Source organism: Arachis hypogaea, chromosome 13 (genome assembly GCF_003086295.3).
Source record: "Arachis hypogaea cultivar Tifrunner chromosome 13, arahy.Tifrunner.gnm2.J5K5, whole genome shotgun sequence".
NCBI classification, from domain to species: domain Eukaryota; kingdom Viridiplantae; phylum Streptophyta; class Magnoliopsida; order Fabales; family Fabaceae; genus Arachis; species Arachis hypogaea.
Window position 1 is genome coordinate 126,789,973 of NC_092048.1, and position 72,089 is coordinate 126,862,061.

At 34.0% G+C, this 72,089-nt stretch overlaps 2 protein-coding genes across 2 annotated transcripts; one reads left to right on the top strand and one right to left on the bottom strand.

Annotated features, from left to right (window-relative positions):
• Positions 1-1,888: 1,888 nt before the first annotated feature.
• Positions 1,889-3,750, bottom strand: LOC112735381 (protein FAR1-RELATED SEQUENCE 5-like). The gene is made up of 3 exons (XM_025784922.1): positions 3,463-3,750; positions 3,058-3,338; positions 1,889-2,825 (listed from the first exon to the last, which is right to left on the bottom strand). Exons 1-3 carry the CDS (start codon positions 3,748-3,750, stop codon positions 1,889-1,891), a joined length of 1,506 nt encoding a protein of 501 aa, XP_025640707.1.
• A 20,292-nt stretch (positions 3,751-24,042) lies between these two features.
• LOC112733255 (protein HEAT INTOLERANT 4) lies at positions 24,043-28,824 on the top strand. The gene is made up of 14 exons (XM_025782151.3): positions 24,043-24,566; positions 25,650-25,688; positions 25,791-25,844; positions 25,938-26,001; positions 26,114-26,172; positions 26,318-26,442; positions 26,563-26,622; positions 26,972-27,030; positions 27,260-27,339; positions 27,507-27,545; positions 27,899-27,961; positions 28,049-28,096; positions 28,170-28,298; positions 28,408-28,824. Exons 1-14 carry the CDS (start codon positions 24,438-24,440, stop codon positions 28,453-28,455), a joined length of 996 nt encoding a protein of 331 aa, XP_025637936.1. The 5' UTR covers positions 24,043-24,437; the 3' UTR covers positions 28,456-28,824.
• The last annotated feature ends 43,265 nt before the right edge of the window (positions 28,825-72,089 follow it).

The window sequence follows — 72,089 nt, forward strand, 5'->3', positions numbered from 1 at the left end:
AAGACATGTCATTATCCATTCATGGAAATGGTTCTTACTAGTATTTATCCAGTCATGGAATTGGTACCTAGTAGAAGTCGCAGCATGTTCCTTACCAAAATTTGGTGTACCTTATGCAGTTAATTAGTGAATGGTTAAGGATATTTTATTTAAGAATTACATTGTCATTTCAACAGCGATTTTACTTTTTTTGGATCCATTCTGATGTCAGAATAGTTAACGAGTTATTAATAAAAAAGCATGTGAATGAAAAAAGAAAATCAATCTACCATTTGAGCCCAATAAAAGGACAATCACTTTTGACCATACCAAATTTTTAAGGCATAGTGAACAATTCAAAAAGAAAACGACAGTGTCTAAGCTGGCCAACTGTAAACAAAATGCAATTTAATCAAGTGCTAATGCCAAACACCAATGACATAAGACCCTGCTAATGTAGGTGGCAAATACATTGAATGAAGAAAAACCTTCCCCCACCCTAAGAGTTTACACTCATGAAATGCATTTAAACAAGCATGGTTGTTGGAGCTTGCGAGAACAGCGATTCGTCAAGGTCACTGACGGAGAAAAATGCAATGATGCATGTGATGCCTGTTATATGCAACAAAAATTATCAACCACGACGTTGCGTGAAGGCTTTAACAAAAAAGGGAAGGGATTCACATTCTGAACATGGTTCGGTATAAGAAACCAACAGAAACTTCCTTTCACATGTCATTCACAACAAAATCCTTCTACGGGATACATTACTACTGAATTACAAGTTGTTGAATACATAATAACAGTTCACAGGACCCTATAATATTGGCAGCACAACTGGCCCGAATTTGGATGGATCCAAGGCACCTCACACAACAGGGACACTATCAGGGGTTTGCAAGAGAAAATTGATTTGGAAATTGGCTAATTGCCTGATCCGAATTTTGAGCCATGAGTAACACTCGGCCACCTTTTTGTCCTGTATCGGCAAGAGCATTAAATTAGCAAAGCCACAGAGATGAATGGAATGGAATCAAATTGAAGAAAACATTACAAGTTGAGAAATTAACTAACCACTATCTCCAGTACCAGGCATCATTCAATAAACCATTACTCTCCTGTCTATATTAGGCAAACACCAACTCTACCTTGAATTTTGATTTGAAAGTGAAAAGCATAGGTTATTCAACACAGGAAAAGAAATGACATATGTATAAAAAGAAATACTATATCTTCTAACTACAGGTACAGTAAGAAAGGAAAATTCAATAGACCATAAACACATCAACGAACAAAAATAAAAAACACACATACGCCTAAACGTAAGCATCATAAAATGACTGATTCACTGATAGGTTCAAAACATGCAATTTAAAGTGAAAATGCCAAAACCCTAAATGAATGAAAGAGCCAACGGGAATAATGCTACAACAGATTGTATAATTTTTTTTTTGTGAAATTATCACACGGATTCCCGTGTCAATGTGAAACATCCCTCACCTATGACTTTTTTCATCAGTGTGTATTTTCCATCATTTGGAAAACTATAGAAATACAACATCCGCAACATGTAACATGATGTTTTCACACACAATTACTCATGTTCAGTACTAACAAACCAACATATCAAAAGTAAATTTGAAGCACAAAAACTATGATGGCCCAAAAAATTTAACTTTACTACTTCAAATTTAGTTTTTGCCAGAAGTAAATGTGGAGTGTCAATTTTTACGTGTCTGACTAGGAATAACATGCATTGAGAGGTACATTAAAAAAAATAGGTTTCTACTCATGTCACCAGAATACAGGGTCAAAACAAACATAGAGTTAATAGGCGAAGTATATTTAACACTAAAGCATCAGTTTAAGTGTAGTAAGTTGCATAATATGAAATGATTGAAGGTTTAAATTATAAAATAACCTTTGATTGCTTGCGTTTATGCCCCCCAGCAGTGGCTGTCTCATTTGTTGTTGCAGCTGGCGTATCTCCGTTAGGACAGCGTGTCCTCTGGTGCCCGAGCTTCCCACACGTACTGCACTTTCTTTTGGTCTTCGCAGCAGAACCCCCATCTTGACTGCACCGACCTGTGCCTTTTGTTCTAACACGAATTGGGTCTTTCACTACATTATCTATTGCCGGTGTGGGAATATTGCTTGGTGGTCGAAGACCATACTTGATTTCAAGGAAAACAGCATTGGATAAAACCTTCTTCGAGTAAACCTTGAAGTCATCATCGCTCATGCAAGCCACCCTCCATAACCGCTTGCATAGCTGCGAGAACGCACCCAACCTTATTCTATACGTCACGCTTTGATCAGCAGTGTGGTGGTCAACTATTTCATTTTTTATCTCCATTTTAGCTGTCTTGGACCACTTGCGCAGAACTAGGCTTTGAGGAATTTCCGCTAAATCAAGCCTGACACACACAGCCACGATGTGCACACATGGAATTCCGAACGACTCCATTCGTATGCACGTGCAACTAAAGATATTAGAAGTAGGCTCCCTATAAATTTGCCAAGTCATCTCAGGCCTCCGATACTTTTGTAGAGTATACACATGCGGGTGCAATGTCTTATTGATTTCGCATATTCTAACACATACGCACCGTTTCAAGCTTTCCCTAAATCTAGCAAACATTTCGCGAGTGAACTTCGTCCACGCCGACTTTTCCAACTCAACAAACTCCGTCTGTAATACAGGTGTACCATACCAAGCGCAAAATTCCAGCTCATCCTCGTTGTCACGAAGAAAATCGACACACCTCTGGAAATTGGTAACAAATTCCAGAATACCGTATCGACTCTCAACAAACCGACCGAGCTTGGCGTGTAGTGACTCGCACCTGGATGTAGTACGTATCCCAGCAAAAAATCTACCTCGGATGTAAGCTGTTGCCCATGCATACTTTTTATTGTACAATTCCTTCACCCAGTCAACGTCCTACCATGTTCTCCCAATGCGCTTCAAACTCATCGGTTTCCATATCAGCCAACATGCAGTGTTTAAAGAGATGTGTGAATCTTGGGTCGCATATGTTAGACGTCGCGTTTCTCAGAAGATGCCAAGTGCATAACCTATGATGCGCATCAGAAAAAATGGACTGAATCGCTATCCTCATGGCTGAGTCCCCATCGGTGATAACAGACTGTGGTGCCTTTCCTTGCATGCATTCCAAAAACTGCTCAAGAACCCAAATGTAAGACTCAGGTGACTCACAGGAAACCATAGCTGTACCAAAAACGCATGTCTGGTTGTGGTGGTTTACTCCGGAGAAGACAACAACGGGAAGGTTATACTTGTTACGGTCGTACGTTGCATCGAATGCTAGGACGTCGCCGAACAACAAATAATCTTCCTGACAACGACCCTCACTCCAAAACAAGTTGCAGAGGTGTTTCCCTGCCCCCAAGCTTGTACTGCCAAAACATTTTCCCATCCACGCGTGCCAGACCTTCCAGGTACCTTATACTTGCATTTACGTCTCCACCTTGGAGCCCTCTCTGCTTCCGCACCTCGTTATAGATATCTTGCTTCGTAAATGTAAGCAGGTTAAAACCCCTTAGTTGTGCTGCAAATGACTCATATATCTTCGGAATGCTAATCCCAATCTCCCTCATGCTTGTTAGCTGAGCAACTTCTACCTCAGAAATCTTCCTGTGTGACCGTAAATAATCCACAAGCTTCCCATACGCCAGTTCGTGATTATGCTCCTCGACAAAACGCGACACGTACCACTTCCTGCTTCCATCTTTCCTCTTAATCCTCATCTTGGCAAGACATCCGCACTGGGTAACTACCTTATGTTCCCGAATGCGATCAACCTTTTCCAACCATTTTTTCTCTCAAAATCCTTGTCGGTTACACACAAACGTGTACCTGACAATCTCACCGGCAGTGTTTCTAACCGTCTTACCTCGTCGTGATGCAAAGCCCTTTAGTCGGCTGTAGTTGTTATAGAAACCGCTTGCCTCCTCAGGTGTAGAAAACTCCATTTGAAGGACATCTTCGGCTCGCAACCCCTCCAAACCCAAGAAATTGGGCAACAGCGAAGCCCCCTACCTTCCCAATCAGATAAGTCACCATCTGCCTCCACTACGGTATCAAACATTGTCTCCTGAAGGAATTAAAAAAAACTTTCATTATCAGCTGGCCAGAACTAAATATCATTCTTATGCTGTTACTGTAGCTCATTTATTTCCCAACATTTACTCTAATCCAAACAACCGGACTAAATAACATATCAGGGCATATAAAACGTACAAAACGTGAAAATCTTGAAGGTTACATTATTTTTTAAATTGTATAATCGAAATTCTTTTATTAATAGTCTTAATAATATGGTGATTAATTCAACGATATCAACTTCAACTATATAATAACTACGTTTCTGTTCATTATTAATTTAATTAAGTTTACATATTCATGTTACAACTTATAATACATTTTACACTTTAAATTTAATGTATGGCCTACGAAAGATATTTTTTCCATTATCAGTCCGCCGAAACTCATTTAACAAATCGCAGACATGACATGCTAAACAATCCCTAATAACTACAACAACAAATGTTAAGAGCACAAAACCCTCTAGTTTAATTCAACTCGCAGCCTATACATAAGAATTGCAAGGTATACACACTGTACCTGGTGATTCGGAACACAAACATTGCCATCCATCCAGTCATCCTCAAGAGGCTCATTCCACATACATGGCTGCTCGCCAAGCTTGCTAGTCGATCCCATTATTCACTGCAAGACACACACAAGTAATTACACAAATCATGAATTACGGACATAAAAAATTTGACGTACACATTCACAACACTCACACTTGCCATCTCAAAACCTTATCCCATGAAGCATTACATACATGTATATCTTTTGTTGACATATGCCATATTTAAATTTATAAAGCTTAAAATTATAACAGCACTACTATTCATACTTTTTTTTACAGTTCATGCGGGTAGGTTCATTTTTCAGGTAATAATTACTGAACTTGCAACCTCTTAAGCGACTATTCAGAGACTGTACCTGTTGAAGTATAACTCATTGGCATCATAATCATTCAAATGAATACAATAATACGACTACGTTTACTGATATCAAATTTAATTCAAATTTTAAGTTAAATTTTTTGTATTTGAAATTTAACTTAACAAATTAAGAATACATCTTTTGATTTCAACTTCTGGATTTCATTAGGAATACTAAATTAAATAAAAAACAATACTCACAACTTATATCCTTGGAAGTGTTTAAAAAGGTAACTTAAATTTACGTATTAAAATTCAGTACTCTTTTTTCATTTAAGTTGTTCTTCCTAATGAAATTAATAATTCAAATTATAGAAACATTTATTTTTAATTTTTAAGATAAAATTTAAATAGTTATAATAAAAATTAAATTTTTAACAATCCTGATAACAATAAACGTAGTCATATTATTATATTCATATGATTATTTTTGTCTGTTCAGTTACAACGAAATTAACTGTTTAAAATAAGTCCTTTTAAATTGAAAAATCAAAGTACTCCTACACCACTCTCTTGTATTTATAGACTCCTACTCTTGATCAATCGTTAGGGGTCTTAAGCTTTATTAACTTGAGTAAATGCTGGCTGGGTACCGATGTGGTGTGCCAAATTCAGCATAAATCGTGCTGTGGTTAACGTATTACATAAACCAAAAGACCCTGGGACAATTTATATATTTCTAGAACAAAGGTACTCAGGTTTCAAACATGACTTTAGGGGAATCAGGCAAACTTAGAATGGGGTTATTTTACTTGCGTGAAAATGCCTAAATCAGATTTATAGGATTATCTCAAACCACAAGTCAATGCCAACATATGATAAATTCCGATCTTTACCAAATTCTAATGAAATAACAAACTAAGCATTTACAGCATTCAACGATTTGGCTAATTAAGTATTTACAGCAACAATCTCAACATTTACTCATCACATTAAGCAACAAACGCAATGCAGTCAGATTTTTCCAGCAACAAAGCATTGAAGTCAAATCCAAAAATGACAAAAAAATTTAATTTTAAACAACTTCATTAAATTATCATAATTTTCAGCCACAACATCATTATTGAATTCTACTACGACAAATCCTTATTTCAACAATAAATTAAATTTCAAAAATAACATCAACATGCAGCAACGAAAATAAAAAAAAAGATACCTGCCCAACTGAAGCTCACCTAACGAGTGACTTACACACGGCAAAGGTAGATGACCACTTGAACTAACACTTGAATCAATGAGACCTCAACGACCACCAGTGACACACTGCAACGACCTTCAGGCGTTAGTAGCGTCACTCACGAGCATCGGTGCCCAAAGGTGCGTTTCTGCTACAGCGATGAACAAGCTCTCCGATACGATGCCTGTTGACTTCGATCCCGACCAGCACCATTACAGAGGTGACGGATCTTCAACGAAACAATAACACAAAAAACAAACACCGCGAACAAAGATGATGACGGTTGACCACAGCATCCAAGCTTGGACGGTTGGGTGCTCACCTTCACGTTAGGGCACCGGGGGTTTACAAAACGCCAGCGTTTTCATTTCTTAACCAGCAACTCTTTTCCTTGCACTAACCTCCCTCCCTGGACCATTTTCATCACGGGCTTCATTTTCTTTTCCTAACTGCATCACTAAAACCATCATTATTCCAACAATGCCAACAGTGACAAAAAGGCCCATAATAAAAAACCCTTCCAAAATTTAATATAAGCCCAAATTCAGTCAATTATGTTCTTACGGGCCCAAAGGATACAACTCTTCATCCAACTGGTTGAGCTGCAACTTGGCTTTCTTTGTGCTTTAAACTGATCACGGATCACTGCCCCTATGTTCAATTTTTACTTTATTGCAGGGACATTCAGGATATTTCACAACATGCTACACGACAAAAACAACACCTGTAACCTAACCGTACGTGGATCATCAAAGTTCCAGAAAAGTGGTCTGGACCATTGGAAAACTTTCCAATACTTTTTATTACTAAACTAAACCTAAAAACTAAACAAACCTACTAATTTTAATAATGACCTAAGCTACTCTGTACATGATATACATATATTCAGACTTTGTTCTTTTACACAGCTACTTTTTAGAATTCCTGCCACAATGAGATCTCATATGAGGCCGCCACATGTCCTCTATATGTGTAGATATAACTTCCAATCTACACACACAGAGTAGCAAAATCTAAAAAAATTATTCTCTTTTACTTTAGTTGGCAACAAAATCTATACAAAACTAACCTATTTGTTTTCCTATCATTCTTCACAACAATAATCTAAATTTAAAAAAATTTAATATCATAAAATAAAATAAGTAAAAGTATTGATCCAAAAATACACAAATAAAAAGAAAAAGAATATGTTTTTCAAAAACAAAAAACAAAAAGAAAAGCAACCACCGAAGAGAGGAGAACTGATCATGTAGTTGTAGGAAAAAATTATCGTCATTGTAGAACTATTCCTCTCATTCTTATCGTAGATCAACTATTCGTTGAAGTTAGAATTTTAAGCATACATGTTTTCAAAATAATGAGAGAGGATCATAAATTGTAAAACTGCATTCCACATTAAAAAGGATCATAAATTTCTTATGATCATAACAGCTCTCTAAACTTTATATCAGAATTCTTTTAAAAAAACGCTAATTACATAGAGGTAACAAAAAAAATATATAGAAAAAATTATAAAAGAAAAACAGAAAAGAAATACAAGTAGAAGAAAACTTCCTCATCAATCAAGAGGGGTCTAAACATCTATGTCTGTGATCTCTTCCTGCAAATCCTTTGGATCCTTCCCGTCAATAGTGCTCCCGATGGAGACGCACGTGCTAAGAATCTCCTTAGCGATGCTACTTAGCTCCTTTGTCATCTACCTTAAGTCCTTAACCGCATAACCCTTGCGATTTCAGTGAAGTCATTCATGAAATGTTTCCATTGTGCTTAATGTCCTTCATCTTTATCTAGTCTCTCTCCGGCTCCTTCAAAGCCTCGATGGCCAGGGTTGCCATCTACGAAACTTTTGAGACCTTATCATAACAGTATTACACCATGAGCTTCATTGCTTCATCGACTGGACAAGGAATCATCGTGTTAGCTGGCGGAAGTGCAAGCAAGGGAAAAGATTATTTAGAGAAAAAGAAAAAGTCTATAAACCAATTCTATATGTAGCCAACTTTTTAACAAATTTTGGTTTTTAAATTTAAAAATTTAGTACGTGCCCTCCCATTTCTTTCATGTCTCTTCTCCTTTTTTTCTTTGTGCCTTTTTTCCCTTCATGTTTCTTTTTAAATCACCTTTAAAAATTTTTGTATAATAATTTTATATGTTTATTTTTTTAATTTTTAGATATTCTTTTCAGTGAGTTTAGATTTTTTTTTTAAGTTTTGGATGTTCATTTTTTATAATTTTAGATGTTTTTTATGTTAAGTTTTGGATGTTATTTTTTAAAGCATAAAAAAAATAAACATCTAAAAGTTAAAAAAAGAAACATCCAAAGTAGAAGAGACACGATGAAAGAAAAGAAAAGAGGTTTGTGTTACCACGTTTGTGATGTCACGTGCGGCTGTTGGTGGTGGAAGAAGATGTGCGAGACCGGAAGAATAGATCTTCTCAATTTTTTTTAACAATTGAGAGAGTAAAGTGTGATCTCTCACCGTTAATTATTATAAGTGGGACCAAGAGAAAACATGAGAGAGAGTGCATTGAAGGGTTATAAATCATACTTTACTCCCTCAATTTTTTTTAATAATGGAGAGGATCCAATAATATTTAAAAATAGTCATATTAGAGAGATTTAATTGTTAAAAAAAATCTTTAATACAAAAATGATTAAAAAGAATTAATGTTAATAATATTTAAAAAGAGTCATATTTTTTTATAAAGTGATAAGTCTATCTTTAATTATTTTTTATTTATTTTTCATAATCTTTATAGCAATAACTTCCATTTCTCCTAAAATTTTAGTTATCTCCATAATCATTGATTATTCTCATTTATACTGTCATTTAAAAGGTCCTCCATTCTTCCTCTCATGGGTACATTAACATGGATAAAAGAAAGAATAGAAGAAAAAGCAGCAGTTGCAACATGGATAAAAAAGAGCGTGTGTGTGAATTTAAAATCCTTGATAACAACTTGTTTGAATTTGGTTAGATATTTTACTTAGTTGTGGAGCTTTTCCGTATTTACTATCTGTAAAAACATCAAGATATTATATTTATCAAGTGCTTAATATTAATAACAGTACCTACTAACTAAGGAGATTTTTCTCAAATTATAAGTTTGGTTCACACCAAAACATTGCTAGAGGATAATCAAGTTAGATCTTGAATAAGGAATCCTCAATTACATTTTGTAGTATATTAAATCTTTAAGTGTACTCCATTCTTCGATTATGAAGGACAAAAGGAGTAAAGATGCAATGCCACCTCAATTAAAATTTAGTATATTTTACCATTTGAGTGAATTTCAACAGAAATCACGCTCCAAATAGTTATGCAAGAATACAATTTATATTTACCCTTTATGCATAAGGATCATTGTATATAATTACTCATGATCCCTATAAAAAGGGAGGTAAGCTAAAAAGAGAAAAAAAAAACGTACAATAGCCTTCATCGATGTTATTTCATCACCCAATTCTCTAAATAAAAAATAAAATTAAGCAAGTAAGAAATTTTTTTTTTGTGACTAGGTAAAGAATATAATCTAAATATTGAAAAAAGTCAACATATAAAAAATTATAATAAATTAAATTGTATGTGTTAAAAATGATAAAATTTATAATAAAAAATTATAAAAATTTAAATAAATAAGAACAAAATAAAAAATAAAAAAGATATAATATAATAAAGGATAATACTATTTTATAATTTATAAAAAAACCAAAGAGCAGAAACAATGTATCATAGGAGAAAAAAATATTATCGAATAAAAGATCAATTGATAAAAAAATAAGATTCACTTATAGTATATATAATTTTTTACAATGAATAAGTTATTGAATACAAAAAATAGATAAAATAAAAAAGGAACAAAATTGTGTTTTTTTTATTAAATTGAAAAAATATTTACGACCATATAATTAATGGTGTATCTATAACTATTAGATAATAAATTATAAAAAAATATTAATATAAATATTAAATTTAATATTAAAATAAAAATATAAACAATGAATAAAAATCTAAAATTTAAAATTATAATATTTAAGATCAAGGAGGAATATGAAAAGGAACTTTTGGTAAACAATGGGTTAAATATTTATATATCAATCAATTAAATTAAAAAATTGATATAGTAAATTAATTATAATTATTTGACACAATAAAATAAGTTAAATAAATAAAAAATATCTTATAAATATGTCATATAAAAATTATAACCTTTTTAAAAATTCTTAATCAAGATACACAAAGACGAAAAAAGTAACACAAATTAAAACAAAATCAATTTATTCATTTTAGATAAATTAAATAATTAATATTATTAATTAGTTATAGTTAACGTGGTCAAACAAAATATTAAATAATTTAATATTTATTTTAATTAGATCAGATAAATAACTAATTAATTAACTAATATATTTAAATAAATCAAAAAATATTTTAAAAAATATGCCATATCAGTTATGCTATTAATTATTAAAATTAATAAAATAATTTAATTTTAATAATATATAATAAATATAATAGATAACAGATTTACAAACTCCACTTTAATTATAATCATTTTAGGATAGTACTTTTTTTTGTTATTTTTTAAATTTAAATATTTTGAGATGATAATCTAACTTAAAAGAATAAAGTAAAAAAAATTTTAAGAATAAAATACATGCATAAATCAAACAAATACCAATATTATATGAAAGTCCCAAAACAAAAAAACATTACATGCATATCTTCGTTCATATATCTATATAAATTGAATTTATTAAATTCGAATTAGGTCTTGTACTACCAAATCGAATTAAAAATATACGAATTAGTATTGTTTTATAAATCTATATAAATCGAAGTAACTGAATTTGAATTAGCATTATAGTGTTAAATCGAACTAACATGTATTGATTTGCAATGAACCCTAGTAAATCGAATATAACAAATTTGACTTATAAGCAATGGTGCCTAATGGTAAATCGAATCCACTAGGTTCGATTTAGTATGTAGTTATGTCTATATGTATAAATTGAGTTGAATTAATTCGATTTATTAGGATACTAACGTATATAAATAGGAGCTGAACGTGAATTCCTCTTCATAGTGGGACTCCCAATGGCTAGTGATTATAGTTTTTTAGTTCTAGAGCACTTCAGAGGGTCGATTAAGAAAAAAGCACAATCTGAAATAAAATTTACTGATAAGGATCCACTAAGTATTTTTCTCAAACCTTCTACGAGTTTCAGCGAGTTTCAAAATACTATAATCGAAAAACTGAGGCTACATGGCGTGAAACAGGTGGAGAAGTTATTCTATAGAATTCTGATTCTGTGTTGCATGATGGTGTGAAGTATGATTCGTTCATCATAGACAGTGACAAAGATTTGCAAGTTCTATTTCATTGTCATTGCTAGTTTCCCAAGGTGAGGACCCCTGTGCTATTGGCCAAGCTTGTAGATGTGGTTTGTAGTTCAGGAAGTTCGAATCGGAATCCTCAATCTTCAGCAATGCCAGCTGATTCCAGTTCGAGACCGCTTGGTGCCTCATCATCTGTGCCTGTGATTGCACCTAAAGCAGTTTTGGTTGTATCTCTGTCCTTCGCAACTGATCTTAACCGCAATCGTGACGGAGAAGTAGGTGACAATCGACCATTCAGTGAGTTTGCTATTGCCATGGCCGATACTCCTGTTATGGTCCCGGTTTCCGGGGAGGGTGGAGCAATAGATGGTGTTGAGGATGTACTGCGGGATGATGATAATGATATGGATACCGCCACGATTACCGACGATAGTGATGATGACATTGCGAGGAGTATTCTAGCCGGGGATGGTGGAGCATATAGTTCAGGAACTCAACAGTACACCCTGCACTTTTCAACTTTGGACTTGGATGCCATGACATAGCAGGGGTTACTAAGAGTACCTTTTGGATTTGGGGCCAGACATCCATAGGATACAGGAGCTCTGATTGAGTTCCAAGTTGGAAAGCAGTTTCAGGATAAAAAGGAGGCCGTGTTAAGCGTGAAGACTTATAGCATCCACTGTGGGGTTGAGTACAAAGTGTTGGAATTTGATCATCGCAAGTACCATAGAAAGTGTAAGGATTTTGGCAAAGGGTGCACATGGTTTATTTGGATCAGTCTTTGCCAGCGCAGGATTATTTGGCAGGTAAAACAGTACAATGGACCTCATACTTGTCTGGCCACCTCGATATCTCGTGATCACAGGATGCTTGATTACCATGTTATATCAGCTTTCATACTGCCTATGATTAGAGCTGATGCTGCTGTGTGAATCAAGGTCTTGCAGAATACAACAGAGGCACATTTTGGTTTTAGACTGACTTACAGGAGGGTTTGGTTGGCTAAGTAGAAGGCTGTGGCACAGATTTACAAAGATTGGGAGGATTCATATAATTAGTTACCCCAATGGGTACTGGTGTGCAGATCACGATGCCAGGTAGTGTTGCAATGCTGAGGACGAGTCCTATGCGAGTTGGTGGCAAGTCAATGAGTCATAAGCTTATTTCCATCGGCTTTTTTGGACATTTTCACCGTGTATGAAGGCCTTCCGACATTGTAAGCCATTGGCTAGTGTTGATAGGACCCACTTGTATGGCAAATACGAGGGTATACTGCTCGTTGCGATTGCTTAGGACGGCAATTCCAATATCATTCTTTCTATCTTATCTTCGGCAGCACGTAATGCCTCAGCCAGAAATTCTAGTCCTATCTGATAGGCATAATGGGATTTAGGCTGCACCGGAGGCTCCTGATGGCAGTTGGCTTCCACCTAATGCATACCGGGCATTTTTATTCGACACGTGATGGCAAATTTTGCCCTGAGTTTTAAGGGCAAGGATGCATGGAGGTTTTCTATTGAATGCTGCCTACGCCAAGACTGAGGTCGAGTTTGACTACTAGGTTGACATTTTCCTATCCGAAGACCCAGCAATGTGTGACTGGGCTAACAGACTTGAGTATGCACAGTAGACTCAGCATTGGGATGAAGGTCGGAGATTCGGGCATATGACTACCAATATCTCCAAGTGTGTAAACTCGATACTAAAGGGTGTCAGGAACCTTCCAGTTTGTTCGTTGGTGAAGTCCACCTATGGGAGATTGGTCAATCTATTTGTTCGCAAGGGAAGAGAGGCAGAGGCACAGTTAGGAACCCGGTAGCAGTTTAGTCAGCATCTGATGAAGGCAATAGAGGCTATTCTAAAGGCCTCAAGGTGTTTCATGGTGACTTTGTACGACAGGGATAATTCTGAGTTTACTGTAGCTGAGACAACTTTGGCTGGTAACAGCGGCGACGGCGCTTGATACGTTGTGCTCTTTGGGCCAGAGGGACCTCAACCTCATCTCAGTTGCCATGATGCTCCATGTCGTCTAGTATGCACTCTGCTGATGTAGATGGACCATCATGTGTGATGCACCACTATTTCGTGGTGCATTTTATGCTGAATTAAGGGGATTTTTATCACCTTTTCCCGCATTTATTCAATGAAATAGCATGGTTTCATGATTTTCTCCTAATTTGTGCTTAAGTGTGAAAACATACTTTTTAGGCCTTTAATTTGCTAATTTTAATTCACCTTTGATTCCGCTAGATGCCTTGATGTGTTTGTTAGTGAATTCAGGTTGAAAAGGCTAGGAATGGATCAAAGGAGTGAAGAGAAAAGCATGCAAAGTGGAGAACTCATGGAAAATCAAGGAGTGGGAGTACATTCATCGACATGCACACGTAACAGATGCGCACGCGTGAATATGAAGTAGCATGACGACGCGTATGCATGACATGACGCGTATGCGTGGGAAGTAAAAATGCCAATCGACGCGTACGCATGACCCATGCATACGCGTCGATGCTCGCACATGACATCATTAAAGTGAAAATGCTGGGGGCGATTTCTGAGCTTCCCAGGCCCAGATCCAACTCATTTTCTGAGCCTATTACATACAAAATTGAGGGAGTCAAGGGGGGGGGGAGCACATAGTTGAGTTTTGATTATGTTTTAGGCTAGTTTCTAGAGAGAGAAGCTCTCTCTTTTCTCTAGAATTATGTTAGATGTAGATTATGATTTCTTAGATCTAGGTTTAATTCATGCTTTGATTTACTTTTCCTTTCTAATTTCTTGTTTCTTTACCTTTGCTTTCCTAGTTTAGTATTTTAATCCTTGTATTTGTTTACTTTGTTGTTAATGCACTCTTGTTCCTTCTATTTTCCTTTAATGCAATTTGAGTTTCATGTTCCTTCATTGTTAATTTGAGTTGTTGTTGTTAATTTCCTTGCAATTAGTAGTTGTAGATTTATATTTCTTGCAATCTTATTTTGTCTTCCTTTTATGCCTTCTAAGTGTTTGACAAAATGCTTGGAAGGATGTTAGAGTAGATTTTTGTGTTCTTGGCTTGGGATGGTAACTTAGGTGAACTTGAGTTGCTAATGTCCAAGTCTTGATAATTGGTGTTCCATTGACTCTAGCTTCCACTAAATTAATTAGTGAGTGGCTATGACTTATGGATTAGGATTGGTGTAGCTCATTTGACTTTCCTTCACTTGTTAGAGGATGACTTAATGAGATTGATCCTTACAATTATCATGTTGTGGTTAGTAATAAGGATAAAGATCCTTAACCATCAACCCTTGCCAAGACCTTTTAACTATTTGAATTTCATTTATTTTCTTGCAATTTATCTCTCATGTCCTTTATTCAAAACCCCAAAAATACTTGTCCTATAACCAATAACAAGAACACTTCCCTGCAATTCCTTTGAGAGACGACTCGAGGTTTAAATATTTCGGTTTATATTTTTATTGGGGTTTGTACTTGTGACAAACAAATTTTTGATTGAGGAATTGTTTGTTGGTTTAGAACTATACTTGCAACGAGATTTCATTTGTGAAATTTTTTACCGACACACAATTTTCCTTTCATCAATGTGCTAGTGGACCTGTGGTGAATGTCGAAGGGGGAGTCCCGCCCGATGTAAATGTGTCATCCAAAGGTCCAGAAAGAGGCTTATTTAGATCCACATCTAGGTGTATCTGGGGTCCGGCTACCTGAGACATGTGGCGCGCCAAGTCATCCTCCGGTATAATAACACTAATCTCATCAAGGAAGCGTAACCCTCCAAAGTCCGCGTCAAGGCCCTCACTGCCAAGCAAGTCCGATAGCATCTAACTTGGACTAATGTATGTTTGGCTCTCGTGCACCACCTCGTTGCTACTTGGAACCCCGACAAAATAATCAGCAAACCCTCTACCACGATCCCCGCAACCTCTGTAACCAGATTCTACACTATCACCATAACAATCTCCACCAACATCTCCTACACCACCAGAACTACCCTCACTTCCTCCTAAACCCCCACTCATCCCTCTATCATATCTACCCTCAGGGCTCCTCCACCCCCCTCCATACTTACCACCACTCCAAGTACGCATGTGAAGGTCCTGTGTTTGGAACAACATCAAATCGTAGCACATTAAAGAACGAAACTCTCGCGCGATCTAGAATTTTCACAAATAAATTTCCGTTGTAAGTATAGCTTCTAGACCGACAAGAATTTCTTTCTTACAAAAGTCTTGGTTGTCACAAGTAACAAAACCCAATAAAATTTATAACTGAAGTATTGAAACCTCGGGTCGTATTCTCAAGGAATTGCAGGGAGGTATGATTTATTATTGGTTATGTAAAACATTATATTTTTGGGTTTTTGAAATAGGGAACAAGTAATTTAAATAACAAGAAAAATAAATTAATAATTAATAAAATCTCTTGGCAAGGTATGAGAAATTGAAGTCCTATTCTAGTTATCCTTATCAGGTATGATGAGAATTAGATTCTGCTCCCACTTAAATTAACCCTTGCTAAACAAAGAAAAGTCAAGTGGACTAATTAATTTGATCCTCAAGTCCTAGTCAACTCCTATAGAAAGACTAGAGTTATTGGAGTACAAATTAACCAGTAGAGAATTCCAATTTCAATCAACAGCTGAGTTTGATAACTCAAGCGTTGCTAATTACTTAACCAAAGCCAAAAGGGGAAAATATCTTAAATTAAATTAGGTTTAATTATTCTGCGGGTCCCTATAGTTTCACCGAATTTTTAATTAGGTCCTTATACTTTTTTCTTTTTAATTGGGTCCCTGTATGTTAATTTTTTTTCAATTAAGTCCCTGCCGTCAGTATTACGTTTAACATAACAGAATATTCTTGGTAAAAAAGAATATTCCTCTCATTTAGCTGGAGTGGCCAGGTGAACTAATATGAATTTTTCCCAAAAACCAAAAGCACCCCTCACATTTCATCCCAAAGAAAAAAACCCTAAGTTGCTCTTGTCTCCTCCTGTGTCTCCTGCGTCTTCTGCGTCGGTCCGTCGGCGGCGTCCGTGTCTGGCATCAACTGCAACGAACGCGTGGTGGTGTGCTGTCCGTTGCCTCCTTCCCTCTGCGCTTGTCCGTCCAAGGCGTCGCCGTCCCTCGCGGTGAAGCCCCTCGCCTGGCGTCACCGCGCTGCACGTGTCGAGCCTCGTAGCGCTTGGCCTCCCGTCTCCGCATTGTGCCTCTACTCCTTCTCCCTGCACTCGAACTGTCTGCAAACAGGTAACAAAAAAAGTCTCTTTTTTTTCAGTTTTAAAATTTGATATTTATGCTAATTTTGTTTCTTTAAAATTATGACATTGGTTGATTATGTATTTGTTGAATTGATTTCTAGATTGTTTTGATTTAATGGTTTATTTAGGGTTTAGGGTATCAATATTTATGTATAGGGATTGTTTTGATTTAATGGTTTGCAATAATTTAGTTTTGTTTCTCTTAACAGTGTTAATTGATTTGGAGTGTTACTCTCAAGTTTACAAATTGCTCTAGAAAATACATAATTCGACGATTTTTTTTGAACATATAAACATTACCGGTTTGACCATATATATCATGCTCTCTAAAGTCATGATCATTCATAGATGGATATAGCTGATGATCATGATGAAGTATTGAATTTGAAGTGAAGTGTGTGTGTGCGCGTGCATTAAGTGAATTGTGTGTTCATATTATTGTTTGGTCAAAGTGAATTATGTGCTCATGTTAAGTCAATTGAAAATATTGATCATATTGGTCTGGTCTTTGAAAACCCCACACCCACTCATTAACAGTAATGCTAATATGCTGCCTAAGCTCTAATTTGGGAGTATTGGTATCTAATATCTATATCTCTTTTCTTTGGGGTTTTATTTCTTGTTTGTTTTCTTTTCATTGGATGATTCATCTTGTATCATTGCTTTTAAATTGATTGGTGCTAATAACAAGCTTCTTGGACTTATTTTTTGTTTACTTTTCTTTTCTGTTCTTTTCTTTAAGCAAGATAGAAAAAGCAATAATAGTTTACATATAGCAACCGCAGATAATATGGACATAATAGAAGGTATTGTCCCAATTTAATTATGTCAGATATTTTACAAATTTGAATATACAAACTACTGTTTTACTATTTTCTAATCAAAATTATAGGGTGTTTGATGTGTTTAGTAGATTAGGTTGTCATAGTATAACATATGATGTGTGAAAATAGATTATAAATTATGCTGTGTTATAAATTACTGTTTTATCAATGTGGATTGCAAATAGATTATGCTGCCTTATAAATAGATTATAACATGATTATAAATTGATTATGCTGTGTTATAAATAAATTCTCAGGCTCCAACCACAGCCACCTCACAACAAGCCTTACCTCTTGAAGGGCTAGCCTCCTAGCCTCCCCTAGTTGTGGCAAGTGCAAATTCTCAACAACCACCTAAAGTATCTTCTCAACCTTTACTCAAGACAAAGGTGTTTGGTGTGAGGAGAAATTGGCAGCTAAAGTTATGAGTGAGGAAGCAAAAAGGGGCACCTACTCTACATATAGACCTAAGTGATGACTGAAGTATGATTAAATTTATAGTTAGGGTTGTTGGGGTTGCTATTATATAGTATATTTTGTTTTCAATTGTGTCTCTGTGGCCACTATTTATTATGTGGATAGGACCATTATTTTGATATTTTGGAATTAGGTTGGACCACTTTTAATTGTTGCACTTCTTGGACCCTTATTTTGGACTAGGTATGTGGCATATATGACCACTTATGCTGTGATATTTTGTGTAAGTAAGGGGTACAGCAGGAACACTTATTTAATGAAAATATATGTGGCATATTATCTGGCCACTTTTTTCTGCAAGTTGTTGTCAATTGTGAAACTTTAAATATTCACATTGATAAAGTTTCTTTCCAACTATCATTTTATTGTTATACACACACAAAATACATCAAAATACAAAATTCATTCAAACTAAACATAATTAGCTTTAATTGGATTGAAGCCATAGATCCTTTTACATAAAATTTCATAGCACAGATAACTCTAAAATCTTGCAAACCACATTTCAATTATTAAGACTAGCAAAAACATAAATAGCATATATTGCATTTTACATTGAATTTTCATATTGTCATCTAATCTCCCAACTTATTCTTGGAGAATATTGAACTCATCACATAATCTACCCACACAAGCATCTATTTCTCTGACTTCAATAATTAATCTCTCCATCTCCACGTTTAATCTCTCTATCTTTCTTTCTTGTGCATCCAATTTCCACATTTCACCCTCCAACTTAGCAGAATTTTGTGTTCCAACAACTCCAACAGCAGCAGCAGACACGTTACTTTTTGCACCAACTTTATCAACCCACTCAAAAATTTGCATCTTCTGTTAGGGAAAGAAATAAATCTTCTATTAGGATTTTTTGTTGTTCCTGAAATTTGAAGACTTAGAGTGTCACCACAAAAACAGTGAACCTGCCATTTTTTTTCCTTTGGCCACCCATTCTTTGCACCGTCATGAACCTCAATCCACTTAAAATCATCAATTCACTCAAAAGTTGCATTTTGGTATCTTCCCACAAGTAACATACCTCCTACCATGGTCAGAAACGGCTGAGGAACGGCAGATTGTTACTGCCTCTCCACAGAAACACAGATGTCTTCTTTCCTTTGGGTTGGAGCTCCTGGAAACATAGCTTCCCGAAGAGAGAATGAATGAGGTTCCTTGACTTTGAGCCATAAATTTGGAGAAGATAAATATTGAAAATGAAAAACGGAGAAGAAGAGAAACCTCAAATAACTCAGACACAAATCTGTTTATAGGGAGAAGAAAGGGGTAAATAAGTCATTTCACAACTCACTAACATTTTTTTTAACGTTAAACGTTAATAGGGACTTAATTGAAAAAAAAATCACGTATAGAGACCCAATTGAAAAGAAAAAAAGTATAGGGACCTGCAGAGTAATTAAACCATTAAATTAAAAATATTCATAAATAATATAAAGCAAAATTAAATCTGAAAATACCTCAATTTATATTAATTAAGAAAATCCTAACATGAATGATTCATAAGCCAAATTGAAAAGATAAATGAAAATTAAAGTAATAGAATCAATAAAGGTAGAAAATAAATTAAAGGAATATTGAACCTGTGATTGAAGAAGAAATAAACATAACCTTTAAGAGGAATCCTAATCCTAATCCTAAAAACTACATCTAAAATCTAAAATTATGAATTATGAATGTTGTATTCTGTATATCCTTGATTCCTCCATTCTCTGGCTTATATTCTATGTTTCTGGCTTGGATTGGGCCGAAAAAAGAGTCTAGAAATCGCTGGGGGCATTTTCTGCAGATTTTTGTACGTGGCGTCTGTCACGCGTCCGCGTGGGTCATACGTTCGTGTCATCTGGGAGTTTTCCTTGTCACGCGTACGCGTCGGTCACGTGTACGCGTCAATTGCGTTCTGCTCAGGGCGTGCGCTGCGTCATCCACGCGTTCGCGTCGCTGCATTTTTGCGCTAGGCACGCGTTCGCATCGTTCATGCGTTCGCGTCGCTGCCTTTTTCTTCAAAACTCCATTTTTGTGCTTTCCTTCCATTTTTGTATGTTTCCTTTTTGTCCTTTGAGTCATTCCTGCCCTATGAGATCTGAAAACATTTAACACACAAATCACGGCATCGAATGGTAATAATGGATAATTAAAATTATTATTTTTAAAGCATAGGAAACATGTTTTTCACTTATATCATAAAATAAGGAAGGGAAAGTAAAACCATGCAATTTACATGAATAAGTGGGTGAAGGATTGAATAAATCACTTAAATTGAGCACAAAATACATCATAAAATATGGGTTTATCACACATGCTACGTCCTGTTGGTCCAATGAATGTGCCAACTCTGTAAGGTATTGGAAAACCACTGATCTCCACCTCTACCATCCTTAGACATCAAGAAATCGATATTGAGTACAGCACGGGGTCGATGCTGTACTCCACCAAGTTGCGGTAGCACCTGATCCACCTGATGCTACTCTATGACAGCAAAATAGATCAATGCTGTCATAGCCCTCCATAATGCCATATGCGGTGTCTCCAGTATCTTATGGTGCACCACCTGAATGACATCAGGCAAGCTATATGGCATCTACGTGAACTATGAATAGAAATAGTTATCACATGTCATCATAAACAGTAAAAATTGCCAAGATAACATTAACGATGAATATATTGAAACCCTAAATACTCACATTCCTGGCCTGAAGTACATTTATCCTAAGCCTCCAATGCATGACTCGAGGCCCCTTCTCGCTCAACGATGGCTGATAACCTGACCATCTGTGACCCAAGAAATTTTATCAACAACGGAAATAAATCTAGAAAATATTAACAAACACAACATAACTCAAAAGCAAGTACCTCGACGCCAACGGCCAATGAAAGACATCAAATCCATCATCATGGAAACTAGGGAACCGCCAGAAGATCCATAACTGCAGGAGCTACAATGGACCGGCTAACTTTACCACATTCCTGTTGGCCGCATGACACATGCACCAGTATAACCATGATAGAGAAGCAAACCCCCAGCTATATTGACCCATGTCCTCTAGCTTGGCTACGTAGGGTAGCCAATGAATGTGAAGACGTGTACCAGACTTATCACTGATAGCTGATTCGATAAGAGCATCATGATATACACTCGGCCATACTTCCTAACCATAGCATTGTTTGCGCCCTAAGGAAGCTTACTGAATGTCTCCTGCATCCAAGTACACTTCACCGTGGACTTGTCGATGTAGTTTGCAGGAAGTAAAACACCCAATAGCTCTTTGAACCATGCTTACACTAGGCGGCTGCCGTCGATGTATCTCTCAAAGTTTGTGAGGCATCCACTGACGTACTGACCGTCGATCGGGAGTCCTAATTGGTATGTTACATCTTGCGGTGTAATCGTGCACTCCCCAAACGACATGTGAAATGTATGCATCTCTGGATGCCATCTCTCCATGAATGCACTCACTAATGGCTCATCCAACCTAAACCAAGTCTCATTCAACCTTACAAGATGGTATAAATCGGTCATCTACAAGTACGGTATGATTTTGTCATCCAGGGACATGCTGTGTTGCCTTCTCATGTTGGTGATACAGCGATGAGGCTGCACTATGATAAAAAATTATTTATAAGAACCATAACAAAACAGTGTCATTAAAGGAATACTAAATAATGCATAACCTAATTTAAAAAAATAACCCAAATCCAAACATATAATCTTACATGTTCAAACAAAAAAAATGCTAAATCTGAATGGGCCTAACACAGAAAGCTCTAATAAAAATTTAACTTTAACGTATAAAACATATCGCAATCATCAATCACTATTATGATTGTCACTGTTGAGTTAAAGTGAATCCTAACTAAACTAATTCTCACTGCACAATACAATATAAAATTAATAACTTAAAAATTCTAATAGAGCCTTCAGTCACTACTCTAATTTATATTTATAAGTACCATTTTGAATTTTTAAAATCTAACTAACTACTAAATCACTACTTCTAACCATCATTTATATTTTAAAAATTAATTTTCTAATTTTCTAACTAAGGTTTATAAACACCTACTAGAAGAAGCATGTTGACATTACTAACATTACTAACCTACATTGAAAAAAATATTTGAGTAATTATCTAAATTAGACCCCAAAAATTTTAAAAGTGAATATTTTAGTCCCTAAGAAAAATTAATACACAGATTAATCTCTAAGGTTTTACTCCGGCAGACAGATCAGTCCCCAGTTCATTTTCTGGCAGAGTAATTACCCAGATCAGTCCCCAAGGATTTTAAAAACAGACATTTTAGTCCTAAAAAAAGATTAATATACAAATCAATCCCTAACGTTTCTCTCTATTAGATATAACAGTCCTCCGGCCAAAAATAAAATAACATAAATTAATTATTATTATTAATTACACAATAATATTGTACTATAATTTTTTGTATTTTTTAGACAAAAATAATGATAAATTTATTCACTAGATTCTTATATATATATAGTCACTCAATAATAATAATAATAATAAAATTATTAAAAATTATTCTACAAAAAATTAAATATTAAAACTATTTGATATTTTTGTATTTAGTATAATCAAAAGATGTCCTATTTAAAAAAAATATATTTGTATTAAAAAATAAGTATTAAAAGAAAATATTTTAATCTGGATTTATATTAAATACATATTTCTTTTAATACAAACTTATTTTTTAAAATAGAACATCTTTTTATTATATTAAATACAAAAATATCAAATAATTTTAATCTTGAATTTCTTGTAAAATAATATCTAATAATTTTATTATTATTATTATTATTATTATTATTATTATTATTAAGTGACAATATATATATAAGAATCTAATGAATAAATTTATCATTATTTTTGTCTAAAAAATACAAAAAATTATAATACAATATTATTATGTAATTAATAATAATATAATAATAATTATTATTTTATTTTATTTTATTTTTGGACGAAGGACTGTTATGTCTAATGAAGAGAAACGTTGGGGATTGATTTGTACATTAATTTTTCTTGGGGACTAAAATGTCCGTTTTTAAAATCTTTGGGGACTGATTTGGGTAATTACTCTGCCGGAAAATGAACTTGGGACTGATTTGTCTGCTGGAGTAAAACCTTGGGAATTGATATGTGTATTAATTTTTCTTAGTAACTAAAATATCTGCTTTTAAAATCCTTAAGGACTAATTTGGGTAATTACTCAAAATATTTTTATTCACTAACCGCTTTATGGATGACACGAGCAATATGCACGACTTAATCCAACCGACAGATATAGGTCGTGTCGTCCTCCATGTGTTTAGATTTAAATTTTGTGAGGTTATTGCCAAAGTTTTCTATCACGTTGGTTTTTTGTGATGGAGAAGAAAATGATTTATAATTCGAAACAATTGAATTAAAATTCTATATATAGGTGTAATATTAGTAAATCAATTTTATTAGCTTTAATTTACTTATGCTATTCAATGACTATAAATCGAAGCCATCACATTTAAAATAAGAACGTAAATTGAAACCACTTATTTCGATTTACTTTAACTACAATTCGAAGCTCCATTAATTCGAATTACTATGTGTTAGTCAAAACGACGTTTTTAACCAACTAAAAATTGAAATTATATAAGTTGATTTTATATATTTTACCTACTACATCAAATTATATTGATTCAAATTATATTGACTAAGCCTAAATCGAATATAATAATTCGATTTACATATAAATTGGCAAAAAGACATATATATATATATATATATATATATATATATATATATATATATATAACATATTTATCTTGGAACTTCATATAACATTGATATGTATTTACTATTTAGTTTCTTTACGTGTTTTACCCAAGTTTTAACCTTAGATTTATAAAACAAAGATTAGCTCTATTTCAAATTTTATTAATAAAAATAATTCATCGTAATTTATTTAGGTTTTAAAAAACGTCAAAGGAATAAAATTAGGAACCCGTAAAAATTATTTGGAGATCAAAATTTGCAGACAATGTAGAAGCCCCTTGTTTTTAAAAGCAGCGTTGATTTGACGCTGCTGGCGCATGCCTTAAAACCCTTCCCTATATAATCCCATCTTTTCTCTCTCCAATCTTGTATTTGAAAAAAACTCTAACTTTGTTTCTCTCTCTATTTGAATCCGGATCCAGCGCCTTCGATTCACGCGGCTCCAAACACAAACCCTATCTTTCTTCGCTCTTTCTCTCTTTTTCTTCTTCTTCTTGTACATTCTCTGTTGTCCATTTACGTCGCAACTGCAACTGCAACTGCAACGAACTCAAAGCGCACAATGAAGAAAGGAACGAAGAGAAAGGCTACTCAGAACCAACCAAAATCTTCTCAAGAGAACAAGAAGCCACGAGCTAAGCGTGCCAAGCCTCAGTCCGAACCGGAGTACTTCGAAGATAAGCGCAACTTGGTACAATCCCTATTTACTTTTGCATCATATAGTAGTTCCGATATGTGTTCATGTTTATACTTTGATTTTGCTAAAATTCTTGTTGCCAATATTATTATTGGCTGCGAGCATTCATGGAAATTTGGCGTGTATTGCTACGACAAGTACGAAGACTATAGGTTATGCCAGGGTCAATGAAGGATTTGTTCCTGAGCTAGATTGCGGTTCCTTTTAGGAAGGAGGTGATGCGAAATTGGATTGTTACTTTCTTCTGTATATTATGGTCAATATAGACTGCTAGGAACGAGGTAATGTTTTGCCAATAAAAGATGGGGGTTTGGTAAGATGCAAACGGAATTGTTAGAAGTGGAATACTCGAGTTTTTTTTTTTTTTTTTCCCTTTCTCGTTGCTGCTGCAAATTCGGGGAAGAACAATGAGCACTAAAGGGGGCTCGTTGGTGAGATACAAGGTGATACGAAGGTGGTATTAAGTGTTGGTGGATGCTGGATTGCTGGTACTTCGCTTTAGTATTATTTAGTGTTAGTATGTTTTTTATGGTACTGGACAGGAGCATACGCTATTTGGAAGCCTTGTTTTCTATCATAGGTTCTTCGTTGTTTTTTTGTTTTAGTTTTTCTTGTACATTTTCAAGAAAAAGAAAAGTACATCCTGAGTTAAAACACACATTATTCATTAAATGGATGAAAATGCAAAATAAAGGTAAGATATATTTTGAAACTACAAAAGAAAGCAACCTAGAACCAAGTTATAGCATTACTGGGCTACTGGTAGAGTTGTGTCATTTGTGTAGATATTGACATTTGGCTTTTTTTTTTTTTTTTTTTATATGTGTAGAAGAAATCCTTTTTAAACATGTGTGATGTTTGATTTTGTCGTTAATAATACTAGTTACTGGTTATCCTATAGTTGGAAGTGGCTTTTAACTGTTTTAGATTGTACTCTGTTTTAGATTGTACTCTGTTTTGGAGAAGTGTTTGTGGGGATATGGATATTGTGGTGTGACGTGACTATATTGACTTTTAATTATTAAATATGTGTTATATTGCTTATGCTGATAATATTTGACAATATGGGCTGTGTAGGAAGACTTGTGGATAGAAACATTTCCCGTTGGAACAGAGGTTTGTTACCTTTTTTCTGGGGTTTTCTCCATTTTATGAGTTCATATTAGCTGTTTCTGTTCGACATTTTTTTCTTATTATTGCCTTGTGTTATAATTCCAGTGGGACCAGTTGGATTCTGTCTATCAATTCAAGTGGGATTTCTCTAATCTCGAAGTGAGTATTTGACATTGTGGCTGTTGTGGCTCTTTTCTCAATGAGTTTTATTTTATTTGACAAATTCCTGATGATATCTTGTGTTGTATTCAGAATGCATTTGAAGAGGGTGGTGTTTTATATGAGAAAAAGGTTTATCTCTTTGGTTGTACTGAGCGTAAGTAGCTTGCAAACTATCATTTTGAAAGGAGTCTATTTGAAACTTTTAGATAACCATTTCCGGGTTTGTGTTCATTTATCTGACATTTCATCCATCTTGTCATCTGCAGCTCAACTGGTCATGTTTAAAGGTGAAAGCAAAGTTGTCTGCATACCTGTTGTTGTAGCTGTAAGTGTTTGGACTGGGCTATCTACTTTATTATAAAGATGCTTTGAGTACATTGATTATTGCCAACAGATCTTACATGAAAATTATGTTTTTCCCCATTATTATTTTAATTTCTAAAATATTAAAAACTTTCTCCTGCAAACAGGTTGTATCACCTTTTCCACCATCTGATAAAATTGGGATTAACTCAGTTCAGAGGGAGGCTGAAGAAATAATTCCCATGAAACAAATGAAAATGGACTGGGTTCCATATATTCCCTTAGAAAACAGGTACTGGCTCCAATTTATTTTTGGTGATTTCTTTCGTATTATTATATGATTATATGTAAGTAACAAACATTGCTTCTTGGTCATCTCTGAACTTCTTCATATGTTTGATGTCTTCAACAGAGATAGCCAAGTTGATAGACTAAAGTCTCAAATATTTATCCTAAGATGCACTCAAAGAAGGTAAATGATTTCTTTGAAGTTGAAGCTATTTTTATACCTACATCTTTAAGTTCTCTTTTGATCTTTGTAAAGTAAACTCTTGGATCTACGGGCCTTATGAAAGAAAAGAATATGTGAATATGTGGACAATTATTGGAATAGCTTGAATGTCATCAATACTAATTTAAAAACAATTAGTGGTTTGTTTTTCTATTTGTAGCCTGATAAAATGACAAATTAATCATGTACCTAGTAGCTGTTTGTTTGCATGTTAAATTTGTTTTCCTTGCACTTTTGATTGGTTGATCCTTGGTATAGGAAATTTGCGAATAACTTTATCTCATCTGTTTCATGATATATATGGGGGCAGGTCTGCTTTAAAACACTTGAAGTTGGATAGATTAAAGAAATTTGAGTACTGCTTGCCATGTAAGTTTTCTGGTTTTTTAGACATTGTATATTACTTCTATCTGATAGATCATAGAAGATACCTGTGATATTTCACTATCTTTCTGCAATTTGATTAAGTAAAATACAGGATACTGTTATTTGGCTGATTTTGATCGAGGCATGATAGGCTAATCATCAGTCAGTCAGTCAGTGCTAATGTTCCTATTGAGAAGTTGTTTATGAATGCTTTCTTCTGTCCGATGCACAGATTTCTACCAACCATTTAAGGAAGATGAACTTGAACAGAGCACTGAGGTTCAAATAATATATCCAGCTGAGCCAAAGCCGGTAATTATGATCAGCAAACTTATTACTAGTGGAAGTGCATTCTTTTATTCGTTTGGGGTCACTCTATAAATTATTGTAGCAAGATGGGCTGATTTGACCTACATATATTATTATTATCATTAATATTTTCCCCTCAAAATGTTATACTTGGGTTTTGTTTGTTGCAGGTCTTTTGTGAGTTTGACTGGGAACTTGATGAGCTTGAGGTAATGAATTAATTTTATGGTTTTTGTAGTTTAGAATACTTAAGATTAAGCCAGCTAATAGCCGCAGTTTTGAAATTGGACTTATCCTTTTGCTACTCACAGTTAAATAGTAGACGATTTTTATAAAGCCTGACATTATTTTGTAGGAAATTTTATGTTTCTTTCACCTGTCATTTTGTGATGCTCATTGCTTACTGGCTGCACTTTGCTCTGTTATTAAGTTCTAGAAATCTTGACTCTTCTGTGGGGCGGGGATTAAAGATAGATAGGGATTGGTTTGTAATTGTTTTATCCGTGTTTCACTGCTTTACTGCCTTGTTGCCTTTTTGCATTAAAGTCTTTCAACTCTGCAGGAGTTTACTGATAAGCTCATACAGGAGGAGGAGTTGTCAGAAGACCAAAAAGATGCATTCAAGGTACCATATAATGGCTAATAGGTAGTTGGTTCATGATTTCCATATATTTTTAAGTACATTGTGTGACTGATACTTTTCTTTTATCAGGAGTTTGTCAGGGAAAAAGTTCGCGAAGCAAGGAGAGCTAATAGAGAGGTACCTTTGCTGCTGCTGGATCTGCAGATAATTTATTACTTCCTGATTTTTACCTGTTCCTTCCTTGTTGTAGGCAAGAGAAGCTCGGAGAAAAGCCATTGAAGAAATGAGCGAGGAAACTAAAGCTGCATTTGAGCAAATGAGATTCTACAAGTTCTACCCTGTTACATCGCCAGATGCACCTGATGTATCAAATGTCAAGGTAGTGTTTGGGCAATTTTCTGATGCGACCTTTCTCAAATTGATTACATCCAGAATGCATTCTTGCACTTATAAGCACTGAGACTGAGAATATCATTTTGTGCCTGCAGTCTCCATTCATAAACAGGTATTACGGAAAGGCTCATGAGGTTCTGTGAATGGCTTGAAGACAATCACAACAATATCCTGGCTTGTTTTGCCTACCATAACATATTTTGTTTTATATGAAGTCGAGGAGGCAACCCCCTGGAGCTTCCATCAAATTTTCTTTGTCGAAGTTGTCTAAAAGGAATGAACATACAATGTAAAATTGTAGGTCAGAAATCCTAGAGAATTGTACCAGGTGTTAAGGAGGAAATGAAACATGTTTCTGGCATCAAATTTGTATTTCTGAGCTCCTTGGAGCAGCAGTTCAAGTGGCTCCTGCTATCTTTATTTTCGAGGTCATTCTTTTTCCCTTCAAAATTAGGTGTATGACAGTTTTGATTAGAAGCTAAATGAGAAAAATAAATTTATTTATCGTATCAGGCTCTGAATCTGCTGTTGTTACTATAAGTTTACAACATCGTGGGTGATGTGTAATTTTTTTTCAGTCAAGGGACAATTTGATCCTTGAATCTGATGGGTTAATAGCTTGACTAGTTTCAAAATGTTATTGATGTCAACTTTGATATTTTTAGTTGGAACTAAATATAATTTTGTCCAAACTCAAATATAATTTTGACGTTTCAAGAGTTAAAACAAAATATGCTAGCACTAGCAGGCATGATGAGGCTTTTATATTCTCTGATCGCAACGGAGACTGAATGGGAAAAATTAAACGACAATAAGAATAATACTATTTGATGCCTTGGTTAAGATTGTTTGAGTGTTTATCAAGTTCAACATGGGTAGTATAAAAAAATAGGGTAGTTAATACTAATGGCCGATTGACTAGGTGTTTTTGAAAGTAAAAATAATGTATGTTGTCAGGGGGTGGAGCTTAGTACTTGGTAAGGGGGCAATGCCCCCTCCTCCAAATTAAATTTTTTTTATGAATACAGTTGTTTAATTTTTCTTTTCCATCTTATAAAGTTATGTTTTTTATATTGATCTCCTCTAAGAAAATACTCTAGCAACGCCCCTATATGTTGTACTGTGTATTTCGTGTACTATGCAAATCTTTTGTTTTTTTGGTTTCCCACGGTATCTCCCAACTCGACAGGTCAAGGACTAATCCGTCGCGGATCTGAGCTCCATTTAAGGGTTTGTCGCTGGCCAATGGGTTGCTGCATGCACAAAGCGGGATTCGAACCCCCGGCACTTGTTTAAGCGGACGAGTGAGCTGACCACTCGACCAACCCAAGTTGGTTTATGCAAATCCTTTGTTTCTAGCTGAGATGAGTTGCAAAAGATTGGCTCTTTAGGCCATAGGTAGTAATACCAAAGATTACAGTGGAGTTGAAAATTTTTATGGTTTTGTTTTAGTTGGTTGTATTTGTAGGAAAAACAGATCTTAATTGATATTGTAAGGTGTGAATTTTCATTATATATTTTTTGAATGAGACAAAAAAATATATTAAAGATGTTAAATAGTAAAAAAATCATACTTAATAACATCAATTGAAAGAAATTGAGAATCTATTCCCATATTGTAGCAGTTGAAATAAAATGTTTGTATTTGTTGGGTTTAGTTTCTTCTTTGATTTTGTTTTTTTATTGAACTATATTTCACATCGGTATTGAGCTCTTTCCTTTTAAGAAAAAGTAGTATAAAATATTACTTCATTTATACTGTTTTAATTAATCATTTATCAAGTTCAAAGAATGATATTCATACATTTCCACTTTGGTGATTATTTTATTTTATTTTCTATTGGGTCCACTTTGGTGAAATTTGAGAACGATATCGTGATAACGCAAATGGGTTGGGTCAAAGTTTAATTTATTCTACAATAACCAAACTCCTTAATTTCGACAAGTGGATAAGAATTTTTCCCCCCTATAGGGTTTTCCTTAACATTTCAATTTATTTGTAAATTAAATACATATACATATAAAAGTGATCGTCCTCCTAGGAGTAGGATGAAGCTTAATAATCTGTAGCTCTTATTTTCACTTCAATTAAGCTTTATCTGCTAGACTGCACAATTCTTCACCTTCTAGGGTTTAATCAGTTTATTAGCAAATTAATTTGATGACCACATATAAATTAGCTTCCCTAAGCGAAACACTTAATTATGTATGTAAGGGTTAATGTACATCAACAGAGAAAAGGTGAATATATACAACAGTTGCACCTTTTATTTAAAGCCAAGTATAAAACACAATAAGTTAGTTCAGCAACTAAGAATGAATGGTTCAATATACAAAAAACCTACCAAATATATTATTGGTACACTAAAATTAATTATTAAGATAAAATATATATTAAAATATAAAATATATAATAAAAATGAGTTAAATAAAATATATATTTATGTTATATATAAATATATAATAATTAATTTGAATAGCTGATTTTAATAACATATTTAATTATATTAAAATAAATATATTAATTATTAATTTTAGTGTATAAATAGTATTTTTTTATAATTATTATTGTTAATAAAAGTTTGTTTAGTTACTTGCTTGTTATATGAATTCTAATCTAATTCAATGATATGAGTCAATATTATATTATATCTTATATAAAACGAGAATAACAAATATTTTTCAGGTAAAAATAATATCTAACTACCATTCAACCCTATAACTACGTAGGTCTGATGGCATCATCAACCTACGATTATCATTACCATTGGCATTAGCATCAGCATCACCATTGACATTATCAACCACACTCTGATGATGATTATTGAAACTCTTTGATGGAGTAGTAGTCGCAGTAGTGATAGTACTGTGATTCAGAACTTGATGAGGCCCAACAGAGTAAAACCCTCCATCATTATTATTACCATTAAAACCTGCAAAATCAGCAACACCATGATGATGATTATTGAGTTCTGGAGAATGATGATGATGAAGATGATTAACCGGCATGGAAGTCTTGTCCCCTTCAGTTTCCCTATAGTTGTTGAGATAAAGCTTCAAGGGTCCAACATAGTGTTGGGAATAAGACACAATTCCCCCTTGAGAAAACACCTTTGACAGAGAAATAAAATAGACACAATCACAACACAAGAATTTAACGTGGAAACTCCAATTACCGGAGAAAAAACCACGGCCGTTGTCAAATGACAACCAGAGAATATCACTATGTGAAAATTGTTACAACACATAGACTTCTTTCTCTCACCGGCACCCCAGTACACCCACACTCTTTCAAAGCAAATATCTAACTACACCTCACAACACTCTCTAATCAAAGAGTACAGAGGAAAAGAAAAATCAGATACAAGCTTAAAGTGTTTCTGACTGGTGCAAAAACAAATGGAGAACTTAGCCTCATATTTATAGCCTAGGCCACCCACTCCATTTGCTATCCTAAGCAATGTGGGACTAATTCAACCAAATCCTAACAATCTCCACCTTGATTGAAATAGTTACACATCTTCAGCTTCCATTGTCAACACCGACAATTCTTTGCTGCCATTGTCTATACCGACAATCATAGTTCAGAGAACTATCATACTCCACCATGAAAGTATACTCACTTGGAATTAGACCACTCCAAGAATTTCACCTTGGTACAGATCGAAACCTTGCTGAAAATTCATGGTGCAACTTCCAAATTGGCTTTTCCTGGAAGTTCTTCAGCCATCGACCTAACTCCGCCACACACCTTGCATCTCAACGCCAACCAATGCCCGTGTGCAATTGTGGACCTGATTGCCACAACTCATCCTTATCCATGGCAGTGCGGTAATACCATGAGGATACTTCTTGTCTTCTAGAGAACATCATCTTCTCTCATAGAGAGAGCAACCAGAGATCTTCTCCTTCAACGCCTTGTGCAAACCTGATTGTATCAACACATCCTTGACTTGTACTTGCCACAAGCCAAAATTGATTCTTCCATCAAATTTCTCTATTTCAAGCTTCACAGCACTTGAATATCCTGACATTGTTGCAACCGTATACTGGAATATTATAACTCAACTGTAGACCGTGCACTAGGAAGGGTCCCCAGGAAAGAGAGGTGGGTCACAATGGACACACTTAAATACCAAGTCTTTCCTTAGCCAGAACCTTTTCCAAACTGCACTCTCACAGAGTCACACTACCTTCCAGCAACAACAACAGCAACCAAAGATCAACCTCAAGCCACAGGACAAAATTCTTTTCTGATGTGGAAGGTCAGACTAGGCTGCAACCACAGAGCATACTAAGAATAAATCCCACCGAACCGAAGCTCTGATACCACTTGTTGGGAATAAGACACAATTCCCCCTTGAGAAAACACCTTTGACAGAGAAATAAAATAGACACAATCACAACACAAGAATTTAACGTGGAAACTCCAATTACCGGAGAAAAAACCACGGCCGTTGTCAAATGACAACCAGAGAATATCACTATGTGAAAATTGTTACAACACATAGACTTCTTTCTCTCACCGGCACCCCAGTACACCCACACTCTTTCAAAGCAAATATCTAACTACACCTCACAACACTCTCTAATCAAAGAGTACAGAGGAAAAGAAAAATCAGATACAAGCTTAAAGTGTTTCTGACTGGTGCAAAAACAAATGGAGAACTTAGCCTCATATTTATAGCCTAGGCCACCCACTCCATTTGCTATCCTAAGCAATGTGGGACTAATTCAACCAAATCCTAACACATAGTTCTCAAAACCAAGCGTAGTCATGGCCCAAAGAAGATCATCACCATTGATGGTCTTCCTCTTCTCCCTCTGGCACTTGTCGGAAGCTTCACCAGTTATGAAGCTTATGAACTCAGACACACACTCCTGAACAGTTTCCTTCGCCTCCTTCGAGATCTTGGCATTCGGCGGCAGCGCCTTCTTCATGATCCTGCTGACGTTTGCAATTGGGAGGAACCTGTCTTGTTGTTCCTTCGATGAAGAACTATCTGAGATGTTCCCTGATGTTGGACTTCCCACTGGGCTTGTTTGATTCCTCTTATTATTCCCTCCTGCCATGTTTGATTTCACAGTTCTCTCTTAGTGCAGTTTTTGAAGAAGAAGCTAAGTGGTGTGAGGGGAAGGAATGGAAAAGGTGTTGTTGGGAAGATAGATATAAAATGAAAAAGTGGTGAGAAAGGTTTTTGATGTGGAATAATATTGGAAGAAACTAAAAGCAATTAGGATGGTAGTGGTGGTGGATGCAAGATCTCACAAAGGATGGTCTTTATACCAGTTAACATGCCCATGCTTGCTCTTTAAATAATAAGCCATCATTATTTCAAAATATCAAAATCAAAATTTTTAATTTTCATACCATGAAAATCAATTTTAAAAGTTTATCAATGTTATATTAATAAAAATAATTATTTTTTATATTAATTACATAAATAATTATTTAAAATTAAAAAATAAATATAATTAAATAATTATATAAAATATTTTTATATCATACTGCATTAGAATTAAATTCTAGAAATAAATAAAAATAAAATGTTTTCAATTTCTTTTATTCAATGAGGAGCTGAGCATGCATACACAACTTGAAAATTTTTAAATGAGGTAGCGCCTTAGCTTGTTAGAACACTATATTTATGTATATGTTTAATATATTATTATTATTTGTACCATTAATTTCTTTTTTCTTTTTAATATATTCAGCCACCTATTGGAAAGCTTTACCAAAGGAAAGGGTCGGCAATGCCATTTAAATAATTAAATAAATATAATTCTGGAATCTTGTGGCTAGTTGATCATCTGAGAAATTGTGATCTATTAATAGTGTAACGGTGTAATTTTATTTATTGTATTTGTATATCTTGTGAAAAATAGTTAATTTTACTAAGAAATATTATGGGATTAGTACTTTTTTTATCAATATTAATCAAAATTTTAATTAATAATTTATTTTATACTATTAAAATTAGGGTTCAGAAATTAAATTTTAAAATTTAGTTAATATTATATTTTTAGATATTATAAATAATTATATTTTTTATTGATTAAATATTAATAAAAGATAATAAATTTTATTAGTCTCGTAGTAGCATTACTCTTTTACTAAATATGATAATGCATAATTAATTAGATGCTTATTTATATGAAATATTTTTACACTAAAAAACTATACAATTTAAAGTTCATAGGTTAATTTAAATATATGTAGGGGCCAAAAATATTAAAACAGAAAGCAGAAAATTCAAAGTTTAAGCTGGAAGTTATTCATATATGATGGTGCAGTGGATTGAGTTCAAAGCAGAGCAGTACATCGTCTTTGGGTGTTTGGCAAAAATAATATTTTTTTGTATGTCCCACTTTATGAGCATCTTTGCCAAGGTACTTTGCAAAAAAGAGAAAATGCTTTTACAGTTGGACTAAGAAGTCAAGAACTACATATCAAAACAGTGATATTGTTCAAAATTGCAATGCAAAATGATGAGAGAATGATAACTAATTTGAGTTAGTGAAATAGTTAGTTCATTTAGATCGTTTAAATAAATATAAAGATTTGAATATCTTGTACATGTAGTAATTATTGGTTAATAATAAAATTTTAAATAAAATTTTTATTTATAACGAATTAGTTTTTTACTTGTTAAATTGAGAAATATGATTAAAAAAAATAACGAATAATGATGATTAAAAAAAAAAGGTAAAAAAAAAAAATTTGCTACAAGACAAGGCACTTTCGTTTTAATCATGTATGTTGGCTTCTAATCAGTTTGGAATTCTTAATCAGACCCCATAACATGATAAAAAAAAATTATTCGTACCCGTGCATGTGTTTTTTTTCTATATTTTTTAATTAAAAAAATAAAATGAATATAAAAAATATCGGATAGTTTGTAATTTTGATATACTATCATAATTTTTGCATATAAATTGAATTGTTGTTTATAAAAAAGGGTGTAATAAGAAAAAGATGAGGCAACAGCATATATGCTTTTCACTTTAATTTGCTCTATACTTTTATGTGTTGCTTTGTCTCATTTAGATTCTTTCATCACATAGACTATACATATTGCACTACAGTATCATCTCAAGGCATCTCTCAATCTTAAGTCCCAATTTTTTCTACTTTTCCACACATTTTTCATTCTTGAAACAATTTAATTAACAATCTAATGTTCATCCAAAATAGGCAAATAAAAAAGTAAAATAAAAAACATGGACAAAATTAGACACTTTAGTTTAATTCATTAGCTTTTCCATTATTTCCCCTGATAGATGGAATATTGTCTCAATGAACAGATTTGGTTCTTTGATCAGTTCCAACTTCCAAGTTCCAACCTGTCAATAATGCAAGTCTCTCACTTTCAGGATTCTGAAGAGAAAAAATATCAGAGCAAATGCTATCAAACTGGCTTCTGACACATGGAAACTTCCCGAAACTACATCCACCGTGTTGCGTACTAATCGGAGAAAGAAAAAGAAAAAGAAAAAAAATAATAAAGAAGTATTGAATTCAACCGGCTCTGATCTTATGTATGCTGTCTTTCATCTTTGTTTAACTAATTTATAGCTGCAATCTGCACATACATCAGTTATTTTTAACTATAAAGCACTATGACTCCACATAGATCGAATAATATTTACATTTTTGTGGTAATTATCCGCATTTGATCCGAATTTTGTGGATATTATCCCATCCGCAGAGCTATCTAATCCGATCCGCACTATGGTAGAATCGGATTGCGGATTTAAGAGTGATATCCGCGGATTCGATTCACAGATCCGCATATCCGCACGTCTCATATAAATATCATAGTTTATGAAAGTAAATCCTAATATAATATGAATTTTAGTGTGTTGTTTTATGAAATTTATGATATCTTGTTTTTAATTTTTTATGTTAGTACCTCAACTTAGAATAATTAAACTTAGATCTTGTTTTTTTATTTTGTTATTCAAGAAAATTTTTATTGATAATATTTTAGAAGTAAATAGACTTAAACAAGTGAAAAATATATTTTTGGATATTTTTTGTAAAAATAGCCAAATAAAACCTTAAAACAGTTTCTTTTAATCATACGGATATATCCAATATTCAATTCGATCTGTAAATATCCGGATTGGATCGGATCGGATCCGATCTGAAAAAATGTGGATATTGTATTTGTTTCAATGAGTGTAATGCGAATCAAATAGAATTATAAGCTATATCCGATCCGATCCATGTGCAGTCTTATGAAGCACGGATATTAATTAAGACTCGAATATTGGACATAATATTACACGAGATATACATATATATATTAATTTTAATTTTTTATAAGATATATATATATATATATAAAATATTTTTTTAAAAAAATTATAATATCTTTTTATATTAAAATACAAACTAATATTATTAAACGTTTTTAATATTTTTAAATGTATAAAATATAATATATTTTAATAAATAATAATATATATTATTTTAAAATTTATTTTAAATATATTAGGATAAGTATTTTTAATTTTTTGTTAAACTATAGTTAGATACAAAAAATATACAATATAAAAAAATATCGTATTTAAAATATATTCGACATACGAATTTAATAACTCAATAAAGTGTCATATTTCTTAAATTATTAAATGGAGTGTTTTTAATTATTGATATGAAAATGGCTAATTAACTTCATTAAATTATCACAATCATGTCCGTATATATCAGTAGTCAAAACCAGAATTATTATTTGAATGATATGTATACGTAACCAGCCAATAAAATATGATAAAACATGTAAAAGCTCAAATTTGTCAAGATCTGAATTATGATTTATTAAAGACTCAGAAATCTGAATCCAATTATTACTCCTCCTTAATATAAGATGACATCCCAATCAAATAAATAATTTATACTATCGAAGTCTTTTTTGTAACTAAATCAAGTTAGTTTAAATCTAATAAAATTAATTTTATTAATGAAAATATGTAGACACACTCCAACTTTCAGTAATAACATGATGCTCCAATTCTGAATAACGACATGACACATTTTTTTTTGTGCTCGTTTTTAGCATTTCTCTTCCTCTTCTTTTTTCTTCGCGTTTTTATTATTTTACATATAATTATTGTATTTTTTTTCTTTTTCTCTTTCTAGTAATTTTGTAATATTATATATTTATTCTTCTTTATTTAATTTTTTTCTTTTTATGATGATAATAAAAAAGAGAAGCAGAAGGAGGATGATGATGATAATGCTACATAGATACACTAAACTCAAACTTATGACAAGAATCACGCTAAATCAAAATAAAAATAATACCAAAATTTTGAAATGGTGACTCCAGAAAAAAACTGAACTCAAAACAATTACAAAAACATGAAACACATTGAATCTAATTCATGATAACATTGAAATTTGGAAATGATGACACTAAAAAATTTATCAACATAGTTTAAATCACATAAAAAATACTACAACTATATAGAGACTCCAAATCCAAGCCTATGACAAGAATCACATTAAATTTAAATAATGGTAACACAAGAAAAAACTAAACTCAAAACAAGCATAGAAACATGAATCACAATGAATCTAACTCATAATAACACTGAAACTTGAAAATGATGACACCAGAAAACTCATTAACATAAATCATATAAGAATACTACAGCTACATAGAGATTCCGAATTCAAGCCTATGACAAAAATTACAATGATAAAGATGATGATGATGGAGGAGAATGAAAAGGAAAGAGGAAAAAAGATTCAAATAAAAAGGAAGGAGGAAGAAGAAGAGGAGATGGCGGTGGTGGTGGTGGTGATAGTGACGACAACGATGACGACAATAACAAAAGAAAAAGATGAATAAAAATGAGGATAAAAAGAAGAAGAAACAACAACGGTGGTGGTGTACAGAAGAAGAAGTAGAAGAAACAATGCGTGTGAATATGAAAAACGATTATGCAACTTGGTTAGATAAATTACTTAGTTGTAGAGTTTTTTTCATAAATAATAGAAGAATGTTAGAGAATTATCAGAATTTATTATTTTTAGTTATCAGTTAGTTATCAATATTTAAAAGTATGGGATAAAATATGCTGTTAGATTATTAGGCTAAAAGAACTAGACTAAATAAATTGAGTTGACGGTTAAGTAATAACTAAAAAACAATAAATTCTGATGATCTCTAAATATTTCGCTAAAGAGAAAGTATAGGTAAATAACGTAAATATTGAACAACGTGAACAACGGTTTAAAAAAAAAAGGTTAAATTAATTATTAAAATTAGATTCTCAATGTATTAGAATAATCAATTTTTGAATTTAAATTATCAGAGTTAGGCAACATAATCTCCTCTTAATATACCATCACATCACGTTCTCATTCCATCTCAATCCTCTTTCCATCCTCCACTCACACCGTCGTTCATCCCGGTCCTCCCCTCCGCCATTCAGCCTGACACTCCTCCACCTCCGTTGGTCAACCGGACGCGCCTCCCTCTCCAGCGCTCAGCCCAACGCGCCTCCCACCTACCACCCATCCACTATTGCCGCTGTTTTCGCATCGTTCATCCCAGTCCTCCCCTTCGCCGCTCAGCCTGACACTCCTCCACTATCGCCGGTCATCCGGACACACCTCCCCCTCCGGCACTCAGCCCAACACGCCTCCCACCCACCGCATCCACTGCTACCACTGTTTTCGTGTCACTCTTTATTTTCCTCCTGTGAGGTCAGCAAAGGTTGTACTGTTTCACTCTCTTGAGTCACTGGAGAACAACCTTCATCCTCACCGGTGACCGCTACCGGTAGTTGTCGAACTGTTGAAGGAACAGCAGCAATGTTAGTCATTAAGTCGTTTTCACCAATGACCAGTTCAGGAGGGTCATTTTAGTAGGTATGCGGATAGTTATTTTAATTCTTATGTGGATAGTTATTTAATTGGATTGGCTTTAGTTATATACAATTAAAATATGCTGGATGTTCAATTCATTAGGTATGCGGATGATTATTTTTATCCTTAAGTGGATGGTTATTTTCACTAGGGGTGAGCGATGGCGAGAAGGAGCCGGCGGGCCGTTTGTTTTCGGTCTGGAGGAGAATGACGCTGATGAGGGTCCTTGTTGATGAACCAACGACAGTGAGGAGGATCCTGGTAGCGACGATGGGCTGGTTGGAGACCAAGCGACGGCGGCGATGGCAGAGGGTTTGGAGGAGTAGCTGGTGCTTTGGTAAATTAGCGTATAATGAATGGTTAAAATTTTTGAATGACTGAATAGGGGTTTTTTGGTTGGGTAATTTGGATAGAGTGTTTTTTTTTTAACGTCATTGGGCCAAATTTTCAGTCCGTTATTCATGTTGTTCAAATTTTCCGTTGTCTATCTAGTGGAACCGTTCTCTAAATAATAAAGTTAATGTAGTTAACACATCCTTTTCATTAGACTATGTACTTTAATTTTTGTACGTGACAAAAAATACAACATATTGTGAAATTATTCAAAATCTAAAAATAGAGTAAATTATCATTTGTATTCACGAAAATTTAGAACATTGATAAATTTATCTACGAAAAAATGAAATTTACTTTATACCCATGAAGGATGGATTTTTACAGATAAAATTATCTGAATTCTAAAAAATTATTTAAAATTTTTAAACTACCCACTAATATAACCTAATTCTAACTTCTAATTTTTCTCTACACCACCACTCTCCCAATCTCAAATTCTACCACTATTCTCATACTCAATTACCACCATCACTACCATCATCGCTGGCATCACCACCGCCATCACCACCTTGCCGATGAAGTAGGTCACACCAACCCAACATGGAACGAGAAATTCGTGTACAAGGTCGATGAGGACTTCCTTAACTCCAAAAATTTCATTATTATGATCGAGATCTACACCAACGCGTGGCTTCATGATGTTCTCATCGGCACCATCAGCGTCTTCGTTAGCAACCTCATCCCGCCCTCTTTTCACTCTGAAAATTGCAAGCCAAACCTTCGATTCATTGCACTTTAGATTTGAAGGCCCTTTGGTCGTCCTCAGGGGATTTTCAACATCAGTGTCACTTTCCTCGATAGCACAAAAAAGAGCATATCGATTTATTTCGAACTCAGCAACTCTACTGTCAATTATTAGGATCTGAAGAACCCTAACAAGATGACAAAACATCAAAACGATGACGCCGAGAGCCAAGCTAAGATAACGGTATCAACGATCCGAAATTGGCGGTAATGGTGATGGTGATGATGGTGGTAGTGATGAGAGGGTGGTAGGGTTTGGATAGAGAGAGTGGTGGTGTTAAGTAAAATTAAAAGTTAGAATTAAGTTATATTGGAGGGTAGTTTGAGAATTTTAAATAATTTTTTAAGATTTTTGATAATTTTATTTACAAAAAACCCATCTTTCATGGATATAAAGTTAATTTTGTTTACTCCTAAAAATATATACCAAATAAATAATTACAAAGAACTATCTTTTAATAATTAATATTAGCCAACTTTATTTAACTCTCATTTTTCAAAAAATTTAAAAATTAGTATTTAGAATTTAAAATTTGAAATTATTAGAGTATATTAAAATCAATTAGCATCAACTAAAATTATTTAGCATATCTATATATTTATTATAGGATATTACACTTTTATTATTTTGACTCTTCTAGCACTTATATATACCGTTATATATTCTACAATTCAGAGCACTCTCAATAATATGCAATGGTTTTTTTAGTTTACTCTGTTGTTTCTAACATTGTATCAGAATATAGATGTTTTTTTCTTCATAAAAATTAGTCCATAACCCCTTTGTTTTTTTTTCCCTAGTGTGTTTTGTTCTTATTTTTCGATAATTTTCTCAAAAATATCGATGTCCTTCATCACCGACCATACCATCGTCTCTGTCTAGTCGTTCCAAGTCCAAAGAACCCAAACTTTTAATTTATTTTGCTGAATTGAATACTTTGTCTGAATTTTCTTATCCTAGTACGTCTCAACAAAATGGAAAAGCTTAACGCAAGCATATTCAGATTCTTGACTCTATTCATGTAATGCTTTATTCTTCTTCATGTTCTGAGCATACTTGGGATGAAAATATTCTCACTGCTGTCCATGTTATCAATAGATTTTTTTCTATCATTGGTAATATTACTCTATTTGAGCGTCTTTTTCATACCTCTCCAGATTACAACTTTCTTCGAATTTTTGGTTGTATTCTTTTTGTTCTTCTTCAGTTTCATGAACATAATAAACTTGAACCTCGGGCTCGCATGCATTGTTTTCTTGGTTATGGTACTAAACACAAGAGTTATCATTGTTGGAATCCTGTCTCTTAACGTATTCGTATATCTCGTCATATTATATTATGAGAGCATCACATGTTCTTTAGTTTCTCCTCTTTTAAATTCATTCCCTCTACCCAGCCTTTTTTTTTACCAATCTCAATGTTGGCTTTTTTTCTAGTAATGATAATACATGTTATGTGTCAAGTCAAACTCTCGGGCTTCCTACTCTTCCACCTTCTCCATCTCATGATGGTTTCAGATCGGACGATGATCTTGCTCATACTGTCATGCCTCCTCCTTCCACTCGATGTTTTAGGGTAAGAAATCTATCTCCTTATCTTTTTAATTATCATTATTTTTCTACTATTGTTCATTACTGTAAACTTAAGTCATTTAGAGAAGCCTCCACAAATTCAAATTGGTAGCAAACAATGCATGAAGAATCTAGGTATTAGAAAAAGCACACACTTGGAACATAGTTGATCCACCTTCTGATAAAGAAATTATGGATAGTAAATGGGTATACAAGCTCAAGACTTGCTCTGATGGCTTTATTGACCCTTATAAGGTATGCTTGGTTGCTCATGGATGTACACAAAAGTATGGTATTAATTATGAAAAGATGGATGTGAAGAATGCGTTTCTTAATGGGGTTTTGATAAAGAAAGTCTATATGAAACCACTCCCCGGTTATTGTTGGCCTTCTAGCAAAATTTGTCTTCTTCGTAAGGCACTCTATGACCTTAAGCATGCTCCTTACGAATGGTTTGAAAAGTTTAGCACCACTATATGAAACCTTGGTTTCACTTATAGCTCTCATAAGAATGCTCTTTTTATTTGCAAAAGTGAACATGGGGTTATTCTTCTACTATTATATGTTGATGACATGATCATTACTAGAGACGATATTGACAGTATCACTGATCTTAAACCATCCCTTCACCACACCTTTGAGATGAAAAATCTTGGATCTCTAAGTTATTTTCTTGGTCTTGAAGTAATATCCTTTGACGATGGTATTTATCTCTCTCAAGCTAAGTACGTTTCCAATCTTCTCACTCGAGCCGGTATTACATACAGATAATCGCTCTGAGTCTACTTTTCTTGGGCCTTATGCTTGGTTTACTCCTATAGATGTCACTATTTTGGATAATCCTACTCTTTATCGACAGTTAGTTGGAGGTCTAACATACTTGATTGTTATACGACCAGACATCGTCTATCCTGTTCATGTTGTGAGACAGTTCTTGCCAGTTCCTCGTACCAGAAATTATGCGGCAGTTCTTCATATCCTTTGCTACATTAAAGGCACTCTGTTTCATGGATACTATTTTTTTGCCCACGCATATTTAATCCTTCAAGCGTACTGAGATTCTGATTGGGCTGATGATCTCACTGATCGTCGTTCTACTACCAGTTACTGTTTGATTCTTGGTGACTCTCTTATTTTTTGACGAGTCAAGCAGCAAACGTTCACTACTTGATCAAGCACCAAAGGTGAATACTGTGCCTTCGCTGACACCACTGCTAAAGTTGTCTCGATTTGTTGGCTTCTTGAAGACTTGGGTGCCACTCAGTCGTTCCCAACTGATATTTATTGTGACAACCGAAGTGCTACTCAGAATTTGTATAATTATGTCTTTCATGAGTGCACCAAACACATTGAGTATGATTGACACTTTGTCCGGCAACATCTCTTTATTGGTGCTGTTTGTCCCGTAATGGTTGAGACTCTTGATTAGATTGCTGATATCTTTACGAAAGCCCATCATCCTACTCGATTTTGGACTACAATATCTAAACTCAAGATAGTATCCTTAACTCCCACTACAAGAAAAATACTGAATACCATCTAATTTAGCGTCAGACGTTAGCAGGGATTTACCGGTGAATTTGGCAATAAATTCGTCGGATAAAAAGATTACCATTGGATTTAGTTTTTTGACGATAAATTTTCCGGTATTAATTGGAGAAAAAAATAAAAAATGGCGCGGTCATTACCGTCAGATTTACCGGTGGATAAATTCGCCGGTGATCCAAATTGGTGCAATGTTGCATTTTGGTCATTCGCAAAGCATTACTATGGGATTTATCCGCCGGTAAATTCGACAGTAATCTTGTCCTAAATTCAAACCACGAACCTTCCCCCTCATTTTCAAACTACTCTCTCTTTCTAACCTTCTCCTCTTTCTCTCTCTAACCTTCTCCTCTCTCTCTCCCCCCTCTCTCTTACAAACCACCTCCGGTAGTCCCTTGATGAGTGAGCATCTTATACCCTTTTCGGCATCATTTTCTAGTTGTTTTTAGTTATATTTTAGTTAATTCTGTATGATTTTAGTGCAAACATCACATTTGGATGCTACTTTGAGTTTTTCTTGTGTTTCTATGATTTTAGGTAAAATTCGGAGCAGTTTGGAAAAGCCTAAAGCAAGAAAGGAAAATGCTGGCAGCACCCCCCTGGGTGCTAAACACTCGCTCAGCGTTTTACGCCAGTAGGGGAGCAGGGCCAGCAACGTTACTCCCCCTCTCTGGCGTCTCACGTCCCAATTCTGAAGTTAAACGTCAGCAGCAGCCCGTTTCACACCTCTATGGGCCTCCAAGTGGATTTAGCACTCCTTAGTTTTATTTTATTTTCTTTTTGTAATTTTTATTTACTAAATAATATCTTTTAGGTCTAGTATTTATTATTAGGTTAATATTTAAAGGAAAAGATCACTTAGGTTTAGGATCTTCTTCCTTTCGCACTTTTTCAGAAACCTGTTTTTTTTGTAAGTTTTGAGCAACTAAACCTCCGGGTTAAGGTTAGGAGCTCTGTTTATTTCTATAGATTTAGATTATCATTCTTCTATTTTAATTTATGTTTGATTCAATTCTAAAGTGTTATTTTTGTTCTTAATCTTATGAACTGGGTGGAACGAGAGTATGACCTTTTTCTACATGAGTTCTTGTGATTCTTGAGAGAGTTATCTCACTTGAACTACAGCTTGAAAACACTCCTCCTAAATTGCTAATTACATGAACTAATTGGGATATGTGATATATAATCCTGTTAGCTTTGGGTAATTAGGATTTTTGTGGCCATAAACTAGTTTTCTGAACTTCACCCTTTGATCTGAATCAAGTGACCACGAGAGTCGCGTTTGATGAGGATTAGTGGAGATTAAATCATTAAGAGATTAGGGTTTAATCACTTATGGTTTGTCATAGAACGGATCATTCATTGTTAAAATAGCTGGTAAGACGTTTTAATCTGGAAAGATGAACATCTCCGAGACCTTAACTGTTTTCTTATATTGTTTTTACACCAAACCTTTAATTGCTTTCTTTATTTCTCTTGTTCATTGTTTTTGCGTTACAACAACAACAACAACTCTCTTTTACTGTTTGCTTGACTAAGTCCAACAGAACAACTATTGCTTGCTCAGTCCGATAATCCTTGTGGGATCGACCCTCACTCACCTGAGGTATTACTTGGATGACCCAGTGCACTTGCCAGTTAAGTTGTGCGAGTTCTAATTTCGCGCACCACCCCTCCATCAGCGTCGGCCACCACTAACAACATTCAAAGACTGCTGGACTCCTTGTATCGCGTTGGTCGCTTTATCGCCGTTGTTTTCATCGCTCCTATAACACCCTACCACACAGAACTTTACATCTAGGTTGTAAATCAAAGATGGCGAGGCGCTACGACCTCTAAAAATAAAATACATATAAATATAACAAGGATATTATATCTAGGAGCCTTGAAAAGGAGCTAAGCAAAAACGTAACAGAAACCCGTGTCATACTCGTATGGATAAGCGTTATACGGATATAAAGATTGAGAGAAAGGATAAACTATACATATATAGAACATAATTTCAAAAGATACGAATATCAAATCCCAGACTCGACCTGCGAAGCTAAGACTGACCGGAGAATATATACATACATACATACATGCATACATACATACATACATACATACATACATACATACATACATATATATATATATAACCCAAACTATCCTAAAACAGAAAATCGACAACCTGTTTCTCCCAATCAACCTCTAAGAGGGACATACATAACATATATAAAGTGGAGAATCTATATACATATATAAACATAAACAAACTACAACACTAAGTCCCAAGAGTTCTTCGCTTCCACAGAGTCTCCAGAATGCTTTGTGCGGTGCCTCACGTCTTGCATCTGAAAACAACAATTTATGTATGGAGTGAGAACCGGGGGTTCTCAGCATGATAATGGTGCCCACATAAATAATATATAAGATCCAAAAAAAGCCAGAGGCAATCCTAAAACTCTGACACTCAGAATTAAACTTAAAGACTATACTAAACTAGAAATTCGGTACAATGGTACTCTATATAAGGGATTCCAATTTTAATCTAATTCCAGCCCAACATTTCTCTTTCTGTCTCCCCCAACCATCTGAATCACCGGTAGAATAACTCTCAGCGTCACCTCCGCCAGCATGAGGGATCTCTCAATTGCAAAGACAAACAATACAATCAAGGAAAACACAAGTATAGATTGTAGTTATAGCAAGTAGCTCAGATAGCAGTTAATCACAGATAAGAAATTAAGCAAACCAAAATAATGCATACTCAAAAAATCATACACATGCATATGATGAATGCCTTTCCTACTGGCCGTGAGCTCAATTGTTGGTTACTTTTCTAGAACCCAACACACCCGGTAGCTAACCCGGATATCGTCTCTCTGATATGTATCCACACTCTTGGGATATAGTGCCCGCCACACTCATGGGATATAGTGCCCGCCATACTCATGGGATATAGTGTCGATCTCATTTTTCAGGATAAAGTGTTCCAACACTCTTGGGATATAGCGCCCGCCACGCTCTTGGGATATAGTGGCCGTCACACTTATAGGTACATATAATCCATCAAGTTCAATAATTCAACACATTCAAGCTTATCTTATGGCCATCTAACCTAAGTTTTCACGCAACATTATATATTATCTACGAGAAACCAAAACCATACCTTGGCCGATTCCTCCCTAATGTTGAATCACCTTAATTATGTCCGTTTCACCAATGCCCAAGGTCCCAAACATACACCAATTAGAAAACCCAGCCTCCAAGCTCAAACTTAATCTTCCATCTTCATCAATTTGGTTCCAATTCACATATATACAATCTAATTCCACACAAACATCTAAAGTTAATATGATGTTTGCTAATTTAATAATTTCACAAGGGTTAGAGGTTCCTCACCTTATTCACGAGTCAAACGGGCAAAAATTCAGTGATTACCCACTGCTAGAGTTCACCTAAACCATCAAAATCATTCAATTTCTCGATACCCAAAACCTAAGATTTTAAAACTAAAAAGGGAAAAACTAGGTAATAAGATGTGATTTTCTTACCAAATTATTCAGTGGGTTTTGTAGAGAATTCTGAGATGAAGGCGTGGCTGCTGATGGCTCGTCAATCGAAGCTCTGAATTGAAAGATATGTGAGATTGAAGTTTGAGCTAGGGTTTGGAGTTTCTTTTCTCCCCTTTGCCCTCCATCAACGTGTTTCATGAGGTTATGGGAAAGATGAAGGCTAAGGTTGGGTTTTATATATTGAGGCTTGGGCCCGGTTTGAATCCGGTCTAACCGGTTCAGTTCGTTGGCCTAATTTTGGGACAAACCTTTGAAATTAGTGCCAAAAGTCATATTTTAATTATTTCTACTCCATTAAACTATAAAATTTAATTTCTTAATTTATTTAAATAATAATTAATTTATTAGTTAACTATTTACTAATTACAGGGAGTTACATCCTACTCCCTAATAAAAATTTTTGCCTTTGAAAATTTTGATCACTTTACGAAAAGTAAGCGAGAACAGCTCCTCATTATTTCCATAACACCTCGCTCGCATCCATGAGACGTCCTTTGGGTCTTATCCATACCAAACAATCGATATTAAGGTGATCAATTTTAATATCTCAAGTCCAGTACTTCGAATTTTCAAAAGTATGCTCATGAACATTTGTGCTATATATATCAAGCAGACATCCTAAATAGCATGTACACACAACTAGAGTATGCTCAGAAGCATAGTCAGTCAATTCCCAAGGCTCTACGAGAACGAACTGTTTTGATACCATAATGTAACATCCTATCACACAGAGCTTTACACCTAGGACGTAAATCAAAGGTGGCGAGGCGCTACGACCTCTAAAAATAAAATACATATAAATATAACAAGGATATTATATCTATGAGCGTTAAAAAGGAGCTAAGCAAAAACGTAATAGAAACCCGCGTCATACTCGTATGGATATGGATATAAAGATTGAGAGAAATGATAAACTATACATATAGAGCAAAATTTCAAAAGATACGAATATCAAGTCTCAGACTTGACCTGCGAAGCTAAGGTTGGCCAGAGAATATATATATATATATATATATATATATATATATATATATATATATATATATATATATATATATAATCGAAATTATCCCAAAATAGAAAACCGACAACCTGTTTCTTCCAGTCAACCTCTAAGAGGGACATACATAACATATATAAGGTGAAGAATCTATATACATATATAAACATAAACAAACTACAAAACTAAGTCCCAAGAGTTCTTCGTTTCCACAGAGTCTCCAGAATGCTTTGTGTGGTGCCTCGCGTCCTGCATCTGAAAACAACAATATATGTATGGGGTGAGAACCGGGAGTTTAAGCATGGTAATAGTGCCCACATAAATAATATATAAGGTCCTGAGAAAGCCAGAGGCGACCCTAGAACTCCGACACTCAGAATTAAACTTAAAGACTATAATAAATCAGAAATTTGGTACAATGGTACTCTATCTAATGGATTCCAATTCTAATATAATTCCAGCCCAACATTTCTATTTCTGTCTCCTTCCACCCTCCGAATCACCGGTGGAATAACCCTCAACGTCACCTCCGCCAGCATAAGGCATCTCTCAGTTGCTGGTGCGGGTTTTCTAATGTCAACAACTGAACTGGCAAGTGCACCAGGTTGTCCAAGTAATACCTCAGGTGAGTGAGGGTCGATCCCACGAGGACTGATGGACTGAGCAATAATGGTCGGCTGATTGGTTTAGTTTTGCAGGCAAAAACGTTGGCTTGGTGATTTGAAATAGCATTAAATAGTAATTCAAGAGTAAAGAAAGCAATTAAGAGAATTGGTGAGAAATCAATAAGAGAAAATAGTTAAGGTATCAGAGATGTTTACTTTTCTGGGTCAAGTTTTCTTACCAACTATTTTAATCATGCAATATTCATTTAATGGCAAACTGTAATTGACTAAACCCTAATGTCTTAGTGATTTAGTCTCCTCTAACTTTCATCAACCGCCAATGTCTTAGTCACTTGATTCCGATTAGAGTAAGTTCAAATCTAGTATATGGCCACAAAAATCCTAATTACCCAAAGCTAAACGGATTATATGTCACCTATCCAGGTTAGTTCAAGTAATTAGCAATTTAGGAGGAATTTACTTTCAAGCTGTTGTTCAGGTGAGGTCCCCTTCCAAGGGACACAAGAACGCAAATAGAATAAGGGTCATACTTTCGTTCCACCCAGATTCATAAAATGAAAAACAAAAGTAATCTTTGAAACTGAATCAATATATTAATAAAAATAGAAAAGTAATATTCTCAATCCACAGAAATAAACAGAGCTCCTAACCTTAACCAAGGAGGTTTAGTGGCTCATGATTTACAGAGAAAACAAGAGTTCTAAAAAGTGTGAAAGTGCGAAAGAGAGAAGATTCCCCTAAAGGGTGAATCTTTTTCCTTTTATATCTAACCTAATTTGATTTTGAAACTAAAATAAAATATTAAATCCTATAACAAAAAGATATTGCATGTAAATAAAAGTTACAAAAGTAAAAGATAAGATAACTAATAAAAGCTAAATCCACTTGAAGATGCTTCCTTGATAGGCTTCAAATCCGAATTGCCTACTTGGGTATTGATAAACCCCTATTTTATGGTTTATTTTGTGCTCAATTGATTGGTTTTTATCAAGTCTTTGCACACTTATTCATACAAAATGCATGATTTTACAATTTCCTTCCCGGTTTTGTGCTATGATTGAAAACATGCTTCGTTGCTCTTAAATTTTACTAATTGTAATCCTCTCTTATTACCATTAGATGCCTTGATATGTGTGTTAAGTGTTTTCAAAGATTACAGGGCAGGAATGGCTTAGAAGATGGAAAGGAAGCACGCAAAAGTGGAAGGAATACAAGAAACTGAAGGAACTGCTAAAGCTGTCCAGCCTGACCTCTTGGTACTAAATTGACCATAACGTGAGCTACAGAGGTCCAAATGACGCGGTTTCAGTTGAGTTGGAAAGCTAACATCCGGGGCTTCGCAACGATATATAATTTATCATAGCTTCCCCGAAGCCAGGCGACATGAACGCGTAGATCACGCGGACGCGTGACCTGGCAAAAACCCAATCCACGCTAACGCGTGGATGACGCTTCCGCGTGACTTTGCAGCGGCCTGTATGTACCAGAAATCGCTGGGGGCAATTTCTGGGCTGTTTTTGACCTAGTTTTCGACTCAGAAAACACAAATTAGAGGCTATAAAGTGGGAGAATGAATCCATTCATTCAGGCAACAATTGATACAACTTTCATATTCATAATTTTAGGTTTAGATGTAGCTTTTAGAGAGAGAGGCTCTCTCCTCTCTCTTAGGATTTAGGATTAGGATTAGAATTTAGGATTTCTATTATGATTAGGCTACTTCTCTTCAATCACAGGTTCAATGTTCCTTTAATTTATTTTCTATTTTTATTTATTCTATTACTTTAATTGTTATTTATCTTTTCAATTTGGTTTATGAACTCCATGTTAGGATTGATTTTCTTAATTAATACATATTGAGGTATTTCAGATTTATAATTTCTTTTTTTAATTTATGTTATTGATGCTTCTAATTAATCCAAATTATTTTCATTCGAGTATATTTTCTTCCCTTTTGGCTTTGGTTGAGTAATTGGTGACACTTGAGTTATCAAACTCAGTAGTTGATTGGAAATTAGGATTGCTGATTGATTTGGATCGCTCTAAAGCTAGTCTTTCCACAGGAGTTGACTAGGACTTGAGGATCAAATTAATTAGTCCACTTGACTTTCCTTTATTTAGTAAGGGTTAACTAAGTGGGAGCAATAACAATTCTCATCACACTTGATAAGGATAACTAGGATAGGATTTCTAGTTCTCATACCTCACCAAAAGTTTTCTTAATTATTAATTTATTTTTTTTGCCATTTAAATTATTTGCCCCCTATTTCAAAAACCCAAAATTCTACCTTTTTCATAACCAATAATAAATTATACTTCCCTGCAATTCCTTGAGAAGACGACCCGAGGTTTGAATACTTCGGTTATAAATTTTATTGAGTTTTGTTACTTGTGACAACCAAACTTTTGTACGAAAGGATTCTCTGTTGGTTTAGAAACTATACTTACAACGTAATTATTTTCATAAAATTCTAGACCATACAAAAATCTTATCGTCAAAATGGCGCCGTTGCCGGGGAATTGCAAACGTGTGCCTTATTATTGGTTATTGTAAATATTTGCTTTTTACTTGTCTATTTGTTTTTATTTTTGTTTTTATTTTTGCTTTTTCATAAATTACGAGGTTATTGATTTTTATTTAGTTATTAAAATTTTCAAAAATAATATTCCTTATTTTTTCTTGATTTTCAAGTTGTTCTTCGTGTTCATCTTGACCTTCAAGTTGTTCTTGGTTGTTTTCTTCGTTTTGATCTAAAAATTTTAAGTTTGGTGTCATTTTATTGTTTTTCTTTTTCCTCATTAAATTCAAAAATATCTTTTCTCTTTATTTTAATTGATTTTTTTCGAAAATTACAAAAAAAAAATTCAGATTTTTATTTTAAAATTTTTATCTTATCTTATCTTAGTTTTAAATTTCAAAATTCAAATCTTTTTCAAAAATCCTATCTTTTTCAAAATCTCATCTTATCTTATTTCAAAATTAAATTTCAAATTTCAATATTTAAATTCCAAAATTCAAAATTCAAATTTCAAAATTTAAATTTAAAATTTTAAAAATCAAACCTTTTCAAAATTTAAACCTTTTTCAAATCTTTATCTTATATTGTTGTCAGTGTTTCTAGTTTTAGGAGTTTATTTTTATTAATTTTTTATTAGTTTTTGTTTTTATTTTCTTTAGCTACTATGAATTCTCACCCCTCTGGTTTCAAGTTTGGTTCCAATGTTGTTGTAAGGAATGGAAACTATAATGAAAATAGACATCAAAGTTGGAAGAATCAAAGATGGGGGAAGCCACAAGGATTTGATCAACCCTCTTGGCAACAACCCCCTCCAATGCGCTATAACCAACAACCATTCTGTGATGCATACCAAGACAATAGTTATGGTGGATCCTTTCGTGATAACCAACCTCCACCAAATTACTTTGGTCAAGATCCATTCCTGGGAGCGTACCAAGATGATGGATATGGTGGACCCCCTTGTAGTCACCAACAAGCCCCACCATATGCTTATGAACCACCTCTCCAACATACCTTTGGACCACCAAACTCACAAGTCCCTTTACACCATTCACCTCCATATGACCCCAACCCTTATCCACCCCAATTCCAACCCAATTACCCCCAAGGACCACCATTTCCATATGCACCATGTCCATATTCATCGACCCAAGAATCACAGGCTCGCCTCAAAGAAACAGTAGATCAATTTCATGCAACCCTTCATCAACTGGAGCAAGCGATAAATCGATTACCTTCCAGACGTTCGGACACTCAAGGAACCCCCATGACTTGATGTGGAGAATCTAATGAAGAACGTAGCATGAAGGAGATACTAGAAACTCCGGTGGACAGTAAGGAGCATGACTTTGTATTGGAACAAGTGGAGGAAGCCAGAATTATCGAAGAAGAATAATTGGTCGAAGACTTAGGAGATGCAGAACGTCCATGGGAAAGCCCAGTCATAGAACCCCCTTCTAAGGAGTTTGAATTTGATGTTGAGGAGGGTGTACAACCTCCAAGGCATATCATGGTTGAAAACTTTAAAGGGGATAATCAAGAGATGGATTCAATCATTGATGAATTCTTGTCTACATTTAAATCCTCTCCCATTGGACTTGACATGGAGATTAAAGAGGAAGAAGCACAACCTCCCATGCCCTTGGTGAGTAATGAAGAAGAGATCGAATTGGAAGAAAGCTACCAAGAGGAAGAGGTTGAAATTGAAGAAGCTTGCAAAGAGGTGGAAGTTGTCAAAGAAGAGCACAAGGGAGTGGAGCTTGAAATCACCTTATCAAAGTTGTTGGAGACCTCTCCACCTAAGTCACCATCATCCTTCACAACATTTAAGTGGATAAAATTCATATCCTTTAGCTTTCACATCCCACTTGAATATGGTTTACTTGAGACAGACGGTCAACTTAGAGCTCTTTGTGGCATTAAGAGTAAGAGAAAAATGGTTAGTGGTAGGAGTTGCCCTGCAAGGTTCAATACGGTTGTGCACTCCAAGTTGAAGTGCAAGTATTGGTGTAGAGTTCGAATGAATGGGTCTAGGAAGCTGTTTGGATGCTGTAGTGAGAATTCGAATTGCTTGTCACCTGGATGGAATCATCATGATCCACTTGAAGATGGGTGTAGAAACAATATTTGGGATCCGGGAATATATGAGGATCGATTTTGGGAGCTCAAAGCTTGTGAAGAACTCCATCAAAGCTTGAAGAATCCACCTGGTATTGATAAAGCTTATTGGAAGTCCAAGCATTGGTGGAAGTTTCAAGACGAGTTCAAACACAAACCACCATGACAAGGAACTCACCAAATGTCCAACTTAAGGACTTTAACTAAAAGTTCTAGGTGGGAGACAACCTACCATGGTATATTCTGTCCTTTTTGGTCATAGTTTTATTTTATTTTATTCTACTTTATTTTTCTTAGTGTTCATTCATAATTTCTGCATATTCATCTGCATGCTGCATTTTGCATTCTGCATTAAAAAAAAAAAAACGCACGCGACGCGTCCGCGTCATAGGTGCATTAGGAAGAAAAGAAAATTGAACAGAAAGTCACGCGAGAGCGTGGCTAGAGGTGTGCCTTAGGCACAAATATGCCCACGCGACCGCATCGCTGACGCGTCCGCGTCATGTTGAAAAATAGCCTCCCCATGCGTCTGCGTCACCCACGCGACCACGTCCCCCTGCAAAATCGACGTAAAGAGGTATATGGCAGAAAGTTATGATGGAGTGAGGCTGGAATGATGCTGGAAGTACAAGCCCTATCACGCGTCCGCGTCGTTTTTTCAAAATATGGCCATTCACGCGACCGCGTCAACCACGCGAACGCGTCACCCAGATTTTTGGCAAAATGCATATAAAACAGAGAGTTGTGCGTACGCAAGGCTGCACTCGCGCCAATAGCACAAATCAGGCCACGCGATCGCGTGACCCACGCGTCCGTGTCACCTGAAAATTATCACACACCACGCGACCGCGTCACCCACGCGTCCGCGTCACATGCGGCGCATAGCCTATCCAGATAAGCCAAATATCTTATCTTTTCTTCCCCAAATCCAAATCTTTTCTTTCCCTTCTTATTTCTTTCTTCTCTCTTCTTCCTTCTTCTTTATTCTTTCTTACTTTCTTCTTCTTCATCTCTTTAACTTCTCATCTTTCTTCACTTTCATTCTATTTTTACTTAATTTATTTGCATACTTTCATTCATTACATTTTAATTTTGTGCATATTTTTATTTTTTTTTCTAAATTTATTATTTTTCGATTGGTGTTAAATTTTCTTATTCAACTGTTACATCTTTTCTGGTATTATTTTGGTGCTTAGTGACTTGTTTTCCACTATTGGGTAATATTATTTAAGTCAATGCTACTCCTTCATGATACTTATATTATCTTGCATTGACATGAACTTACACTATCTTGCATTACCCACACTCTCTCCCCCATTGTTGCAACTTTTGCACCACTGGTATGCCATGTGCTTCTATTATTTTCTCATTTGCATGTTGTAGCTACCATGTAATTGAGACCCTCATTATTTGGCATTAACCCAACCATATTTTATTTATTCTCTATCTTTATTTTTGGGTTACCTTTCTTCTCTTTTTCTTTCAGGTTGGCCACCAGGAAGGGAACCGGAAGACGTTTACATGGGAGAGACACACAAGTTCCTATGCACATTCTTTGGAGAAAAGCATCAGTTGTAGTAACCCGTCCACTTGCACATCTTAGCACGCACCGAGGATGGTGCAATCTTTAAGTGTGGGGAGGTCGATACCGACTTCCGTGGGTTAGTTATTTTCTTCTCAACACCAATATTTTATTTTCTTTGTTTGTTCATTGTTGCATTTGCATGTTTGATTACATATTTGTTTGATTTTATGCATATTTTACCACTTGGTTAAAGTAATATTTTCTTTTTCAAGAAACTTTTTATAACATTTCACTAATTTGATTTAAAATTTTTGATAAACTTGTCTGAAGAAATATTATACTGGAACATGGTTTTGAGTTCGAACACACAAAACCTGTGAGATTTTGAACTTATTTGAATTGGTTGCATTTTATCAACCAATATTTTATTTTTGGTGTGTGATTTTCTCTCTAAAATTGCGATCTTTGTCTTGCTTGATTCTATATTTCCATTGTTTAATATATGCATGCACTTATGTGATTGAGGCCTTGTTTCACTAAGCTTACATACCCATATGGCCTTAACCTTTTATTATCCTTTGCAAACTAATTTGAGCCTATTTTAACCCTTTTATTATTTACTTTAGCACATCATTAACTCTAAGCGAAAAACAATAATGTCCTTAATTTGAATCCTTGGTTAGCTTAGACTAGTGAGAGTGCTTATGATTTAAGTATGGGAAAATTGAATTTGGAAATATTTGGTTTGAGAATTGGGTGTTGTGTATTCTTGAGAAAATATGAACAAGAATGTTAAGAACATGTTTATGCATTCAATATCTTAATCATATGCATTGAAAAAGAAAAAAAAATAATAAAAAATTTAGTAAGAAAATAAAAAAATAAAAATAAAACAAAAAAAAGAGAGAAAAAGAAAAGAAAAAGAGCAAATAAGTAAAAGGGGACAAAATGCCCCAAAGTAAATGGTGAAAGCAATGCATATGAGTTGTACTCAAATTCAGACGCATGAATATGTGGAAAACATGGTTAATGGATAGTTAGGTTTTGTATTTTGATTACATGGATTGTCTTAAGTTAGGTGGGAAAAGTTTAAGTTAATTAAGGATTCAGATTTTAGTCCACTTGGCCAAATACAATCCTACCTTGACCCTAACCCCATTACAACCCTTAAAAGACCTCTTGATATGTGTATTTTGTGCATTAAATTTTTGTTGATTGTTAGATGAAGAGCAAGCCTTAGAAAGCAAGGTTAGTAGAGAATTGAGAGAATCGAACCTTAAACACATGAGTGATTAGAGTGTATACACTTCCAGTGAGGGTTCAATGCTCGATTCTTTGTTCCCGGCTTTCATGAGCTATTTTCTTCTACAAGTTCACTTGTACTTTATTTTATGATTTGAATTAGTGAGATCCAATTCATATTTCTTCTTGAAGGATTTGTTTACTTTTAACCAAGTAGGTAAAAGTATTTTACATTTAGTTGCATTCATATAGATATGTTGCATTACATACTTTCTACCATTCCCCTTCACTCTCTTATAGCTTCTCTTGAGCTTAGCATGAGGACATGCTAATGTTTAAGTGTGGGGAGGTTGATAAACCCCTATTTTATGGTTTATCTTGTGCTCAATTGATTGGTTTTTATCAAGTCTTTGCACACTTATTCATACAAAATGCATGGTTTTACAATTTCCTTCCTGATTTTGTGCTATGATTGAAAACTTGCTTCGTTGCTCTTAAATTTTACTAATTTTAATCCTCTCTTATTACCATTAGATGCCTTGATATGTGTGTTAAGTGTTTTTAGAGATTACAGGGTAGGAATGGCTTAGAAGATGGAAAGGAAGCACGCAAAAGTGGAAAGAATACAAGAAACTGAAGGAACTACTAAAGCTGTCCAGCCTAACCTCTTGGTACTAAATCGACCATAACTTGAGCTACAGAGGTCCAAATGATATGGTTTTAGTTGCGTTAGAAAGCTAACGTCCAGGGCTTCGCAACGATATATAATTTCTCATAGCTGCCTTAAAGCCAGGCAATGCAAATGCGTGGATCACGCGAACGCGTGACCTGGAAAAAACCCAATCCACGTTAACACGTGGACGACGCTTCCGCGTGACTTTGCAACGGCCTGTACATACCAGAAATCGCTGGGGGCAATTTCTGGGCTGTTTTTGACCCAGTTTTTGCCCCGGAAAATACAGATTAGAGGCTATAAAGTGGGAGAATGAATCCATTCATTCAGACAACAATTGATACAACTTTCATATTCATAATTTTAGGTTTAGATGTAGCTTTTAGAGAGAGAGGCTCTCTCTTCTCCCTTAGGATTTAGGATTAGGATTAGGATTTAGGATTTCTATTATGATTAGGCTACTTCTCTTCAATCACAGGTTCAATGTTCCTTTAATTTATTTTCTACTTTTATTTATTCTATTACTTTAATTGTTATTTATCTTTTCAATTTGGTTTATGAACTCCATGTTAGGATTGATTTTCTTAATTAATACATATTGAGGTATTTCAGATTTATGATTGCTTTCTTTAATTTATGTTATTGATGCTTCTAATTAATCCAAATTATTTTCATTCGAGTAGATTTTCTTCCCTTTTGGCTTTGGTTGAGTAATTGGTGACATTTGAGTTATCAAACTCAGCAATTGATTGGAAATTGGGATTGCTGATTGATTTGAATCACTCTAAAGCTAGTCTTTTCACAGGAGTTGACTAGGACTTGAGGATCAAATTAATTAGTCCACTTGACTTTCCTTTATTTAGTAAGGGTTAACTAAGTGGGAGCAATAACAATTCTCATCACACCTGATAAGGATAACTAGGATAGGATTTCCAGTTCTCATACCTCACCAAAAGTTTTCTTAATTATTAATTTATTCTTTTCTTGTCATTTAAATTATTTGCCCCCTATTTCAAAAACCCAAAATTCTACCTTTTCCATAACCAATAATAAATCATACTTCCCTGCAATTCCTTGAGAAGACGACCCGAGGTTTGAATACTTCGGTTATAAATTTTATTTGGTTTTGTTACTTGTGACAACCAAACTTTTGTATGAAAGGATTCTCTGTTGGTTTAGAAACTATACTTACAACGTGATTATTTTCATAAAATTCTAGACCATACAAAAATCTGATTGTCAGGCATTTAGCGCCCAAAGAGGCAGAGAACATCCCTGGCTTGCTGTGTTGCTGGCACTAAACACCAGCTGGGCATTTAGTGCCCAGGGGGGACAGCTCCAAATCTTCTGCTTTTTGCACAAAACTCTGCCAAATGGCTCCCACTCAAAGTAGCATCCAAAGAGGATTTTTGCACAAAAATATAATAAAACTTAATAAATTCCAACTAAAAATGACTAGAAAACAAAGGAAAAATAGGTACAAGATGCTCACGCATCAGTTGCAAAGACAAACAATACAATAAAAAAATACAAGTATAGATAGCAGTTACAGCAAGTAGCTCAGATAGCAGTTTATCACAACTAAGCAATTGGACAAACCAAAACAATGCACACTCAAACAAATCATACAAATGCATATGATGAATGCCTTTCCTACTGGCCGTGAACTCACGTGTCGGTTATTTTGCCAGAACCCGACACACCTGGTAGCTAACCCAGATATCGTCTCTCTGATATGCATCCACACTCTTGGGATATAGTGCCCGTCACACTCTTAGGATATAGTGCCTGCTACACTCATGGGATATAGTGCCCACCGCATTTTCTGGGATAAAGTATTCCCACACTCTTGGGATATAGCATTCGCCATACTCTTGGGATATAGTGTCTGCCACACTCATGGAATATAGTGCCCGACACGCTTCCTAGGGTAAAGTGATCCCACACTCTTTGGATATAGCGCCCGCCACACTCTTGGGATATAGTGCCCGTCACACTCATAGGTACATATAATCCATTAAGTTCAACAATTCAACACATTCAAGCTTATGCTATGGTCATCTAACCTAAGTTTTCATGCAACATTATATATTATCTACGAGAAACCAAAACTATACCTTGGCCGATTCCTCCCTAATGTCGAAGCACCTTAATTATGTCTATTTCACCAACATCCAAGGTCCCAAACGTACACCAATTAGAAAACCCAGCCTCCAAGCTCAAACTCAAGCTTCCAACTTCATCAATTTGGTTCTAATTCACATTTATACAATCTAATTCCACACAAACATCACTAAAATCAATATGAGATTTGCTAATTTAACAATTTCACAAGGGGTAGAGGTTCCTCACCTTATCCACGAGTCAAACGGGCAAAAACCCAATGATTACTCGTTGCTAGAGTTCACCTAAACCATTTGGCCTACTTCCTCCCTCTGGGTATGTTGTCCTCCTCCTTCTTCCTATTATTTTTTAATTTATTTTTAAAAAATCCTAATAATGCAACCCTGCCGGTTGACCACTGCTGCCACCCTTTGTTGTCTGTGCTACCACCACTTCGCCGAAGCTGCCTCCTTCCTCTCTCCAGGTATGTTGTCCTCCTCCTTCTTCCTATTATTTTTTTATTTAGTTCATGTATTATTTTATATTTAAAGTTTTTAATTCTATTTTGATTTAGAGATTTTTTAATTCTATTTTGATAATTCTGTGTTTGAAATTTTGCTTATAATTCTGATTTTGAATTTTATTTTGATGATTTTGTGTTTATTATTATGATTTCTATTTCTTGTTCTGATATCATGAAGAATGAATGTGATTGTTTCTATATTATTAAGGGTTTATTACTTGAGTTTACATTAAAAACGTTGCTGATGTATTGAATGCTTGAAAAGTACAAGTCAGTTTGGAGGTTTTAAAAATTTCGACTAGGGTTGAAGTTGATATGGTTGGTTTCTTTGTGTAATTGAATTTTTAGTTTGAAAATGACGAGGATTATATCTGGAAGAGTTAGAAATGCCATTAGTTATTAGTATTCCTTTGGGTTTTTAAATCTTAGGTAGTGTTTTTTGGTTATTGTTATTTCTGTTTAGCTTTAACTTAGGGCTAGTGATGCCTATGCTATCATTTGAAGTAGTTCATGATCAAGTATTTTTTTTAATTGTTCAAATTTTCTCTTGCATTTCATACTATTATTTTGAAATGGTTCATGTCCAAATATTTTTTGACATAAATTATATAGACTGTACTATTTTTTGCATGATAACAACCAAGGATAATACAACCATGTAAATCAAAGGGACAGGGTGTTCTTAATAAGAAGACTGATTCCATTATCTTGACCTCTTTCTCATCCTGAATTCTAAATTCAATAAAATTTTTATTACTTTGCGAGTTTTTATATAAGTTCTGAATGTGTTTTATTTGAGATGGTTTGATATGAGGCTGTGGTGCACAAATTGTGAATCACACTTTTCACAACTCGTACCACTGACCAGCAAGTGCACTGGGTCGTCCAAGTAATACCTCACGTGAGTAAGGGTCGAATCCCACGGAGATTGTTGGTTTGAAGCAATCTATGGTTATCTTGTAAATCTTAGTCAGGAAGTCAATTATGTTTATCAGTTGAATTGCGAATAAACAAGAGAGCATGAATTAAAGGTTACTTGTTATGCAGTAATGGAGAATATGTTGGAGTTTTGGAGATGCTTTGTCTTCTGAATCTCTGCTTTCCTCTATCTTCTTGTTCACGCACGCACGTCCTCCTATGGAAAGCTGTATATAGGGGTTCACCGTCGTCAATGGCTACATCCCATCCTCTAAGTGAAGAATATGCTCACATGCTCTGTCACAGCACGGCTAATCATCTGTCGGTTCTCGATCATACTGGAATAGGATTCTTCATCCTTTTGCATCTGTCACTAACGCCTAGCACTCGCGAGTTTGAAGCTCGTCACAGTTATTCGATCATTGAATCCTACTCGGAATACCACAGACAAGGTTTAGACTTTCCGGATTCTCATGAATGCCGCCATCAGTTCTAGCTTATACCACGGAGATTCTGATTAAGAAATCTAAGAGATACTCATTCAATCGGATATAGAACGGAGGTGGTTGTCAGGCACACGTTCATAGTTTGAGGAAGGTGATGAATGTCACGGATCATCACCTTCATCACAGTTAAGCGCGAATGAACATCTTAGATAGGAACAAGCGTGTTTGAATGGAAAACAGAAATACTTGCATTAATTCATCGAGACACAGCAGAGCTCCTCACCCCCAACAATGGAGTTTAGAGACTCATGCCATCAAAGAGTATAAAGTTCAGATCTAAAATATCATGAGATGCAAAATAAGTCTCTAAAAGTTGTTTAAATACTAAACTAGTAGCCTAGGTTTACAAAAAATGAGTAAACTATGATGGTTGATGCAGAGATCCACTTCTGGGGCCCACTTGGTGTGTGCTGGGGCTGAGATTTAAGCAATTCACGTGTAGAGGCCATTTGTGGAGTTGAACGCCAGTTTGGGCGTTCAACTCCAGCTTTTGATCCTTTTCTGGCGCTGGACGCCAGAATTGGGCAGAGAACTGGCGTTGAACGCCAGTTTACGTCATCTATCCTTGTGCAAAGTATGAACTATTATATATTGCTGGAAAGCCCTGGATGTCTACTTTCCAACGCAATTGGAAGAATGCCATTTCGAGTTCTGTAGCTCCAGAAAATCCACTTTGAGTGCAGGGAGGTCAGAATCCAACAGCATCAGCAGTCCTTTTTCAGCCTGAATCAGATTTTTGCTCAGCTCCTTCAATTTCGGCCAGAAAAATACCTGAAATTATAGAAAAACACAAAACTCATAATAAAGTCCAGAAATATGAATTTTTCCTAAAAACTAATGAAAATAGACTAAAAACTAACTAGAACATACTCAAAACTATATGAAATTAACCCCAAAAAGCGTATAAAATATCCGCTCATCAGGCTGTAATTCAGAGAACTGATGAGGATGATATATATTATTCTCAAGTATAGCATACAATGCAAACATTGCTACCCAAAGTCATATTTATTAGTTGTCAATCCAAATCTTAGTATGTGTTTCATGAATATATTTTATTATAAAGTCATGTCTAACATATATGAAACTGATAATTTCATTCTTTTCTATTGTACTGTTATTAAATAATATTATGTGGTTAGAAACTATAAACACTAGAAAACTAGATTAAATTCATTTGCTACTTAGTACAAACTAAAAAAGTTCTTACACTGAAGTTTCTGCAAAAAAAAAAAAGAGATATCTCAAAGATATCATTTTTTATTTTATTCAATTTTTCTTAGATAAGACTATACTACATTAAAAATTTAACACGGTCTTGTATCCAGTTGTAAGCATAAACAATATCATTATTTTTATCAAGAGGCCATCAAACTATAAAATGATCAATTTATCTAAGTTTGACTAATTTTTCTCGTGTTTAATATATATATTTTTGTCGTATGAATAGATACTTGATAAGAAGAATACAGAGCAATATCGATATTCTACTTACTACAAGTAATATGCATGAATTATATTTTTATTTTATCATTAAATATTTTACCCTCAAGTTTCAAAGTCAACTGTTTAATATGCATGAATTACGTTTTTTTTTTCTGTTTATAATTATTTTTTGAGTTAATTTGTTGATTGTTATTAATTGTCTGAGTTAATCTTAACTTGTTTATTTTCTGATTTAATTATTGACTTATTGTTTATTGTTGTTAATTTTTTAAATTTATTATTATCTTAATTAATTATTTTCTAAGTTAATTAGTTGATTGTTGTTAATTGTCAGAGTTAATCTTAACTAGTTTATTTTCTGAGTTAATTATTGACTTATTGTTTATTATTATCAACTTTCTAAATTTATTATTATCTAAATTAATTATTTTTTAAGTTAATTAATGTTGTATTTTCTGATTTATTAGTTTAGAAATTATTGAATTTAAATATTTAAAATTATATATTAATTTTTAAATAATTTTTAAAAATTTAAAATTTAAGTTTACCATCGAATTTATCGTCAATTAAATTTGCCTATAGTTATTAATTTAATTATTAATTAATAATATATTATTATTAGATTTACCGAGAGAAAAATCAGATGGAAAAAATTACCAGCGAAAATATTCTGTCAATAATTAGCGGCACATGAAAAAAATCCGCTTGTAAACAATTATCGACAAGATTTATACCATCAGATTTATTCCAACGGTAATTCCGATAGTAAATATGTTACGATAAATCTGACGATACTCAATGTTTTTCTTGTAGTGTCTCACTTGAATTTGATGGGGATATTAGAATATATTAGAATCAATTAATGTCAATTAGATCAATTAGAATTATTTAACATATCTATATATTTATTATAGGATATTATGCTTTTATTATTTTAATTTTTCTAGCACCAATAAATATTCTTGTATATTATCATTAAAAGCATTCTTAATAATACACTACTTTTTTTTCGGTTTATTCTCTTGTCTCTAATATAAAAAATAATTTCAAAAAAGTTTACTAAAATTAATTAAAAAATAGTTAATTCTCTAGTAATTTATAAGAAATTTGTCTCTTGTCATTTAAAAATGAGTGAAAATTAAAATTAATCGATCTTACATAAAATATGATTATATATCGCCCCATTTTCATGCATTATCCGCTTTATGAGCTTATAATGATATAATGATATCATTAATGACTAGCTAATCATTATATTATTTCACGACGGATTGCATTCAGGCGCTAAAAATATTGATTAGGTGCATTTTAATATTAGTATACATATCTTTTTCTTTTTAATTTATTGAGTATGATTTTATTTTGATGTTCTTTATTTTTCTCCGCTTATACATAGGTGTTCTAGGAGCGTACAACTATTAAAAAAGAATATTTTAAATAATATTAAATATTTTAAAATTTATTTGATACAAATTTATAAATAAAATAACTTCTTATAAATAATATAATTAAAACAATATAGAATAAACAAATAATTAAATATAACGTATATTAATTGAATTGGCATGATTATAAATAAAGGATAAATGCAAATAGATGCATAATTGATATATAATTATGAGATAAATAATATCTTAATTTAATACCAATTAAATTGATCATTATATTTATTATTGCAATGAATATATAGAAAAAAGAATTAAATATCATTAGTATTTTTCACAAATTGTATAACACTTTTAAACTATTAATGTCTAACAACTAAATCCCTTAAAATAGCAATAATTGGAACCTAATAATTAAAATTATAATCTCTTAACTAAAAGGATTTTTTTTTTAATTTTGAGAATACAAAAATGTTTTAAATAATACTAAATATAAGTGAATATAATATATAATTTTTTTTTCAAAGATAAGTTATTGTATTTCTTAACAAAAAAAGAATATACTGTCTAAAAAGGGACAAAATAATAAGATTGGAGTTCTCCTATAAAATATTCTCAATAATAAAAAAACAAACCCAGAAACACTTAAAAAGAGAAATAAATTCAAGATAAAAGTTAGGACACTCAAGGGCATGTGTGCTCTTCTCTGCCATAAAGACCACGGTGCATTCTCCTCGCCAAGGACACAATTTCTGTTGCTAATGTTTGTTTACTTTTCAAAGATTTCCAAGTTTCTCGACTTCCAAATGCTCTAGGCGGTACATGCAAACAGCTCCAAGAAAACTTCTCCACTTGATTTGATTCTCATTGCTTCTAGCCACCACGCCGCAAAGTCTGAATAGGTTTGATTTAGCAAATCACCCCCAAATGGAGTGTAGTTCTATACTTCAGAAGTCGGGCCACATCTCATCAGGCAACGCAAGATCGAGTCTTCAGCTGCTTTGCATCTGGGACACATTGTTGGAGTTGTTGAGAACCTTTGATGCACTAATTTCAAAACAAGTAATTTTTCATGATTTGCTCTCCATATGAACAACTAAATTTTTGTTGGAATCTTTAATCCCTAAATTATTTTCCATCTTTCGAGTTTCCTCATCATTGGTGGTAGATGTTCAATTGGGTCATGGAAGAATTTATAAACAATCAAATAACGTGATGCAATGTCATATTGTTTCCTTTTATTCCAGATCCACTGTAATTTGTCAACACCATTGTGGTTCACTGTTCTGGAGAGGGTACAATGGCTTAAGTCAGGAGGAAAAAATTGGTTGATCAGAGTTTGATTCCAGCGTCTTTTTGAGGTAAGTATGTCTTTCACCCACATAATATTTGTACTAGGATTGTTATTGCAATTGAGCTGAAATGTTATGAGGGGGCAACCAGGGATCTTGGTGTATTCGAATGTGTTCTCGAGACCCTATACTCTAATTTAGCCTTTGTTTAACTATGTTTCTCCCTTCCAATACACTCTGCTATCCCCAAGAAGGTTAAAACCCTTTTTCTGCTAGCATATCCATAAAATATTGATAATATTTACCCTTTAGCATCCGGGCTAGAAGAGAATTATGATTTATTGCAATACACCAGAATTTCTTATCTAGAGCTAAATTCTGCACCTTTAGATCTTTGAATCACGATCCTCCTCCTTCTTTGGTCTTATATGTCATATGATCCCAGCAAGTCCAAGATATTCTCCATTCCGATCCTCGTTGGCCCTACCAGAATTGCATCAAAATTCAGTGAATTTTCTCTAAAAGTGTATCTAGGAAACCAAGCATGACAAGGTATAAATTGGAATGGCTTTTCCAATTGCCTTAATAAGCACATGTCTTCCACCAGCTAACAAAAGATTCCTCTTCCAAACATGTACTTTCTTTTGGACCTTGTCTTTGATTTCTCAAAATATAAACTTTTTAGATCTTTGAACCACTAAAGGGAGTCCAAGATATTTATCTTGAGCCCTATGTGTCTAATATTAATCAAATTAGCCAAAACCTGTTTGAGCGGGTAGAGCGTTCTGACTAAAGAAAATGGCAAACTTTGTCAAGTTAACCTGTTGGCCACTAATCATCTCGTACTCGTAAAGCAAAGTCAATATATTAGAACACGATTCTTTTGACACCTTATAGAAAAGGATAAAGTCATCTGCAAATAGGGGATGATTAACTGATGGACATCTCCTATGAATTTGAATTCCTTTGATACTTCTGTTTTGCTCTACCTTATGTAATAGATAGAAAAATCTTTTCACACAAAAAAGAAAGAGATATAGTAACAGGGGATCTCCTTGTCAGATATCCCTTGTTGGCCTGAAATAGCTATAAGGTTGTCCTTCCACAAGAATAGAGTAAGAAACAATAGTAACAAGTTCTTTTATCCAAGTAATCCATTTCTCCCCAAAATCCATCCTCTCCATAATATATCATAAGAACTGTCACTCCATTCTATCATAAGATTTGCTCATATCTAACTTAATGGCCATCTCATATGATAACCCAGTTTTCTTTGTCTTTAAGTAATGCATGCATTCATGAGCAATGAGAATATTATCAGAAATAAGTCTACCCTAGTACTCTGGCTTGGGCTAATTATATTATTTATGAAACTCTGAAGTCGATGAACCATAATTTGTGAGATGATCTTATAAAATACCGAAAATAAACTTATATGTCTGACCTGTGACATATTTCTGGTGTTTGGAATCTTTGAAATCAAACAAATTTGGATATGGTTAAAGCCTTTTAGAATTTTTCCTCCTCTAAAAAAATTGCATATCACTTTAAACAAATCACTCCCAACTATATCCTAATAAAACTACAAGAACTTTGCTGTGAATCCATCATCCCCTGGGGTACTGCAACTACAGACACTAAACGTTGCGTGTTTTGTCTCTTCTATTGATATCGGCCTCGTCAGTCTGCGATTCGTGGAAGCTATCACTATAGAGTTGAAATCTTCAAATCTATCTCCCTTATCAAAATGATTAGTGGTTAAAAAGATTTTCTTGAAATAAGTCTCAGCCACTATCTCGATGCTTTTAGGGTTCAAAGCAATCTCTCCATTGTTCCCCATATTTTATTTTTCCAATTTCTGGTGGAAGAACTTCGTATTTTTGTCACCTTATTTAAGCCACTTGCATCGCGACTTTTCCTTCCAATACTTCTCTTCACTCCCCCAAGTTTCCTTCAATCTATTTTCCAGCACTATAATCTCATTACCCCCATGGCTTTCTCATTCATGCAGCTGCTCCATCAACATTGTCAATTTCTCTATTTCTTTCTTAGAATTGGTACGGCTTTGTTGTTGCCACTGAACCAACCGGTGAAGACAAAGCTTCAACTTTTGGACTAGGGCAAAACATTAGTGAAGCTTGGAAAATCGTACCCTAAGCCTCTGAAATCAAATTCTTCACTTCATCCATGTCATAACACATTTCTTGAAATTTAAAGCGCTTCTTTGATTTCCATTTTGGTGGATCAATATCGAGTAAAAGAGGTGCATGATCGGATGCATTCTCTGTTAGCCTCCGAACCACAACTGCATCATACCTAAATCTCCACGTGTCTCCCACCAAGAATCTGGTAAGTCTTTCCCTGATTAATTCATCTCCCATTCTCCTATTTGACCAAGTAAACCTCCGACCAATCATACCAAGGTCCACAAGCTAATTACCCTCAATAAAATCATTAAGATGGTCTATCGATGCTACTGATACGAGATTTTCTCCCTCTTTCTCCTCATTACTTTTGATCGATTTAAAATCTCCCATAATTATAAAGTTCTGCCTAAATTACTGAAGCTGACCAAAGAGTCCTTCAAATTGTCGCAAACGTACTTGTTCACTAGTACTTAGATAAACTCCCACCAGCCCTCATGGTGGATTCTTGTACTCATCCTTAATGGTAGCACTTAACAAAAGAGAGTTTTGAGCTAGAATCTTCACCTCCATATAATCCATCCAAGCAAGAGCCAAGCCTCCTGATAATCCACTCGAATCTACAATTGTGAAACTCAAATAACCACATGATCTAACCTTTTACTCCACAAGGTGAGATTGATTTTTTGTTTCACAAAGAAAAACTACCTCGAGATAGTGGAGTTGGTACAGCTATTTAAGATTCTGGACTATCAGGGTCTTCTCAAATCTCGACAATTCCACATGAGAATTCTCATGGTGCTTTAGGTGCCGTCGAACGGCTGGCACCCTCCACCATCTCAAGCTCCATAGGCTGCTCAACTGAACCCATATTTCGGATCCCTCTATCTTTCTTATCTTCTCCTACTCTCCTCTTATTCCCGTTCCATGTTCCTGTTTCTTCTTGACCACTCTTACCATATATTTAATTCTCTTAAACTGGCTAATGTGATATCCACAATTAGGACTATTAGTATGATTTTTAGTGAGGATTCTATTATAGGTTGGCTTCTTTGTTTTTGTGAGCATAAGGAATATGCTGGCTTGTTATCACAATAACATTATTCTTGTTGCTAGCACTATTTTTTTTATCCTCTGATGGAGCTTTATTGGCTGAGAAGTTGTCACATGATTCACTCTTCGTGGTCTCCTTGACACTCAGCCCTAAAAAACCTTCAATAACATAGTTTGGGAGAGGTTTTTTCCGACGAACAGCGTATTCAGTTTGAGCTCCCTTCCCTTGTTTCGTATTTTCAGCCACCTTCGGTTCCACCCTTATGCCCACTTGATCAGCGCATACCCACTCCCCAATTTTATCTTCCATTAGCTTATTCTCCTTTGAATCCTCCATAAAATTGGGACACATCCTGTGATCATGTCCTATTCTTGCACAATAGGTACAAATAGTTACAAGTCTTTCATATCGGACAATTACTTCAAGCAAGTTTTTATCTGGTCCAGCCATTCTAAGTGAGTCTTTCACAATTTTTTCTCCATTGATCTCAACTTTTGCCTTAATAATTATGGATTCTCTTTCCTTTGTGTCGAAAAAACCTACATCCAAAACTCTTTCCAACGCTCCACCAAATTTTCTTGTTGCCTTTATAGTCTTAAAAGTTTTTGATACCCCCCAAAATTGAGTCCAAATTGGTAGAGAGGTGATCAACTGTTCTTTTACTTTCTTCCCTCCATCCCAGCGTTGAATATGCAATGAAAAGTATTTAGATAACCATGGAGATCCCTTTTCAATTTTCAAAACATCCCATTCTCTTTCAAGAAAAATTGAAAATGATTGCACTCAATTTCTGCCACCCTAAAACCCTCTAGATTCCCCATATGGCCTTAAGGGCTCCCTCCATGGTGCACTTAGAAAAGTTTTTCTCAGCGAACAAGCTTTTCATTAGACTGTTGATGCAATTGTTGATCCCATTCCTTATATCCACTTCTCCCAATTGAATTACGTCATCATTCTCTCCTTCATATACCAGCATCGAACCTTGCATGATATCTTTGGTTTGCCATGCAACATACACGAGATCGAACAATTTGGCTATAGAAAGTTCTGACCTTGAAACTTGAAAAACTCTTGATTTTTGACGTTAATCTTGATGGTACATAAATTATGTTTAGAAAATCCTAGCAGAGCCTAAATACCTTGATGACACTTTTTAGTTTAATAGAAAGAATATGTATATTAATATATGAGTATACAAATGATAAGAATGATATATTATTAAAGTTATGATGCGTGCATTAACGTTTTAAATCAACTAATGGAAGGAAAGTATATTATTAGATTATTAGAAGAAAGATAATATTTTAATTTATTACTAATTATATGCATTAAATATGATTTATATAAATTGTACTATAATCATACATAATTTTTTAAAATTAGAGAATTAAATTTTATATCATTAATTAATTATTAAATTAATAATTATAACAATTTCCATTACTATTAGATTATGTTATAATATTCAGTTTAATATATTGTTAAATAGAATATTATTTAAAGTTTTTACATAATATTTTTTATTTTTTTATTTTTTTTTTTTTGTACGTATGATCTGATTAAGAATGTCAAGGTAATGTTTAAATATATAAAATTTGAAAACTTGAAGTTAGCATACTTCGATTGTGGAGTGTAAAATAATTTGAAACGCATACATAAAAAGCTCCAATCGAAATGGTTCTAATTAATGAAGAAGTAACTGTAATTTTTATATTAATAATAAACTAATTATATATTATGTAAAATTTTTAATTAATTCTTTCTTTTGATATTATTTTATAAGGTGTTTTATATAGTGCATAATTAAAAATCTAGATATATCTCTATTTGAAAAAAAAATATCATAAAGAATTTATAGTATGATCAACTTTGGTGTTAGTCAAAATATGATTAGGTTCAAACTAACTAATCATGAATATAGAATTTTACTTAAAAAAAAATATCATTTTGTACTCACTTGAAGACTTTATTTTTATTTCTGGCAAATTCTTTTTCGCTTTAAACTAAACAAAAAAATACTTTAAGAGTGGGTAAAAGTTATATAATTCATATTTAAATGAGTTAGTTTATATATATATTGATGAATTTTTTAAAAATAAAATTTTGTACTTTTAATTTACAGATATAATAGGACTTCTATTTGAGAAAAAAATAAAAATATATAATAAATTTAACAGTGCAATATTTTATTATGCTAGAACTTGATAATGAGTTACAAGCAAACTGAAATAGTTATTAAAATATTTTTAAATTTAATATAAAAATTATTTTTAAATTTATTTTAATATATATTATAGAAATGGACTTAAGTTGCGATTCATGTATGAAAATTTTACAAAATAATTCATGAGTATATATATAATCACATAAATAAAAAATATATTAAACAAGTTAATAAATAATTAAATATATTAATAAAAATTTTCTTTTAAAAATATATTTTAAACATAAATACAAAGAAATAAACATGTTCCGACATTCACTTGTTATTGTCATAACTGTATATACTAACTAATGCTTTCAAGGTGCATATAATTTTAAGCAATAATAATGTCTCATTTACAGATTCCATTATAGCTGTTCAGCAATTTTTCATGGTTTCTTATTCCTTTGGCTACAAATAATATCCACTCTTCGTTTTTCGATCTTTTGGTAAATTTGTATGCTAGCTGTACTTCTGCTTCGATCCCTTCCTTCCACTATGAACAAGTAAATAAAGTTGTCTCATCATATGCATATATAGTGCTTTGTACCATCCACTAGATTTATATAATAAGTATATATAGTTTTTTTTGGGATACTTTCATGTAGGTAAGTTAAGATGATAGTTCCAAAACCTACCTTTGCCAAATATTAGATACGTTTTACAAAATATAATAGCTCTAGGTTTTGTTGCTTGTTTGGTTAATTGTCTACATCATCGTAGTTAATTATTATAAGCCTAATTAAGTTCTTTGATTTTGTTTTGATAAATTATTGTTGATGCTTAAAGTTATTAAAGGGGTTAATTAATTGAAGTGAGATTACATCATCATGCATATGCATACAATAATTATGTGAAAAGTCTTTGGTTGAGTTTATGTTGATAACTCGAGGATTATTGACAACTGAATAGAACAATATGAAGATATTCACATATATATATATATATACCACTTGTGAGATTGATTTTCAAATTGCCGGCTTTGAGAGACAGCTAGAAAGTCAGAAAATAAAACATCTCAATCATGAGAACTGAGAAACATGCATGGTGAAGTGATGACAGAAGGAAAAGGAAGATTGTGAACCTAAATTGATGAGCTCAGAAAAGCAGGCCTTATTATATATATGATAAGATTCTCTGTGAATTGTAATAAAAAATAAATAAATAAATACTAAGGCACACGCTAGCAAGGAATATGAATATGATTGTAACATGCATGATCATATTCATATATAGTTGGTGCTTGGTGGTAGGTGGCACAGCATGCAAATCATGCATGAGAGACTCTGATCTGCGCTCTAATCATCACTTGCATAAGCAAATATGTCATTTCATCATCTTCTATATTGCATCTAATAAAATTTAAAGAGTATTTATTTATTTTGGTCCTCAGAATTTTCAACTAAACATTTTAGTTTTTAACTAAAATTAATTATTCGATTGGTCCCTAATAATTAATTTTGTCGGTCACTTTAACGAAAGACAAAATAGTTCCTGACAATTTTAATAGGAGACAAAATGGTCTCTGACCCTTCTATTTGAAAATGACACTGTTTTCACCTAATTTTCGTTATATCTTATATAACCCTGACATTCATACTTTCCTTCTTTACCTTTACAGTCTTTTTCTCCATCTTCTCATTTTCCTTCTTCAGCTCCAAGATCAAGTCATGGTGTAACTGTCACACATGTCGCACCTACTTTAACATGTCATGAACTACACCCTTTTCAAATCTCTGTGACTAGTACACCCACTTCTTCCGCACTTCGCCTACCAGAAGCATCCATCTCCACGTCCTCG

Bases quoted from the DNA above. Each gene is read 5' to 3' on its own strand.
- LOC112735381 (XM_025784922.1), bottom strand. From the start codon at position 3,750: ATGAGGATTAAGAGGAAAGATGGAAGCAGGAAGTGGTACGTGTCGCGT. The intron at 3,339-3,462 runs GTAAATGCAAGT...GGTCGTTGTCAG, and splicing joins GAGGGCTCCAAGGTGGAGAC to GAAGATTATTTGTTGTTCGG. The intron at 2,826-3,057 runs GTTATGCACTTG...TACTACATCCAG, and splicing joins TTTTCTGATGCGCATCATAG to GTGCGAGTCACTACACGCCA.
- LOC112733255 (XM_025782151.3), top strand. From the start codon at position 24,438: ATGAAGAAAGGAACGAAGAGAAAGGCTACTCAGAACCAACCAAAATCT. The intron at 26,623-26,971 runs GTAAATGATTTC...ATATGGGGGCAG, and splicing joins CTAAGATGCACTCAAAGAAG to GTCTGCTTTAAAACACTTGA. The intron at 28,299-28,407 runs GTAGTGTTTGGG...TTGTGCCTGCAG, and splicing joins CTGATGTATCAAATGTCAAG to TCTCCATTCATAAACAGGTA.